Source organism: Pteronotus mesoamericanus, unplaced genomic scaffold (assembly GCF_021234165.1).
Source record: "Pteronotus mesoamericanus isolate MK-2021 breed Mesoamerican mustached bat unplaced genomic scaffold, CSHL_Meso_final scaffold_99, whole genome shotgun sequence".
Classification (NCBI taxonomy): domain Eukaryota; kingdom Metazoa; phylum Chordata; class Mammalia; order Chiroptera; family Mormoopidae; genus Pteronotus; species Pteronotus mesoamericanus.
The window spans coordinates 6,048,096-6,120,184 of NW_026555330.1; the positions used below are offsets into that span (position 1 = coordinate 6,048,096).

The 72,089-nt window shown below is 43.1% G+C and overlaps 1 protein-coding gene across 1 annotated transcript; it reads right to left on the minus strand.

Annotated features, from left to right (window-relative positions):
- Window positions 1-9,362: 9,362 nt before the first annotated feature.
- CTTNBP2NL (CTTNBP2 N-terminal like) lies at window positions 9,363-55,175 on the minus strand. Its single transcript, XM_054564935.1, has 6 exons — window positions 55,118-55,175; window positions 42,605-42,728; window positions 39,635-39,742; window positions 18,739-18,969; window positions 15,045-15,152; window positions 9,363-13,472 (listed from the first exon to the last, which is right to left on the minus strand). The coding sequence occupies exons 3-6, from the start codon at window positions 39,731-39,733 to the stop codon at window positions 11,991-11,993; spliced, it is 1,920 nt and encodes a 639-aa protein (XP_054420910.1). The 5' UTR covers window positions 39,734-39,742; window positions 42,605-42,728; window positions 55,118-55,175; the 3' UTR covers window positions 9,363-11,990.
- Between the last annotated feature and the right edge of the window lie 16,914 nt (window positions 55,176-72,089).

Consider the following 72,089-nt stretch of genomic DNA (forward strand, 5'->3'; position numbering starts at 1 on the left):
ACGGGAAGTGATGAGAATGACACTTTGCTCATGTGTGTTTCCTTCTCATAACCCCAGTCCAATTGTAGAAAGGAAAGGACTTCGAGTGCACTTGTTTGTAATTTTACCTATTGTGTTCTTTATTGACCACAAATCTTAATTTTGATGTAGTCAGAACTATCACTTTTTGCCACAAGGTTTTGTGCTGCTTGGGTTTTATTTGTGAAGTTCTTCTTCATCACAAAAATATTCCCTTACATTTCCAGTTAGCTTTATAGTTATATATTTTCTATTTCAGCGTTTATTCCATCTAGATTGGATTTTGTACATGGTTCACAGTCTGACTTTACCTTTTTTCATATAATGTCTGAGTGTGTTACATTTCTCTGCCCATTAACCAAGTACCCCGGCCTATAAATAAACTCTGTTTTTTTTCCAACTTTATCTCAAAACTTTTTTCAAAGCTAGTTACCCTCCCTTGTCCTTCCCTAACCTCTGAACTTCTTGAAAATAGGGTCTACACTCTCCATTAAGGAGAAATCCATTTTTCTCCCTTAATTTTCTGAACTCCTATTTATTTCTTAAGCTGCTATAATCTGGTTTCAGCACTCAAAAGTACATTTGGAATTGTTCTCACTATCGTGGCCTGTTTTCATCCTGTATTTGCTTGGGAAGTACTTTTTCTGTGTCCCACAAATATTGATAAGTTATGTTTTCACTTTCATTCACATCAAAATATTTTCCAATTTCCCTTTTGGTTTTTACATTGACCTGTGGGTTATTTAAAACTGTGCTATTTTTCGAATATTTGGAGGTTTTCCAGAGACGTTTTTGTTACTGACTTTTAATTTAATTCCATTGTAGTCAGAGATGATGCTTTGTATAATTCAAATCCTTTTAAATATAATATTTAGATGTTTCAACAGTGAGTCTCATGGTGAATGTTCTATATGCACTCAAAAATAGTATGTAGTTTGCTGCATTTGGTTGGAGTATTCTATAACAATTTACCTGACTTATGTCTTCATATTTAAAATGGATTTATTGTAGGTAGCATATATGTGAGTCTTACTTTTTTATATAATGTGACAATCTCTGCCTGTGATTGGGTTGTTTAGGTCTTTTACATTTTAAGCCATTATTGAAATGGTTGGTTTTCAGTCAACATTTTTGTTATATTTATATAATCTGTTCTTTGTTCCCCTTTTCCTCTTTTATTTGTTTTAGATTGAGTACTTTTCATGATACCACTTTTTTCTCTTTTGTTGCCTAATGAGGTTTTTGGTTTTGTTTTGTTTTTGGTTGTTTAGGGATTGCAGTATATCTACTTTTAACTCTTTGTGGTCTACCTTCATATGATATTCACGTATAGTCTAAGAATCTTATGCTGTTATACTTCCATTTCTCAGCCTGTTATTGTTGTCAAACATTTTACTTCTTCATATGTTACAAATCCCATAGTACATTCGGATCAATTTTTAAAGAGATTTAAAGGATAAAACAATAATCTTTTACACTTTCCACATAGTTACGATACCTAGTGCTCTACATTCCTTTACATAGACCCCGTTTTCTGGAATCATTACCCTTTTGCCTGATGTACGTCCTTTAATATTTCTCATACTGCAAGTCTGCTGGAGATGAGTTCTTTCAGCTTGTGTATCTCTGAGAAAAGTCTTTATTTTGCCTTTATTTTTGGAAGGTACTTTCACTAGGTATAGAATTTTATCTAGATTGATGGCTTTTTCCCCTCAGTACTCCAAAGCTATCGCTCAACTGTCTTCTAGATTGTACTGTCACCAATGAGAAGTCTCCTGTTATTATTCTTGTTCATCTGTATATAATATGTTGGGGGTTCCCCCCCCCCCCGCCCCCGTCTGGCTGTTTTGAAGGCTTTCTCTTTATTACTGACTTAAACACTTTATGATGTTCCTTGGTGGAGTTTTCTTCATGTTTTTTATGCTTAGGGCTCATTGACATTTTTGTTTCTGCGGGTTTCTCATTTTCTTCAAATTTGGAAAAATTTGACCATTACATAGTCAAATATTTTCTTTCAGAGGCTCCAGTTAAGCTTATATTAGGTCACTTGAATTTGTCCCAAACCTCACTGATGTTCTGTTCATTGTTAAAAATCTTTTTACATTTTATGTTTCATATAGATAGGTTTTATGGCTATTTTTTCAAGTTTAGCACTATTTCTCCCATAGTATGTAATGTTATTAATACCCTCCAACTTTTTTAAAAAATTTAGATATTGTGGTTTTCATCTCCAGACATTTGATTTGGATCTTTTCTATATTCTTTGTGTCTCTAGTTAACTCATTCTTTCCTCTATCTCTTTGAACATATGGAATACAATTATAATAGCTGTTTTAATAGAATTGTCTACTAATTCTAATATTGTGTTATTTTTGGTTAATCTTTAGATGACAGATTTTCCTCCTAATTATGGGATGGATATATATATATTTTATTTTCCTTTTTTTTTTTTGGCATGCCTGGTGATTTTTGATTGGCTGCTAGACTATGTGAATTTTAATTTGGGGTTTAGATATTTTTGCTTTCCTATACAAATTCTTGAGCTTTGTTCTGGGATGCAGTTATTCAAAAAAGTTTGATCCTTTTAAGTCTTGCTTTAAATTTTGTTTTTTTAAGGCAGGAGCAGGGAAGCAAGCATTTAGTGCAGAACCAGCTTTGACCCATTATACAGACAAAACCCTGCTGAGCACTCCCATGAGTGGTGAGATTTGTCATTCCACCAGTGAGAACAGAAACTACTCCCAGTGCCATGTGCTCTGCGTATTGTTCCCTCTACTCCTCTTGGGTGTCTCTCAATGGCCTTGGGTCAGCTTCTACACATGCATATGTTAGTGCTTGGTTGAAAACTCCAGAGGAAGCATCTGAAAACCTCCGGAGGTCTCATGCAGCTCTCTGGTCTCCAGTTGTCTTCCCTCCCCACTCCCAGCTCCCATCGCAACGCAACGTGGAGTTGCCAGGCTGTGCCTTGATTCCCCCTCGCTGCTAGGGCCATCAGAGGACGCACACTATTTCTTTCTCTGTCCTCTGTTGCCTGATATGCAATGTCGTGAAAACTGTTGTTTAATATATTTTGCTCCATGTTGAGTTGTTTTAGGTGGGAGAATAAATCCAGTGCCTGCTAGTTCATCTTGGTCAGAAGCAGAATTCTCTAAAATTAAACAACAACAACAACAACACATATCTTTTGACTCCATACTCTTTGATTATATATTCATTTTTATGGTACATTTATAATTGTGTGCACCGCATTATTGGGTATTTTCCTGACAAAAGAGAAATTTTCTTTTGACTAGGCATTGATGAGAAATTAATTGCCCACTCATAATCTTACACGTCCAATAACTGGAAGAATGTTCTGGAGACCAGCTTCTGGCTCCATACATTTAAGACCTTGTTTCTCCTCCTTTTAGAGCAATACAAGCCTGTTGTTGCATCTTTGTGTCACTGTGCAAAGTGAGGCAGCATGGTGACCGGTAAAAGCCTCCCTGGGAGCCGTCCTACGCTGAGACAGCCAGCAAAATCTCGGCTGAGCATGGAGTGCCTGCAGACTTCATAAACAGATTTCACTCAGAAATAGTTTCTTGTTCAACTTACCTTTAGCTGAATTCCCAAAATGCTGTGGTTGCCACTCCAAGCCCACCCAGAACGGTGTGACGTAGGAGAAGTCAGAGTGGCAAGAGCCAGCCGCTTTAACTGACTGCAGCCATCTTACTTTAGCAAATTTTAGACAAACGTATGATCGTATGAACACATCGCTTGGCCCTTCAGGGATTGGAAGAGGCTGTGCCAGGAATGGTCCTTGAAGCTTATACATCCTGGTAACTCTGCCTCTGCTCAGGATGCTTCCTCAACCCAGGCCCCCGTGGCCCACCCCCTGGAGTCCCTGTTCTCCCCTGGGCAGACCATGCCCTTTCCTGCACCCGTCTGCTCCTGCAGATCCCCGTCGGACGCAGACTGCTCACCAGGCCCTGCGCGGCTCTGTGCGCTGCCTGCGCTGTTCTCAGTCCCTGGGATGCCCTTCGTCCCATTCTTTGCCTGGGAGCATCTACCCCTTTTTCAGGACCAGGACAGATGTCATTTCCCCTTTGACACCATTCCTGACTCCACTGGGGATTAACTGTTACGCCACAGGTTGTTCCTATTTTTATTATAGTCCACATAACACCATATTTCCTCTTTGTCTCTCCCACCAGCACCCAAAGCTCCTAAGGGCTGGGAACTTACATATTTTTCTACCCCAGTGCCTAAGTCAGTGAGTGGCACCTACTGGGAGCTTCTGTATGGGTGCATGAATGAATGAAATCTCGTTTTCCTCCCATAGAGCGCTGGCTCTTGCTTACTTACTTGACTCACTAAGGTTTTTTATTTGCTTGTTTGTGTTTTTTAAACAGGAGAGACAGTATAGGCATTTTTGAAGCATCATTAAATGGGCAAAGGAATAAACGAATAAATGCTGATAGACTCCTCCTGACTCCAGTTAACGAATAGTTATCAAGCACCCTCTCTGTGTCAGTCCCTCTTCTGGGAGCCATATAATAGTATTGGCTGTCGTTGCCGGGTGCTTGCTTAGGCCCCAGCTACTCTGAAGTTTATTTGCTCACTTAAGGCTCACAGTGAGCGGTTGTTGCTGTCATCTCCCTGTCACTGCTTTGGGCTTCCATCTGTGTCTGAGTCAGGGACTGCGGCTGTGGTCGACCCTTCGCCGCCAGGGTGATGGCCAAGCATTGACACGGGGAGGGGACGCATCTCCTCTCACACGAGCGTCTCCGAAGTGGGTCCTGCCTCAGGAAGACGGAGGTGCGGCCAGGCCTTGGTGCAGAGAATCACAGCAGCAGAAACACCAGGGGGCGCAAGCCACTCAGCTTTGGTTAGAAGGGAGCACACGGCTTCCTCTTGGACCCGCAGCCCTCTCCCCCAATGCCTTTCCCCAAAGGCAGCAAATAATCTCCTGTCTTCATGATCCTGGCGCTGAAAGGGAGGCTAGCAGAGGCTGACTTGCCCGAGGTCAACTTTTTTTGCTTGTCCCGGTCCTGTTTTTTCATCCCCTTGTCCTCATCCACACAAATCAGTATCCTTTCTACTGTTCATTTAAATCGGGGTCTCTAGACCCACAGATTTCCTTGCTCTGCTGAACTTCTTAGGCACTTTGGGGGCCCTATCACCCATTTGGGCACCTGCTGCATGCTGCCCAGCACTGCCCTGAGATGTCACATCTGTCACACTTGTTCCCCCTTGAAGTGTAAATTCTAGCCCTTGGCAGTCTTGATACACGGTCAGTGCTTCACACACACACACTGAAGGAACGGGCAGGCACAGCAAGTGTGTGTATGGATGCGTGTCCCTCGCAGCATAGCATTGGGCCTGCAGAGCCGGCGGCAACACACTCTGGTGAAAATACAGGGATGAGGGTTTGACAGTGTAACATTTCTATTTTGTGCAAACTCCTTTATGTTCGTGTCCAGCTGGGACGGCAAACTCCCGGAAGGTATGGATGAGGAATGCGGGTGTGTGTGTGCGGGGGCGGGAGGGGGGGGCGGGAGCGGGGGCAGGCGAGCTCGGAGGCACAGGGCAGGGAGCAGAGCTTTCCCACGGAGAGAATGAGGCCTGCACAGAAAACGAGCGAGAGAGATGCCAAGATCCGCGTTAGTGCAGGAGGAAAGTGAGCCCTGAATAGGAGCCTTGTGTGTGGCCCAGTGGTGTTGACTCACCAAGATCCAGGGGAGGGAAAACTCACTAAGGATGAAGAAGGGGCCTGTGTGCCATGGTCACCACCCCAATCCACCCTACCAGGCTGAGGCCCAGTCCTGGGAGGCGCTGATTGGGGTTGGGTGGGCTGGGGAAGCAGCGGAGTGGGAGGTCGGGCTTGGCAGGGAAGGGAGAAGGGTGAGTTTTTTGACCGTGAAAAAGGCCCTTCTTGGGAGTGCTGTGTGTTTGTGACCAGGATGGGGAGGTGTCTCTCCCACACAGCAGGTGTGGCAGGTCAGAGTCACAATTTGGGAGGGGACAGACACTTGTGGCTTCAGTGACTTCATGTCCACACCTGAGGAGCAAAAGAACGCCTTATGAGTAAGTGCTTCGCAGCGCCAGTGCCTGACAGAGGGCAGCACCGCCCGGGAGGGAAGCTCCACTGTCCTCCCCTTCGGCCTCACCTCAGCTGTCAAACAGGTTCAGAGATAGGAGGACAGGATTTCTGTGTCTGCAAGAACCGCGGACAGCCCTAGGCCAGTGGACAAAGAGGGCAAGGTCTGGAATCTGGGGCAGCTCAGGTGAACAAGATCAATGCCCAGAGAATCAGGTGAGAGGAAGGAGCGCCCAAGGGAGCAACCAGGGCTGATCTAGCGATTCCTGATCCCAGGTCAGCTCAGTGGGTGCAGGTGGCTGAGCAGAAGCCACAAAGCTGGACTGACTCTTGAGCCCCAGCTCTGCTGGGAGCCAGACATGGCGGCTTGCAGAAGTCACCTGGCCTTTCTGGGCCTCCTTCTCACCTGTAATGATGGAGCTAGCATGGTCTCTCAGCATACTTCTTGCTCGAACATTTGATGGCCAGCTACCCTTCTTTTCTCCCCACTGAACCCTGTCCTTGGTGTCCTCAGTGTCCTCCTGAGCCTCAAGTCTTGAAAGCCACTAGCTAACCAGTGGATTCACACAGGAATCTGACAAAGAGCTAAGACTCTAAACTCCCCGCATGTATTTTCCCATAGTGTTGGCTCTAGTAGGGCCAGTGGAAGACGAGTGGACTGGAGGGCTCCTGGGATGGTCTGAATTCCAGTGGTGCCACCGAACCTCAGCCCTGCTCTGCTGGGGAACCGTGGGCCATGACCCGTGCCTCGGTGAGCCTGTTTCTGTAGGGGTCAAGTAGGAGTACCTGCCTCTCTTAGTAGTTGTGTTAAGTGAAGGAACAGAAATGTAAGGGCTGATGGAGAGTTTGGCACCAAATAACTTACCTCCTTTAGATTAACCATGACCAGAACGTATGGTCGAGTCTGAGGGCAGGTTTACCAGCAAGTACCCTTGGGATCCACAGGGAAGGAGGGAGGGAAAAAGGGAAGGGAAAGTTGAGGTGCAGCTACAGGGGGTTTTGAAGCTGAGGTGACCCTTCAGAGCTCCCTTAATTAGGGACAAGGGACCTGGTCTTCATCCCCTAGAGCAACCAGTCTGTCCATGGAAGCGGCCATGGCCTTGGTCAAACTGGTTGATTTCAGTTAAGTCAGTAGGGGCTACTTCTAGTAGGGGCAAGTAGAAGGGGCTGTTGGCTGAGGGAGGTTCACTGTCAGTATCCCCATGGCTAGGGAAGGAAACCCTTCATTCCTGGAGGGAGACTGGGTGTCTGCCACACCGAGCGAGTGGGTCTCTTGTCAAATTAAGTAGATGACTCTCCAGGGATAAGGCCAATCTTGTTGGGGCACTTCCAGTAATTCCTCAGAGCCAACCACTTCAGTGGTGTAGACAGAGCCACATGATACTCTGTCACCTCAGTCCCAGCACAGTGCTTTTGCCAGGACTGCCTTCAACAACCGCATGCGACATTTTAACCCCACTTGGCGCTATTCAGTTGTCTGTTAACTTTTTTGTTTTTCTCTTAGAGAGAGGGTGAAAAACATCAATGTGTGGTTGCCTCTCAAGCACCTCCTAGTGGGGACCTGGCTTGCAACCAAGGCATGTGCCCTGACTGGGAATTGAACTGGAGACCCTTTGGTTCACAGACTGGCACGCAATCCACTGAGCCACGCTAGCCAGGGCTTAATTTTTTGCATTAACGTTTTCCTTCTCCCAACTAGGTTGTGAGTAACCTGAAAGCAGGGAACACTTTAAAACTTCTCTTCTGTAACAGCTATCCTGGTTTCAGTCTCATCTTAAATAGTAAAACAACGTGTTGCTTGCGGGAAATCAGATGGTCCCCCTGGTTAGGTCTGATCGTCCACTCCTGGGTGTGGGGATATGGGTGGGCGGGAGGCGCAGCGAGGTGTGCTGCAGGGTTTAAACCCGCTCCATTCTAAGACCAGACCCTCATCTAGAGCCCCACCTTAACCTACTGAATCAGAATCTGAAGGGCCGGGTCGGCTGCAGGGCATTCTCATTTGTGAAACCCAGGGAGTGGAGGAGCAAAGTCCTGGGGCTTCAGTCCAGGCCTGGTCACTTACTAAGGGCCCTTGTACAAGTCTCCCATCCTCAACGACCTCATCCACGCAGGGGGGTTAATACCTCACAGCACCCTTGTGAAGCTTAGGAAGGCAGCATGTACGTGAAAGCATTAACACAGTGCTCAGAACCCAAGTAGACATTTTAGACTCTGAATACCATTGCCTTTTAAAGGCAAAGGACACGTTCTTGTGAATGAACTGGTGAGGGAGGGCTGTCAGCACTATTCCTCCCAAGGTGATCATCAGATTACCTGCATCACTGGCCCCTGGGCTCCTCCCCAGGAGTCCACATACTTAGCAGGCTTCACACCGGCAAGTCTGATAACCACTACCCCTTGTGTCCCTTTTCCTCTGCTTTTACCAATGAATTGGCCAATGATATGAGAGCAGATGGCTAGATTCAGGTCCTCGAATTTTCTCAACTAGTTGTACAGCAACTACATTAAAACAAGTCCTGTGGAACAATGCTCATTGCCTACCTGACTCCTGAGGATGAAGAAAACACATCAAAGTTTCAAAAAACATTTGAAATTTTTAAGTACTTAGCAGGCGAAGTGCTCTTTGTAAATCTCTCTCTCTCTCTCTCTCTCTCACACGCACATTGGCCAGGAAGCATTGCTGACAGGCTGTTACGGGAAACAGGATGCCCAGTGTTGTTGAAATGATCATTAATTGGCTTAAATGATGGAAACTTAAATACATCAGCACCCACAGTTTGAACATTTTTTTGTACATCAAAGGATTTTCAAGAGTTTTTGTCTGGCTACAATTTGCATTTACTAACAATGTAGCAGCAACAGCACTGGACTAGGAGACAAGGGATGCATGAGTCACTGGAAAAACGAGAGGCAGGACAAGCAAGATCAGGCATTCTGAAGTTAGGGTGCATGAATCCTGGGTGGCTTCAGGGTCTTTGGATTCTGTGAAGCCATCAACCAAATGGGCATATACGCATATCCATTTTTCCTGGGATAGAGTCTGTCCTTTCTTAGATTCTCAAAAGGTCCAAAACCCCCGACGGTTTAAAATTTTTAGATATTTATTGTGAAGGCTTCTGCCAGCTCTAAGATTCTAAAGAAAACCAGGGTCCCAGGTCCTTTGGGGTCTAACCTGGATGGGGCACTGACTTCACTTGGTTTTTTAAAGCCGTGAACGAACGCTCCCTCTACCCCACTTGCTTCTTCCCAAGCAAAACAGGCCTGCGGGGCTACATTCTTCGCTTTGTACAAACAAGACTATTTTTCCCCCAGACAGGATGATTTAACTTGTTTTAATGTCTGCTATAAAAATGGGTGAAGACTTCTGCATGGTGCATTTGCTTTACAAATGTTAATGACTAGTTAATGCTTGTGTTATATGTTGCACATCATTATATATAGTCTGTTGACCAGTAACATAGCTTTTGCAACATGGGTTAAACACCAAAATTGTGAATCATGGAACTTTTACTTAGCACACACAATCTACAGCAAACTTAAATACTAATCTATAATACCTAACTGGATTATTGGATCCATTGCAGTATTGTGCTTATTTATCTCAGAAGATAGGCAACTAGCAAAAATACACATTTCTTTTTCATTTCCCCACCCCCATATTACACTGTAAAAGAAATACATTATTCAGTGCACTTCCTAAGAAATAAACTTCCTCATAATCTCTCTCTCTATATATCATGTCAAAACAAAGGAAGAGCACAATGCAACTTCTAAGATTACCATTTTAAGCAAGAGAGGTAATAACACTCCAGGACTATAGAAAAGTTCAGCTTATCAACACCATCATCTGGCTATGCCTGGGAATAAAGTTCAGTGCATGGTAGCTTCAGGTGGTTTAAGATGCCCCCTTCATCATTTGGAGGACTCCCCGGGGCATTGGTAGTTTTTAAGTTTTGAGCGTTGGCCTTAATCAGACCTTAAGCTGTGGAGACACCAACGCGCCCCCTGTGCTATACATTAACTTCCACCACCTGCCCATCATCTTGTACTGGCTTCAGAAGAAACAGACTTAAATGACAGCAGGAGGTCAGGGGCTGCTGGGGAGACGGTGGCCAGGACAGCACATGAGGCCCCGAGGGCCCCTCTATCCCTGTGGACACAGCTGTGTAAGCACATGGCAGAGCTGGCCAGTGGGCAGTCTTGTCTGGAAGAGGGAGGCAGCTCTAAGATTCTAGGGACTTTGAATCCCATCGCTATAGTCTAAAGACTTTGTTTACTGTACTACAAGTTGGAACGTCTGGAGGCTTCTGTCCTCACAAACTTGCTATGATGGAAATGATGTAAATATCTAGAACAAAAGAGATTGCAACTTAGTAGCCTGGGGGCTACAATCAGCTGCAGAAGTGTTTAACTAGCAGTGTTTAAAATTTTTTTGAATCAGTTTTCAGTATTTAAAATTGAGAATGTTTCTCATGAAAATTTGGATTTTATGAAAATTTGAGGAGCCAGTGACATAGCTTTTGCATGGCAACAAGCAGCTGGAGCTGAACAGGTGGTGAACCTTTGAAACGGGCCCTATTCCACCACGGGACTGAATGCCTGCTCCACTCACTTACGTGACCAGTTGGGTTCTGTGACACGGGGGTTAGTGTGGCTTTGCCTTTTTATGACTGAAGACCTGACCGCATTTGGAATTTCCCCATCTCCTTGCGGAGATGGCTCCTTCGACTGACTGGGTTCCAGACCCATCAAGATGCTTTGGTAGGTAATCTTAACATGCATTTCTACTCATCCTTTATGCTATATTGCAAACTCCAAAGATATAATCACACTAATATTTGTGTTAAGTGTGTGTATGTTAAACACATAAAGGGGTATGTATCTATATATGAATACTTGCATTTAGATAAAAGTTACACACATAGAGACACCAGGTGCTGCCAGCCTGGAGAATAAGTGTAACAATTTGGTAAAACCTATATAATTCTGAGTTATAATATTACAAAGGGTGACTTTTAAGTTATTGCTTTTGATTACAGAATAAAGATGAGATCTCATTCTGTTGCAAAACCTTTATACAAGCAAGAGTAACCAGTTCCTATTCAAGTAATAGCAGTTGGAATCAGTTCCTTACACAACAGTAGATGCCTGAAGACATTTTTTGACTGTAGATGTGACTTCTTCTATTCAAGAATTTATGCAGGAACCTGGGAGTGACTTAATTTTTGAAAAGTACAAGAAAATCAGCACCCCAACTACTGAATGCTCAGGAGGGCTTCTCACAGGCTCTAAAAAGCTCCGATCTGTGGTGAGTTCACACCCACCTTCAGGATACTCTACCTATACAGCTGGTGGTAATAAAAATAGTAAAAGAGAATTAAAAGCAGTGTTTGTTTTTAACATTCAGAATTCACAGAGGATCTCATTTCCTGCAATTAAACGAGCCTTTTTGTGTTTTTGCTGTAGAATCACATTCATATGGCAGTCTTATTTCAGGCACTTTTAAAGCATGTTCATCTGGAATAAAAATCTGCATGAACCACTTCTGCATATTTCAAAATGAGTGTCAAGTGATTCTAGTCCCGAAATAGACAGCAGGTCACCACCTGGTCCTCAATTACCTTCTCCCACCACCATACGATGGTGACTGCTGAGCTTGAGACATCTTTGAGGTGCCCTTCGAAGTTTTATAGTACAAAGAGATGAATCATAAAAATCCAAACTACTCAGTTTCTACTTAAAAAAAATACAAAAAGGTGAAATATAGTAAATGTATTATACAGATGGTTTCAGCTACTATCAAAATAAATAACATGATCTGACTCAACGGTTTGACTCTGAGCTCTTGGGTGAAATCTGACGGAATGTCAAATGTGGAGCCCCCTCCGAGGGACTAGCTGCTGGTGGGCAGAAGTATCTCAACGTCCTTGCCATTGGCTACGACAGCATTTGAAGAGCAGCTGCTCGCCAGGTCTTCTGTGCCAGCCAAAGTGGTGGCCTGGGCATGAGTCTTGGTCAGGGGAGCGGTTGTGGATGGAGAAGGAGTGAGGCCAGGCTTTTTGGGTGGGATGGGTGGAGGGTTTCCTCGCTCAGCTCTGGGGATGGTAGGGGACTTGACTCCTGGAGACAGGGGACTCAGAGGACTGGACACTTTCCCTGGAGTCGGTGAGTGGCTGGTGTCACTTCTCGGGTTGGCAGCACTGGCCAGATTCCGATAGTCTGTGCCAAAGGGGGAGCTGTTGGGAGAAACGGGCTTGACGGGCCCTTGCTGGCTGGTGAACCTGGAGAGCACCTGAGTGACTGTGTTGCGGGCCAGCTGCTTGGCGGCAGAGTTGTCTAGGAGGGTGGGGGACAGATCCCTGGATGGAGGACTCTGCAGACCACTGGCTTGCTGGTCCTGATCTGCTTGGGACTGAAATTTGTGCCGAGCTGCATGGAACCGCTGGTTGATCCCTACTTGGTAGGATGACTGGTAGCCAGGGCTGCTGGCTGAGGACCCCAAGAGGCGCTTGGTTAGTACCGGTGACGAGCAAGGAGAGGATGTGAGAGAGGAGGACGCCGTGCTGCTGGGAGACAGTGAGCTCCCACTGGAGGGGAGCTGGCTCGGCATTGGGACTGGACTCTCGGTTCCCGCAGGACACCCACCATTCTCCACTGCTTTCTCCTGGGCCAATCCCACAGATTTCTCTCGTGGAGGCACTTGGTTTTCTACACTGCTGCCTATGATCGGCTCCTTGGTAGTTTGCATCTCTGGGTCAAAATGGCCATTGGTTTTTGCATAACAGTAAGGAGGAGTGGTGGGACCAGGCAGCCCAGTGACTGTCGCCTTGGCTGCATTGCTCCCATGGGTTCTTTCTGCCTGAAAACTCTCCGTTTGGCAGAATACAGACACTAGCCTGGGAGGCTCGGTCACTGTGCCTTTAGATGTGGTTACTGGTTTCTTTGATTGCTCATTAGAATTGCTACGCTGGTGAGAAGCTTCTAGATCCTTCACAATCTTCTTCAAGCTTTCCATTTCTTCTTTCAGAGTTTTGGTCCGGTTCTCTTCTCGGTTCAGTTTTGCTCTCAGTTGTTCTCTTTCGATGTCAAACTCAGACAACTGCTTCTCCACCTGGGCTTCAGTCTGCAAGCCTCGCTTCCTCTCAGCTGCCAGCTCCTCCTCCAGCACACTGATGCGGCCCCGTTCCTGCTGCAGCTGCAGGCTCAGCTCCCCGGCCCGGTGCCCCTCCTCGGCGGCTTTGCTGCTGGCTTTCTTGCACTCGAGCACCAGCATGGATGAGAGCTGCTTGTGGCGGGCACGCTCCTCTTCCAGCTGACTGCACAGCTTCTTCTGCTCCTTTTCAAACTTTTTCACCTGGGACTTTTCAAATTCCAACTAGGAAAAAAATGCCACCACATATCTCAGTTAGAGTTAGAAAACAAAGAGATACACTGAAAAACAATTATAAAGAGAGTGCTCTGGCTAGCTGTTCTTGGCACGCAAGGTGACATACGTGTCGTGTGCTTATACCAGGTATTTCTGAAGTGTCAGGACACCTACCACAAAAATATACACATTATAATTTTTTTAATCTTCACCTAAGGACATTTTTTTACTGCTTTTAGAGAAGAAGGGAGAGAGAGTAACACCAATGCAAGAGAGAGGCATCGACTGGTTGCCTCCCATACATGTCCTGACTAGGGACCGTGTACACCTGGACCATGGGTCACAAGCACCCATGCCCAGGTGGGGAATCAAATCTGCAACCTAGGTATGTGCCCTGACTGGGAATTGAACCTGCAACCTTTTGGTTACAAGACGATGCTCCAACCAACTGAGTCACACTGGCCAGGGTCATATACATTATAACTTAATCTTTCTTTGATGATTCAGGAGGCACCTCTAGTTCGTATAAAGTCTCAGGGTTATTAAGTGGGAATACGAACCATCACTGTGTTTTTGGTGTGGCAATTTCAGAGGATTAGAAGCAATCAAAACAGAAAACAGAAAGCCATATGAGCCAGATTTTGTGATGAATGCTGCTGAAAACAAAGCCTTTAAAGCTTGACTAACAATTCTTTCTGGTGTTAAAAACAAACATAAGTAGTTCCATTTAAATCATACTTTTTACACAAGTGCAGTCTGTTTTAATCATCATCCCAATCCCATTAAAAGGGAAGGGTTGAAGGAACCCTTTTAGTCAGTATTTTTCAAACTGTGAGATCCATTAATGGACGGGGAAACCAATTTAGTGAGTCATGACCAGAACAAGGATATGCTTACTGATTTTAGAGAGAGAGAGAGGAAGGGTGGGGGTAGAGACAGAAACATCAATGTGAGAAACTTCGATCGGTTGTTTCACGGGCCTCCAGTAGGCGCTCCGATTGGGGACTGAACCTGAAACCGAGGTATGTGCCCTGACTGGGAATCGAACTCCCAACCTTTAGGTATACGGGTTGACACTCCAACCAACGGAGCTACCTAGCCAGGGCATGACCGGAACTTTTAAAAGATAAAATAGGAGATAAAACATCAATGTGTATTGTAAGTAGTAAGGATTATGTATGATTTCATGATAGTTTTGTTTCAGGCCTCTGTGTATATAACTAGGTTGTTAAATGTATTTCTTACTGGGAATCCTAAGTCAAAAAAGGTCTGAGTGGATTCTATGGAACAATAGTCCCACAGTGGGTGATCCATGTTAAAAAAAGACTTTATGAAAACACAGATCTGCTAATCACAGAATACCTTACCTTTCTCTTGAAGACTCACGATGTGCTTCTGCACACTAAAGGGTCTAAGAAATGGAAGTCAGAAACCTGCTTAACTTCATTTAATTCAGTAACTTCCAGACTTATTTGACTGTAAAGCCCTTTTCTTGAGCAACACCAATGTATATCCTGTAGGGCAGTCTCTGAGAAATGCTATTCTTGGCAAATGCGGCTGCGAACCCTCCACCTTAATTACCTGTTGAGTCAGACGCTCTCTCTCCTTCTCCAGCATGTAGGTGACATCATCTCCTTCGGCCGTGTCCTGGGCATGCCTTTGCCTTTCTTCCTCAAGGTCTAGGATCACCTTTAGAGAATTAAAAAAAAATAAAATCATTTCCAAGTATCAAGGAATCACAGTTATAATAAAATTAAATACTAAAAACCTATCTAATTAAGCACCTAAGACAGTTCCAGAGTCAGAAAGATAAGGTATCCTCGTCAGGGCCAACAAGGAGCATGCTGTTTCGGGGGGTGAGAGACAGGCAAGCCGTGCACCTGATCACAGGAAGGCGGCGCTTTACTGAGGCACACACGTTTACTGAGTAAACGTGAACAGCAGAGGGCCGCTGACTAGCTGCACAGGCTGAGAAGGCTTCAGGGAATTAACAGAGGGTCCAGCAGAAAGGCAGCGTGGCGGTACTCGGGGACAGGGCAGGTATGGGCAATGAAGCAAGGCAGGGCCATGGAAAGCCCAACGCTGAGGTTCTCTCCTCAAACGCACAAATCACTGGAGGCACGGAGGAAGGGGCGTGAAACTCAATGTTTCAAATGGGTGACTTCCTAACTGTGCCTTGCTTTGTTAATAACATGCATGCATTTTTGTATATCATTAGAGAAGAGGTGAAAAGGCTCTCTTGACTTCACCCTACATGTAAAAAGCCTCAATTATTGAGATCTTAAGTAGAAATTTTTCACATGGTCTTTTAATTAACCTGCCTACCCACTCCACTTCTCCTGGTGCCAAGGATTAAGCCCAATTTTAAGAACACAAACTGAAAGGGACATTCGCCACGTCTTCCTGCCTACAACTAGCTGAGCAATATTCGAAGGGCCACGGGTGTCGCAGTAGCAGCTGCTCCTGCTGCCGCAGGGTCGGGTCGGGGCAGGCCACGGGGCGGAGCTGACACAAGGAAGGCTGTGTCTCACAGCTCCTCCTTGCTACGTCTTTGCAAATGGAGAATGTTTTTTGGGACGTGAAACTCCCCTTTAAACACAAAAAATGAAAACATTTCGGTGTACTTCCTTTCAGTTAAAAAAATCTAATTTTTCGATTAAACAGAAAGACAAGCTTTTGGCTAATGATGGTGGATCATCTCCCTTCCCTGAGCCCTCAGAAATTATAGAAATGCAATGAAAAGAATAAAAACCCACAAAGGCAAAGAGAGAGATTTCGGCAGACAAGGAATTTAAATAACATTTTGAAGAAAGACAGAGGCTGAAGGAGTGGGACTCCTTTGGTATGGGGGCAGAAGCTTCCCCCTTCATGGCCCTTCATGGCCCCAGAGAGATTCAGAGACTGGAGGTGGCGGGCACTGCAGGAGGGAGGTGCTCTGTGGGACAGAGGGCCAGCGGCTGGGCTCTGAGTCTGTCTTTTTCAGAGGAGTTATTTGTCTCCTCAACTTTACTCTTTTTTCTTTTCAATCCTCACCCAAGGACATGCTTATTGATTTTAGAGAGAGGGGAAGGGAGGGAGAGAGAAAGATTGATCTGTTGCCTCTTGTATGCGTCCTGACCGGGAATTGAACCTCTCCTTTGTTATGGGATGACACTCCACACCAACTGAGCCTCACTGGCCAGGGCCCCTAACTTCATTCTTATTCACAGAGTATTAGCAGCCAGGGATCTACTGCCCAGGCATAAGCCAGAGATGGACCCTCTGAAGACACAGAAAAGACAGGCTCAGGACTTGGGAAGAGCAGATACGAAGGAGCACGGGGGTGAAGAAAGGGGGTTATGTTTGTATTGGGGAGATGGTACGGGAGGAGAGAAAAGTAAGGTGGGGCACAAGATAACAAAATCCATGTCTATAGTGAAAGAACGTAGTCACGTGTCTAAAATTGATCAAGCAAGAGAGTTGTTTATTATTTAGAAATATGGAAGTTATCTATCCAAACAAATGGTTGAATATTGAGGGGCAGGAAGGGGAAGAGGTGGATTAGGGCACCCTATTTTTTGTAATTCTGAGAGAACATGGTTAATGACCATGCCAAGGCTCAGGCATAAGCTGGACTCCTTTGAGCAAACTGGAAGCATAAGCACCTAATTGTAAGCCTATTGACACTAGATTTCTAACAAAGTCAGTGTTCTACTTTGATATAACACTTCAGATTACATAGGCGGTCGGTTTAAAATAGTTAACATTCAAAGAATAACATTCAAAGAATCTTATGTTGAAGTACAGTTTTAAGGGATTTTGAATTATTTCTAACTTTGTCCTTTCCCCAATCACCCAGAGCCATAAATGACCCCAAAGCTACCCCTTCCGTGGGCACCGCAGCCAGCCAGCCCTCCAGCACAGCTCAGTTACTTTCTGTGTGAAGTGGGGAAAAGGCCTGCCTACCAAGGAAGGGAGTTGTGAAGATTTTCTTAAGAGGTTTATGTAAAAATCCTCCCCCCACATGGAAGCAACTAACGCAAACCCACTGACGCCCTTCAGACAAGGGCACAAATGTCTTCAGGTTACTTCAGTGGCCCAGAGGTTGAAGTTTCTGGGTCTTGGACAACTCTGAGACCCAGAATTCAATTAAAGACATAGGAGAAGTTTTCATTTTCTATACAAATGCATAAGCTTTTGGCATTCTGTGTATTTTAGGGGGATCATGGAACATCTGAAGCCCATCCCTAGTTAAGAACCTGAACTCTGGTCTTTCATTTGGACTCTGTGAAGGGACAGAGAAACCAAGGGCAGAACGGAAGCCTAAGCGATCTGCCAGATGGCTCTCGCGCAGGTAACCAGAAAGGTAAATGAAGGTCCTTTAAACTGCAGCTGCTAACCCAATTTTTCAGAATAAGTTGCTTCCTACTAATTGTGCCAATGTCCCTGCTTGTTAGTATAAATCTAAACCAATAGTTTTTAAAAAATGCATATTCTAGCCAAGCATGTTTTATAGGCCAAATTTGAGTAGTAAATGACAAGACTGGGAATAAAATCATAAGCCCTAGAATTCCAATGAGATGAGGAAAGCCCAGGTTTGCTTTCCTAAGGGCTGTAAGACCTGGGGAGGGAGGGAGGGAGGGAGGGAGGGAGAGAGAGAGAGGGAGAGGGAGAGGGAGAGGGGGAGAGAGAGAGAGAGAGAGAGGAGAGAGAGAGAGAGAGAGAGGAGAGAGAGAGAGAGACACTTTCCTAGTAGGGTAGACAGTTTTAAGGTAAACAACCTAGGGACTGTTTGTGTACGGTTTCATGAAGTAAAATGCAATGAAACTCAAAACTAGAAATAAATGAAAATAATCTGCTGGCTTGCATGTTTATAGTCTGGTAAATTTTCTCCCTCTCTCTCTCTCATTCCCCAAATACCTGTTAATCTTTCTATTTATCACTTAAGCAAGCAAACAGAGACGACTCCTTTCAGTTACAAGCTTGGTCAAATCCCAGTCTGTTGCCAAAGTTTGAAAGATTGAGAGCTGAAAAAACATCCCAAGTGTCTGAAGTGTCATATCAAGCAGGAATGCTGTCTTGAACGTGTCGGGCACACTCCCTAAATTTAACACTTGCCATGACCTGTGTTTTCTTTCCGACCTCCTGGCTCTTCGGTGAGCTAAGGGTCTTTTGGGTACCTGTGGGACCTCCGATTATTGAACTACTGTGAAAACTGGCAGCTGACAAGAAATATCAGGCATTATTTATAAAGCCTCTCTAAGAGCTTTCGCAGCCCACGCCCCCGGGCGCCCACCTTTCGGTGCCTGCTCTCGGCTGCGGCCAGCTGGGACAGCATGCGCTCCTGCATGTTCTTACACTGCTTCATCACCACCTTGAGAATCGAGAGTGGGTTTGTGCAGACTGGCTGCTTTTCGCCATCGTTCTTCTCCTTCAGGGTTTCAAAGTCTCTCTGCAGAGCCATTAAAGGATCGCTGATGTTATATTTTCCATAGCGTTCTTCAATGAAAGTATCTCTGTGTTGGGCCTGGGAAAGAGAGAAAAAATTGTATTTTGCTTTTTAAAACTACTCAGGAGGGGGATTTGCTAATAGTTATACATTAAAGGTGGTGGGTGAGTATGAATGTCACCTGTTGACTACAAATCCAGTGGGACCATCTGAATGTAGAAACGACATCAGGATGGGCACACAGCGTAATAGTACCAACCACAAATACATAGAGCTAACTACATATTAGACATTGTTCTAAGCACTTATATTAACATATTTAAATTTTACAACGCTATAAGGTAGTGCTATCACCCCCATTTTGCAGCAGAGAAAACTATTACAGAGAGGTCAGGTAACTAGTTCCAGGTTATCTAGCTGGCAAGTGGTCAGATTGGGATTTCAACCCAGGCAGCCTAGCTCTGAAGCCTGTGTCCCTTAACTACCATGCTCACTGTCTCTGCTTTTGATGCTCTATGACCAACAGGTATATCTGATCTTTTCTTTCTCAGGTATAGCATTTGAAGTTCTAAAATTCGCCAAGCATTAACAATTTTGTGAGTTTACATATTTGGAGACCTATACAAGGAGGCTGTAGATAAGTAAAGGATGCTAAAAATATTTTCACATTATGATCTAGGACTATCTGTGCTTTGTATGTACGGAACTTCATTCAGTTGGTGGGTCAAGAGGGCAGGAGCCCTTACAAATAGAGGTGCAGACAAATCCCTTCTAGCTGCTGCCAAGCCCCTCCCCCTTCTAGCCTCTGTGTGGGCGGTTATCTTCCATTCTCCTATCTGTCCCCTTCAGGGGGTGAGCGCTGAGGGTGAGAGACAGGGTCGGCAGGGAATGAGGGCTAGTGCTTAGAGTCTGGTCAAAGGATCAGGAAGGGGGTGGGAAGTATTCTTAGGATTCCTGCTTCTTTTATCTCTGCTAGGAAGGACCTGAAGTACTACTTCGTATGAGCACCATATACTATGTGCAGCAATTACTTTACTGCACAGACTTTAAAAGCTTCCTGAGATCTTTTACAAAATAAGGTATTAATACAACATTGAGAAAGCTTTCTGAAAAACCCCAGAGAAGTACCATACGATTTAAAATTTCAAATAAAATCTAGTTAAGAAAATGACTGCCATTTATCAATTAAAAATTATTTCATCAGGAGCTATATTTTCCTTATAACAACCATCCACAAATAGGAACCCGTTTGAAAAGGGAAATTCACAATTCAATGACTATGCTTAAAACAAACAAACAAACAACTCTAAATAAAGCATGGGGACTGTTTAACACAGAAGTATGCTTCAGTGCTGAAAATTTGACACCTTTTTCATTAAACTGTCCAAGTTCAAGACCCAGGAATCACAGCCTATGCTATTAATTTGTGTTGGTATCAGTTGGCTAATGTTGAATGCAGAGTTAGAAGCACTGGGTTTTACTTTTGTCTTGATAAAAAGATGGCATTATTGTAGTATCTGGAAATATTTGTATACTGGAAATGTAAAAAGGGAAATTTATTTGTTCCTTTAAGTTACTTATAACTTAATGTATAACCATTTTCCTTACCTTGGTTTGTGTGTGTGTGTGTGTGTGTGTGCGCGCGCGCGCGTGCAAGTGAATTAAAAGGCAGAAGGCATTGAAAATAGGATTCCAAGATAGAATTCCATTTTTTTCAGCTCCAAATTAAAAATGAAATTTTCGGTAAAATATCAAAATAAGCTCTAGTCCATTTAGAATGAAGATAAGGCCAATTCCTGAGTTGTCTATTTATATTCATATGTTATTATTACATTTAAAGATCACAGTGGGAGCAAAACAAAAAAGCTAGTTTTCAGTTACATTTCAAAAAGCAGTTGTGTTAAAACAACATGGAACTCATCAATGTTATCCTTTCACGAAGAACTTCTTTATGTTCAAGTATAAAAACATGAGATTGATAACTCAGGATTCAATGAAAGCATCTATTTATAGCTATTAATGTCCTAAGGCAAATCCATGGTTAGAAAAATGCTTGGACACTTTATTCATGGTTACCAGTCCTGTGTGCTTGGCAATGGTAAAGGAATGGTTTTGAGTCCTGAAACTGGTTTATTAAGGAAACCCCCAAAAGAAGAAAAAAAACCCTGCAAACCTGATTGTTTTCATGGCCTTTTCTTTTTCAGGACACCATGGAGAAGGGGGGGTGACAGAGCAGGCGCTGGGGTGCAATTTGCGACCTTGACAGCAGAGCTGCTGAGAAACCTTCTCTCAGGTTTGAGTGCATAGTTAACTAATCCTTAAAAATATGACTTTTTAAAACCCACACTGTTATTACCCCGTATAATTAATAAGCATCACTGAGTTAGGAGCAATGGACAAGGAGCCTGTTTGGTGAGGTCTCAGACTTCTGAGAGCCAGCGTTAAGCTGTCTGTTTTCTCTTGAAGTACTTCACAGTAATTCCATAATCACTTGCATAGTAATTACAAGTTGTACAAAATTGGTGGCTTTGCACATAAATGAAAAGAATCTGTGGAATAAACTAAAAAGGGCTTCTTGTCACAAAACAGTTCATTTAAATTCATTCTAATAGGCAAAGTGAATTCAAGGTCTGTATTTATTATACCAAAGGCTGAACTGGAAAATGAGACAGAATATGATATTTTTCAACTAACTTAATGCCTCAGTCAAGTGAGTTGTACGGATGACAGGTTAATGGCGCAAATAGCAACAACAACAATAACCAAAAATAGCTGTTAAGATTTGAAGAATGAAAGAACAGCTTTACTGGAGGTACATGTTGGTTATCCACTCCTGCGTAACAAATTACCCCCAAATTTAGCAGATTCAACAGTAAACTTTTTTTATCTCATAGTTTCTGAAGGTCAGGAATCTGGGAGGGGCCGGCAGGGTGGTTCTGGCTCAGTGTCTCCTGAGGTTGCAGTTCAGCTGTCGGCGTCGGAAGGTAAACTAGGGCTGGTGGGCACGTTTCCAGGCTGACTCAGGCTGCTGTAGGCCTCTGTTTCCCGCATGTGCTGGTTTTCCACACAGCAAGTGATGCAAGAGACAGCGACACTCCAAAATGGGCACCCCAGCGTCATGTACGGTCATGTCGACGTGACATCCCATCACTTCTGATGTGCTCTTCTGGGCACACAGACCGACCCCAGTCACTGAGAGGGGACTACATAGAGGTGTGGCTGTCAGGAGGTGGGATCACTGGGGCCACCTTGGAGGCTGGCCACCACAAGGAGAATGGCTCAGTGGGCTGCCACTACTTATGTATCAGGTGTAAATTTAGTAAAAACCGTCAAGGTTCAGCTTTTAGTATTTTAATGGTACGTTAACTATTTTATAAAAAAACTATAAATTATCTAGATTTTACTTTTATTGGGGAGGAATTCATTAATATAGCTGAAACCAAGCAATCTTTTATAATTTATTACTTTCACTTCATTGACAATATGTACTTTAATTGCACAGAAATTTCTACATTGTCAGAAAACATAATGCTCTTTAGTTTCAGACAATAAGAAAATAATTGGCTGGTTAGACAGATTCAACTGTATAGGGTATTACGACAGCAGACAAAACATACCAGTCTTCACATACTCATTTATTCTCACTGTCACTGGCTGAATGAAACACACCACCACTGAAAGCTTAAAATAAAACCGCGCATCCTTGGCTCTGCCATGCCTGCTCTCCAGAAACTTCAGTTTTGCTCTGACAAACTTCAAAAGGAAACATGAGCAGTCACCTCCTCCCCCCTTTCCAATATTATTTATACTATTATAGGAAATTAATCTCTTTATTCTATGGATAATCACCTACATAAAAGTGGTTCCACATCTAAAGGTGAAAAATTAAGATATATTTCATTGGGATTTATATTCAAGTACAAGGCTTTATTTTCAAGATTCAGACTGGTACCATAACTGTATTAGAATGTATTATTTTCTGGGCCCTGGCCAGGCAGCTGAGTAGGTTAGAGTGTCATCCTAATACACCAAGGTTGTGGGTTTGATCCTTGGTGAGGGCACATAGAATAATCAACCAGGGAAAGCATAAATAAGTGGGACAACAAATTACTGTTTCTCTCTCTCTCTCTTGCCCTCCCCCCCAAAATCAATACAATTTTAAAAATTAAAAGAGTAAATTAAAGAAAAAAGAATGCATCTTTGCCATTTACTGAAAATTCTGAAGTGATACTTTAAATAATCAGCAATATAAACTTTATGTCTTTCAAAGTATCTGAATACCTCTATGCCAGAGATCAGAAAAACAAAATAACGTAATTTCAAGATGGTTTTACAAATCCTACCAAATGCATGTTAAAAGGAAATCTTTCCACACACAAGTTGAATCTATTAATGTTCAAATAATTTACACTCTGGAGCCTTTGATAAACTAAAAATAGAGTCCTGAGCAACTAGAAATAAAGCAACCATTCTGGATAGAGATGATAACATCATTCCAACAGTACCCTTTGTTCTGGAAATTCCTTACATTTGCTGAAAGAAAACTAGATTTTAATGTTTGACAATATTGATAAAATGGGATTTATCCTTATTTAAATCGAACTCTAATATTTGAAAAAAGGTACAAAATTTAACATGGGAGTAAAGAGCAAATATTTTCATGATTTAAAAAATATTTCTAATATATTATTGAAGATCAGTGCTCCTTCCATTTAACCATAAATGCTGTATTCTCAAATCTAGCCTTTTCCATATGTTTAGTTTCTTGCTTCAATTTTGGCTCTAGAGCCTACCAGAACTGGGATTGTATCTTGGCTCTACTGTTTTCTATCTGTGTTACCTTCAGCAATTCCATTACTTTCTCTGTACCTCAGATTGCTCATTATTATAAAAATGAAACAAGTAATGTAAAATGCTTCCTACAGTACCCAACATATAATAAGCACTATAAGTATGAATTAATTATTCAATAACCAAGTTTTCAAGTTTAGAATATAGGTTTTCTGTTATTTTAGATCCAAGGACTAAACCTACCCCTGCAGATTTAAGATTCTGTAAAACTGGATTGGGGCAGGAAATCTTCATTTAAAAAGCAAAACAAAATCCACCAATCCCCAGATAACTCCAAAGTAATACACCATTAAAAATATTTCAGGAACCTATTCATTTAGCAATTAGTCCTGAACTGCTCTGTGACATTCTATATAATGTGGAATTAGTATTTATCTCTTCCATGATGATTAAACATTTTCCATTTATCTTTTTTTCTTCCTAAATTGTAAGCAACTCAAAGAAGCACTTCTTGTATCTTTCTTCTTCCTATATCCTATATTTTCTCTGAAGCCCAAGACACTTAACAGATGCTTTACTTTTCAGCTTCTCTCCTGATGTCTCAGCCTTTCCTTGCTCTCATCATTTTTATGAGGTCAATGTTTTACTTTGCTGTTAGTAAAATATTTACTTAGTATAATCACTTAAGGCAGCAATTTTCATTCTTTTTCATCTCATGACACACATAAAGTAATTACTAAAATCCTGTGGCACACCAAAAACCTATTTTTATTGACCTGACCTCCCCTAGAAAAATGGTACGAAGGGGGACCCAAAACCCCCATGGAATTATCCTCTGGAGGGGGCGGGTCCCTTGTAACACAGGCTTGCCTTGCTAGGTGAGTGTTTTGGGAACCTATCTGTATCAGTGTACCAACTGGCGTTGTTGTGAAAGGCTGCGTTTGGCTTCAGTGAGTTTTTTTGGGAAGACTTTCAGTGTTTTTGCCCATTTCATGATGGGCGATTTATAAGCACATCTATCCACACTGCACTGACTGTTCAGCTATTTTTGACGAAAAACAGCATGACCCTGCTGTGGCTGGTGTGGCTCAGTGGATTGAGCGCTGACCTGCGAACCAAAGGGTCACTGGTTTGATTCCCAGTGCAGGGCACAGGCCTGGGTTGCAGGCCAGGTCCCCGGTAGGGGGTGCGTGAGATGCAACCACACATTGATGTTTCTCTTCCTCTCTTTCTCCTGTCCCCTCTCTAAAAATGAATTAAAAAATAAAATAAAATAAAATAAAGTGCAACCCCCCTCCCAAAACCTAGCATGACCCTGTGCCCCACCCTCCTTAATCACTCAACCTCACCTGAAGTGACTTTTTTTGTTTCCTTGGATAAAAAAAGTCCTCAAAGGGAAATGTTTTGCAAATGTGGAAGAGGTGAAACAAAAAATGGCTGAAGCATTGAAAGGTATCAAAATTGACCAGTTCAAAAACTGTTCTGAGCAGTGGAAACAAACATCTTGATAGGTGTATTGCATCAAACGGAGAGTCCTTTGAAGGTGACTGAAACTTAAGCATTTAAGAATACACAATTTTTTGTAAGTAAATTCTGGGGTTTTTTGGGGGGACCCCTTGTATAATCTTGATTTATTTGCATTGGATGGCTACTGTTCTGTTGGCTGTTGTCATTTTTTTATTTGACAGTCTAAGGGAAAAAGAGGTCAGTGCCCTTGACTAAATAGTTAGGCACTACAGGTTTTTAAAATTCTTGTGGCACATTGGTTGAAAATCAATGACTTAAGGTATTATCAATTTATACATTTAGTAAACTAACTCTGAAGTAGAATAAATTTCAAAGATTCCCTTTGGAATCAGTCTGCCTCCACAGATTTTTATAAAAGCAATTATTTACGTAAGGACAGATGATCATTTATTATTTGAGTAAAGTGTACTGAATTTGCTTGAAGACTAAAAATGGTAAGTTTAGTACAAATAGCTACAAGTGTGGTACTTTTAGCTAGCGAGCTGCTTGTTAATAGAAAAATATGGGTAAACAGCATAATATAGCTGCTTCAATATTCAAATTCCAAGGAGTCTTATGCAAACTTCTGGTAAAAAAGAAATAAATCTGTTGAGTCTTTTGGTCTATTTTTTCTATATATGTGGTTGAAACAAGTTACATATAAGTTCTGGACTGGGTCTATAGCTTTCTGAAAAGGGGAAAAAAACATGTAAAAGGACTCAACAAATTAATGCTCTGAATATAAATTAAGGATTTTAAGTATAATTTTTAATGATGCATTAGATACTAAACTCTTTTGTTCAGGAGACCGTATCTCTTAAAATAGAGTTGACACCTGGCTTGTAACATACACAAAAAACAGGGACGGGCCACAGTCCTAAAGATAAAATACAAATGGCCAAAAAGCACATGAAAAAGTGCTCACCTTGTTGGCGAGCAGGGAGGTATAAATCAAAACAATAATGAGACACCATTATCCAACCACACGAAATGCTGAAATTGAAGGCTGGCAACATCAAATGCTGGAAAGGATATGGAGCAACAGGAACACGCCACACACTGCTGGTAGGAGTGTAAATGATGTAACTATTTACTTTGGAAATTAATCTGCAAGTTTCTCATAAAGTTAAAATATATATCCACACAAAGACCTTTAACAACTGTCCACAGCAGCTTTACTCATAACAGCCCAAAATGGAAACAATAAAATATCAATCAACAGGAGAATAGGTAAATAAAAGGTGATGCATTCAGACAATGGAATTCTATGCAGCAATGAAAAGGAATGAGTTACTGAAGAACCTGAAAATTACATGATGAACCTGAAAAAGGATAATGATGAACCTTAAAATTATTATATTGAACAACAACAAAAAAAGCCAGACATTAAAGAATACATTCTCTGTGTGTTATAACAGGCAAAATATCTGAATTCTGTCTCTAGTTTAAAAATATATAATGAGCATTAAAGGGAAAATTCAGTTATATGTAATATATGATTTATATATAGTGTTCCAGAAATATGGGAAATTCAAACAAACGCAATTTTAGTAATAACAACAGTAGAAGAAGCAACAACAGAGGGGTTGGCACTGGATTACTCCCTGCCCAGCAGCGCACGCAGTGTTTTACACACCCAGTCGAACATAACAGCATTCCTCTGGAGGTCGACGTCCCGTCTCTGCATTCCATAGAAGAAACTGAACGTTAACATGTAGCTTTCCTAAGGTCACAAGCCAGTGAGGCAGTGGAGGAGAACAGTAAACAGCGTGCAGTAAGGACTGAGTAAGTTAACTGAATGAGTAATACATAAACAGATATCCGCAGGACTTTGTTGGAATGATTTTCAGGATAGTACGCCTCGATCAGTAGCTCAAAAATCAAATAGAACAGAGTAGAAAACATCGCGGAGCACTGATTTTAAACAATTTGAGCTATCATAAATATGTAATAACTAAAAGTAATATATAATCATATAACTTATGATTAATATTAATCATATAACTTAAACTAATGAATGTGGTAAAAAGTCTACAAACCAGAAGTTCAGCCTAAGATTGAATATACAAGACATAAAAAACAAATACACGAACAACAACGTCTCTCTGTGTTATCAGGGTCAGACAGCCGAAACTAGCCCTGCTGAAGTCTTGGAAAATTATCTGGACTGCAGATGATTTGCAGGGCACATGCTTTGAATGCTTTGATTGAACATTTAATTTGCTGGGTACTAAATATGCTAAATGATGTAGCCGCCGATCTGGGGATATAGATTTGAGTAAAGTAAGATGCAGTCCTTTGTTCTTAAAGAGCTTAAAATTTGCCAGACAAGTTTAAGGCCTAACAGCAGAAATAAACAAGTTGCCTTTGCTTGTTAAATGTTTTGTAAACAATATCACTAATGTTCAGAGGAACACCAAGTACAGTCTGTTTGATGAGAACTTTCTAAGACTCAGACCTTGCACTCATAAGGAAGGAAAAGGCCAGCCCTGGAAGTGGGCGGGTTCTGGCAGATAAATGGGACTATCAGCAATTTAATGAATCACAGGAAACACCACGAGGTTGAAGGGGCACACAACACAAAAACTGTCTCTGAAGTGTACATACAGGGACCCGGCCTGCAGACTGTAACTGGCTGTGATGCTTGAAGCAACTGTGAGTCTGAAAAACCCCCGTCACTGGTGCCATGCTCAGGCTCTTCACCCACTACGTAGTAACAGTGCAGAAGCGCATGTCGAGAGTAAAATATTAAAAAAGAACTCACTGACGAAGATGGGAGAGGGTACCTTCTTCCTCTATTAGGGGATTCTTTGGAGGAAAATGTATAATTGTGGGATGGGTCTTAACTCTAAAAATTTGTTTCAAGCCAGATTCTTCCATTACAAACACAGACTGCTACTATGATAAAACATGGCAAAACACAAGCCACCCAAATATAAGATCCTCGGAAGCAGGTCCTCAGCTTGGTTGAGAAGTAGGAAGTGCTCACATTTAGAAGGTTACTAAGTAACCAGGAGTAAGAAGTTTGGGGGGTAGAGGAGGGTGCAAGGGTCCGTAGAGACAGTGTGGAATGAGAAAAGGAAAGGGGACCTGTGTGGTTTGGATTGCCCCACCACAGTGAGAGCGAGATGCCAGGGCAGCACGTGGGGAGGACCACAGTGTTAACTATATGCCCTCATGACAAAAGGCAGAACAGAGTATCTATGATGGCATTATTAACAGGACAAGTCAGAAGCTAGAAAGATGGCAATTTCCACTGTCACCACAGCCTTCTATAGAGGTAGCTAGCTAGCTATTCAGTTTTAACCAGCAGTCATACAGGGAGATTGAAACTCAAATAAGAGGATTGTTTTTCTTTAGAGAACAGCATGGGAAGAAGGATAAAGAAGCTAAGCCTGAAAGGTAAAAGGTGGGCGCGAGTGCACTGTAGGGTGTCTAACGGTAATTTTAAATGTGCATCGGCAACGCTCATCACTACAGGAAGGTGCTGAACATACGGTGAGGTCGAGCATGCTCAAAGCTGGCCACTGCTACTGTTAATTCCAACCCAAGACTGCCTTCACCTTCAGAGTGACAGTGTGTGGAAGGGGATTAGACTGTGCGTGGGTCAGAAGAGCGGAGTTGGTTACCTTTGTCAGGAGACATAAGAGCTCACTTTCCTTCTAAAGGGTGGCAACCTCATTAGGAAACTGTCAATGTCACCAAGGACACAAATGGGATAATCAAGACCCTTTTCCCCTTTCACCTCACAAGGGACAGGAAATCTGGCTTTATTCTAAGCCTCCAAGACTCCGTTTCAGCATTCTTTTCCTTTAATGATTTCTGGGTCTGATGTCATTTGTCCCATTGATGGAGGACACTACCAGGAGAGGAAGGACAAGAGACTGAAAGGAAGCCTTTAAAGGGAAAAGAACTCAAGAGTTATCAATCTGGAAAGCTACCGGGGACGAGGGGGAATAAAAATTTTGTGAAAGCCTAAAGCAAAGCAAGCATTGGAGAAATGGGGGATGAGTAAATACATTCTGAATGACAGAGAACATGTGTCATTTAGACGGGGGACCACGAGGTGACAAGTGTGGGGAACAATTTTTTTCTTTTGGTATATATCGAGGTAGATGAAGAAAGACAAGCAGTATTTTACTCTTAATAACATACTATTTTGTCCAACGCTTACAAAGCTCCTATTAGTATCGAGTCAGGAAATGCAGATGACCACATCCCGATTTGAAAGGAAAGGACACCAGGGAAAATGTCAGTTGAAAACTAAAATACAATCTTAGATTTTTTTTTTTAGACCAATAGAAATACATAGTGAACAAAGGTACATATCCCAATTATTAACTTTCCTTTACTGCAAATGTGGAAACAAACACAAAGCAATGATTTCCTGTCTGAAGAACAAATTGTTCCTTCTTAGTACAGGGTGACATGTAGATGCCGTCACTGAGTGAGAATTATCAACAACAGTAAAAGTTATGAGATTGTATTTCCATCATTAAACCCTTCTTCTCAAAAACATGAATCGAAAAACAGCAATCTACTCTGAGCCTTAAATATTAATGCATTCAAGTTAGACTTAAAAGTCCTGAACTTACTCTTTCATATGACAAAACATTTCTGAAGAACTTCCTAGATTCTAGATATTTGGGATGCAGTGCTGAACAAGATTACATACCTGTCCCTCATGGAGCTTACATTTAGTGACAAAAAAAAAAAAAAAAAGATAAGAAAAACATTAGACAAAAAGAAAGAAAATAGAGATGAAATCCCTATAATCTGTGATGTTTCTCAACATGAATAGACAAAGTCTCATATTATCACTAATCTAGTGCAGACAAAGAAAAAGAGAAACCACATTAAGTATGATTCAATTCTACAAAAATTTATTGGGTATAATAATGTGAGAGGTTCTGTGTATGAAGTTTCCAATCAGTAAGAACAATCACATATTCATTTCTACCAATGAATTCAGTCTTTTGTTGAACAGACAGCATGGTAGGTATTGAATTAGATTTTAAAAATCTTTAAAGTCATGCATTTGTAGAACTCATGGGGTACAGTTGGCTCTCTGAGACAGAAGATTCTCTTTGTTGTTAATTGATGGAATATGATGAACTAAACATATAAAAATGAAAACAGGAAAAATGCTTTTGAAGGGCTGCAGGTCTCCTGTTATAATTTCTTGAAATTTTAATCACGTAGCTGCTTACATACTGTCAGCCTTATTTGAGCCCCTGTCCTGTGAAAGGATCTGCTAGGTATCCTGTACAGAAGCAGAATTTGAAAATTAGTAGGAAACTGACTTTTTGCTCTTCTGGGAAAAAATCAGGGATATGGAAGTAATATGTCCTCTCTAGGCATGCTATACTTGTCTCTACTCCTTTAACTGTATTTTACAATTAATACAGATTATGTGGGAAGTAAAAACTACTCAGCAGTAATGATTGTTGAAAATTAAGTTCTTAGTTTCCTGCTATCCCACTGCTCATACTGTATTTCTTACAAATGGTATGACTGTGCAATAGAATATTATGCAACCTATTAAAGAGAATGAGAGAGATATCTTTATGGGTAATGTTCTCCAAGATATAATGAGTGAAAAATAGGAGAAAGAATAGTATGTATAGTACAAAAATAAAAATTAAAAAAATAAGGTTGCAACCAGTGAGGCCTGAACTACATCTCACAAAGCCAAGCCCGTCGCCCCCTCCCTTGGGTGTGGCTCCGTGGGGGAGGAGCAAGTCTGTCCCGGTCCTAAGTCCCCGGGTGTGGCTCCCCGCCCACGCCCCCTGCCCTGGAAAAGGATGGAATCAGCGACAGGGAAGAGCCAGGTCCAGTGGCAGGGTCCTGGGCAGAAAAGGGCCAAAGGAAGAAAGAAAGGCTGATTGTGTGGATAGGTTGTTTATAATTGGGTATTTATAAGGAAAGAGGATTGCATTCTTACATAATTAAGCCTCTTGGTTTCATTCAGAAAAACACTGGGCCCCCATATATAACAGCTAATGCTTAAAAATAATCATCTGATACCAGCTACTTGCTATACAACTTTTTATCACATCACTGTTCATTCACATTACGAATTGTGGCATTTAGGGGTTCAAGGTACCAGAAGAATAGACAAATTTAACTGACATCTTCCTGGGGTCTGTTTTTCTAATGCTTTTGGGTAAAGAATTCTGCTTGTAAAATGCTACTTATTTCAAGAACACACAATTCTCTTACAGTTGTGGAGAGGTTTCAGAAAAGATTATAGCAGTGGGGAATTTCACTGCATTCATTCAGCCTGAAACTAAAACAAATAAAAAAGGGAAACAGCTTATTCCTGTTATTTTGACTTCCGCTTATTGTGTCTTCCTTGCATGTGTTTGCCTTGTGATTTGGGATTAATCAGAGGTTATTTCTAGTTGCCCCTAAAAAGGAAGACAAAACCCAACCAGCAAGTTGATTCTAAAATTTATAAATTCTAAAATTTTTAAGGACCACAAACAACCAAAACAACTTTAAAAAAGAACACAAGTTGGAGGATTAACACTACCTGATATTAAGACTTACTATAAGGCCACAGTAATTGAGACGATGCGGTACTGGCATCAAGGTAGACAAATAGATCAATGGGAACAGAACATATTCCAGGAATAAACCCACAAATATATGAGACACTGATTGTCACAAAGGTGCAAGGCCATTCTATAGAGGAAGACAGTCCTCTAAACAAATGGCGCTAGAACAACAGAATATCTGTTCAGGGGGGATTTTGATCCATGTGTTGTACAATATAACAAAATTATGTTGCACCATATAACAAAATTAATGAAAGTTGTATCATAGACCTAAATGCAAAAGTTAAAGCTATAAAATTATAGAAAATAACAGATGAAAACCTTTCTGACCTTGGTTTAGGCAAAACATGTGACACTGAAAGCAAAATCCATGAAGAAACATTGATGAATTGAACTTCAAAATGAAAACCTTATGTTTCAAAAGATACAGTTAAGAATGAAACAACAAACCACAGACTGGGAGAAAGGCATATATCTAAAAAAGGACTTGCATCCAGATATAAAAGGAGTGCTCAAAACTCAATAATGAGAAAGCAAGTAATGCAGTTTAAAAAATGGGCAAAAGATTTGAACAAATAATTTAGCAAAAAGGAAAACAAATGGCAAATAAGCACATGAAAAGATGCTCAACATCATCAGTCACTAGGGAACTGCAAATTAAAACTGTAATGAGATGTTATACACCTTTTAAAGAGGCTAAAATGAAAAGACTGGCCATACTAAGGGTAGCTGAGGATGTGGAGCAACTGGAACTCTTATACATGCTGGTGGGAATGAGAAACGGTACAACCACTTTGGAAAACAGTTTGGCAGTTTCTTAAAAAGTTAAACATGCACCTACCATAGAGTATAGCCATTCCATTTCTAGGTATTTATCCAAAAGAAATGAAAGCACATGTCCGTGTAAAGCCTTGTATATGAATTTCATAGCAGCTGTATTTTTAATAGTCTCAAACTGGAAACAATAAATACGTTCATCAGCAGATGAACAGATAAAACAAGCTGTGGTGCATCCATGCAATTTTGGACCCCTAGTCAATAATAAAAGGAATGAACTGTCAATACAACAGCATGGAGGGAAGTCAAGATAATCCTGCTGAGTGATAAATTGGTTCCTCATCTTGATTGTAGTAACAGTTTCATGGAGCATACATATATTAAAACATCAATTTGTATACATTTATACATGAAGCTTGCTGTATATCAATTATACCTCAATAAAGCTGTTTAAAAAAACAAAATATAACAATATGCTAAATCAAATATAAATAAAGAGATCAACAGAAAAAACAAATCAGTTCTAAAAAGGCTAAAGGCTTCCACACTGTCCCTGTATTTCCTGTTTTCATTATAAAGAAAGGGGAATATAACATAACATCTGTTTCATGCCCCAGAGTACACCCTTAACCCTTGCCAGCTGTCTCAAAATACATGCCTTTTTTTTTTTTTTAAATCCTCACCAAAGGATATTTCCATTGATTTTAGAGAAAGTGGAAGGTGGAGAGAGAGAGAAACATCGATATAAAAGAGAAATATTGATCAGTTGCCTTCCGTATGCACCCTGACTGCCCTGAATGGGACCAAACCTGTGATCTTTTGGTGTATGGTCCAACTGACTGAGCCACCTGGCCAGGGCTCAGGACTCGAATACAAGCTTTTGGTGCTGTGGGTAGGGATGGATCAACTAAAAACCATCAATTCCCCTGAGAAAAACAAGCTAACGTGCAAGCCCTGTTGATTAACAATGATTTAAAGATTCATCTTTCTTGTGATAAAGTATTACGGAATATAGTATGCTTTATGAAATACATCTTGTTCCTAAATAGATAAACTTGAAACCTATATTCTAGTAATAATAATTAACAGAAAATGAGCTGTGAGCACCTTGATTAGCATTTGCTTTTTCATTTAATCCACACAATGATTATACAAATTTATAGATAAAGCTTTCAGGGTAAATAACTGGTCTAAGATAACACACAGCAATTATTTAATTGCAGAGCACAAACCTAGCTGATTTGAAAGCTCATGCTCTTAACAGCTGCACTTGAATGTTCTAGCTGATAGTTTTGTAGAGTGCCTAGTAATTTATGTCTCTTTTTTGAAAAGCTAGGAATTCATGTATGGACTTCACTGAGAAAGAACAGGAATAAAAAAATATTATGCATTCCAACTATTAAAAAAAACATGAAAATATGGCTCAAAATAACCATGATTAATTCTCTTCTAAACCATATTTCATTGTAAAGGTTACAAATATAATCTAAAATCTTATAATTCAATTTCCAAATAAAGTTCTGTTTGCTTCCTAATTTCCCAATTTTTTTAATCCAGGCAGAAATTGAACTTCTCTCAGTTTTAGCTTTTATGTTCATGTGATCTTTATCAACGATCTAAGTTAACTACTCCAATCTAAAAGCTCTTCTGAGAAATCATCCATCAAAATCATATCATTTTCGGCCAAAGAATAATGTTAGGTCCAGGCTTATTAGTGCTGAAGAATGTTATCAACTTTGTGTTCATCTAAGTACATTCATAGATCTGTTATTAAGCAAACTAATATTTGATTTTTTTCTTTAATACACTCTTGACAGGCTTACTAATAAAGGACGATGTATGCTGGTTGCTAAATTCAATTGATCCTCCCTCATCTCAGCCCAGCCTTTGTGATAAATAACGTGCTTCCATAACAGGCACAAGGCCACGACCAAGAGCAGATGTCAGACTCTGCTTCCAGTGACCTTGTGTCTGTGATGTTGAACTACAGCACCTTACATATTAACTTTTGTTTTGTTCTCTAGATATCGGCACTGTATAGTTATTATTATTTTAAGAATATCTTCAGCACAAGTACAAGCATACTTTGGAGATATTGCGGGTTTGGTTCCAGACAACCACAATAAAGTGAGTCAATTGAATGTTCTGGTTTCCCAGTGCCTATAAAACACTTCTAAGTGGGCAATGGCATTATGTCTAAAAAAACCAATGTACATACCTTAATTAAAAAATACTTTATTGCTAAGAAATGCTAACCATCATCTCAGCCTTCAATGAGTCACAATCTTTTGTGGAAGGGTTGCCCCAATCCTTCAGTTTGTAAAAACTGCATTACCTGTGAAGCACAATACTAAAGCAAAGCGCAGTAACACGAGGCATGCCTGCAAATGATCTGCTGTTTCAACACAGACTTACATGCAACATTTAGATTTTTTATTTATAACCCTGGGCTGTTTAAAAAACTCAAAACAGTTAAACCAGAGTGACATATTACAGCCTCATACTCTAAATATATTTCTAACTTTGTCCTATCTATAATGTTTTTGTCTGTAAGTCTTCTCGCTTGGGGAATGCTGCAATGGCCTCAGGCCAGAAACAACAAAGTTCTCCCCTAAGCTTTAAAAGAGTTATACCTGCTTAATGATTGAGACATCAGTGGAAAGGAATTCAAGACTCCTTAAGCTAATTCTACATAAAAGTTGTAATACTTTCACATTTATTACTGTATAAGCAATTTAAAGAATGCTTTAAAATAAAACGATACCAGTAAATACTGGACAGACTGTACTTAGTCATAGCTAAGTGTAGCTTTGCATCAGATCTAAGACTGCAGATACACCCAATGTGGGAAGTTCAAAACTGAACTATTTCATCTAACTTTTATTAGCAATCATATCTATTTTCTAAATTTTGAAATGGCTACTGATTAAGGTGCCCCCATCTTCTTCTGGAGCAGTCAGGCCAGGCGGGGAAGCCATTTCCTGGGTTTGCCTGGAATCAATGAGCTGAGACTCTCCTGCTAAACTGCGTGATTCCACCCCAGCCTCCCTGGGCAGAGAGCTCTTCAGCCATGTAATTTGCTCTCACTGTGTAGGGGATTTCTATAGTGTTCTCATTCATGAAAATACAGTGGTCAGAGGGAAAGACTTTCATAAAGAATGTTTTTCTGTGAGGTAATCACTTCTAAAACAGAAAATCACTTTATATAAAGTTCATTTAGGACCAAATGCAGTATAAATGCCCTCTTATAACAATCAGACTTCAAATATAGAAGGGGCTGAATATTACACTGTTTTCTACTGGCTTCCCTGGTTCTATGCCAAACAAGTCTTGGCTGCGACAGAAGAATGAGGAGGCTTTTATATTTTGGGGGAAAAAGGGAACATAACTGTGGGGCTCTAGAAGGGTATAGTTGCCACCTGGCACTCTGCAGAAGTTTTGGAAAATGAATGAAGCTCTTTTATAATTACCACTTTATCGGTAGGGTCTACGCACACACTAAGGGAACTTTATAATATATTCTTGTATGAACCCAGGCCTTGCCAATGTGACCTACTATTTATTTAGCAGCAACACTGAACCATAATGTTTTGTTCTGAGGTGCAAGGTTGAACACCAGATTTTAAGTCCAGGAAAAAAAATCTACTTCGAAGGGAAGAAGACAAAATAAGATAAGCTTATTATTTTTTAAAAACTTAAACAAAAAGAACAAACCAATCATAGCTATTTAGAACAAAGACCAAAGCCTTTTCAACCCACTAAGCATGAATTAAGAATACTAAAAGGGAGAAAATTAGTAAGCTGCTATATTAGGCCAAGAAGTCCAACAGGTGTTTGTTGTTCAGCAATAGCTATAGAAATAAAGCAGTAAATCCTGACATATTACGGAATCAAAACAAAGCAAAACACAACACAAAACTACTCCACAAATAAAACGAGGTTTCATTTTAATTTTTAAGAATCTGTTATAGCAGTTGCTTTTTTCGAAGAACCAAAACAATTTGGACCCCAGCTGCTATTTATTTTACCTAACAATAGACTGTTTAAAGATACATCACTTCTGGTGAGGCTATTCATGCACCAAAACTGCACACAGCTTAAGCCTCAGAAGATAACTTTATTACCTCTGAGCCGTATGCATAGGCTAAATACAACACTTGTGCCCGATTCTGAATGGTATCTCATATCAAAATGCTCCCTTAATTATAGCTCTTCTTCTCAAACTGCTCTTCTAACTTGTCAAAAGCTGCCTAAAGTAACTAAAATTGGATTCCTGCAGAAATAATATATATTATAGGAAAGCATGTGCAACAAGCACCTAAGCATCTGTTAACCTTAAAACCAGAAGGCAGGACGTTACAGCATACGTAAGAACAGACTGTAAAATTTAGTAATTCACAACATTTACTTTGAAATATTATGGCAATCTTTTAAAGCAACATACCACACTGGCACAATCATTTCCTCTGTTCAACAAATATTTGTTGAGCATCTACATACTAGGTGCTATGCTGAATGCTAAGCACATGAAGATTAGTAAAACAGACATAAAAAACTCTGTAGATTTGTATGGTTTCTAAGGCTGAGAAGAGAAAATAAGGTCTCCCTTCGATTATTCCATTAAAGGCAGCTGCCCCAGCCCCTGCCCCAGCTACGGGGCGGGGCTGAGGCCCACGAGCGTTTTGGGCGGGTCCACTGTGCTAATAATGACAGGCACCGGCTTCCGAGCCCGATGCAGATGGCAGCGACCCTCCCGCGAGTCTGTCTAACCCACGCTGCTACACTATTGCAGTTTCATAAACTCTGATTGCTATTTATATTATTGCTCCTCCTGGAAAATGCTAAGTTTTGCAAGGGGTCGCCACGAACAAAGTTCTTCCCGGTTCAGCCTACGCAGCCAGTGAAACTCGGCCAGCTCTGAGCTGAAGACTCCAGGGCGAGGAGAGGCCTCAGAGAACCAGGGGAAGGAAGTGGGAAAAATAGCAGGCGCTGGGAGTGAGGATCAGCAGCCAGCTCAAACTCTCCCCAGTCCTCGTCCTCCCCGCCCTGGCCAGATACACACGGGATCAGAAGAAATGGGAGGGTGTCCTGCATTTAAGAAGCTCAAGGCTGCTGGTAATCGTGGGATGGGGTGAAGAGAAATAACAGAGTGCTCAGGGAAAGGAAGAGAATCGCCACTAGTGTCAAAGGGGAAGCGTAGGTGGATTTGACAGAAATGAGTCACCAACCAGAGTGACCTATGATATAAGTAATAGATGTTGGCAGGGGAGTCGTTAAAAAATGAGGCACATTTGAGGGCATCCAGAAACATGAGATCAAATGATGAGCAAACTTAAGACCGTTCCCTGGATTTGGGGAGCAGGATACGCACTGACAGAATACAAAGCAGGGGACGACGGGAACCCCACACCACTGGCGCGTCTGTGATGCCACGAAGGCTGCGGCGACACTGGTCCTTAATCACTTATTCCTACTGCAGACAAGGAGCTTTGCTCCACACAGAGGGAACGGCCTGACTAAGGCCACACGTTTGTGCTCAGTGGCATGACAGGCAGACTCAGGCAAAGAACTTCATTTTAACACTATGTGACCAGGCATGTGTTAAAGGCATAAATGTAGGATTTTTGTTTAAAAATCACAGGGAAGTCAGGCAAAGCAAGACTGAAGCAAGCAGGGAAAGGACAGTAGGACAGACTCCGTCCTCCCTATCGCAAGGGAACTGCCTCATGCACTCTGGAGAAATGAAACCATTGGGGATTACGTATCACACATTGCAAAGCTACAAGGGAATACAAATAAGCAATAGTTTTCAGTGAAAAATTACCCTGAAGCGTATTTAATTAGATAGAAATGTCAGTCTTTTTCAGTCAGCCTTAAGTAACATACATTAATGTCACTTGAAATATAAGAGCCTGTAGAAATAACAGGTTTAGATTTTATTTTTATCACAATTATAATTTTAGAGTGATCCAAGACAAGACTACCCAGATAGGAGTAAAGAAACATGTTTACTCTATCTCAGCGCAGGGAGGAAGAGACAAGCCAAGGAAGAGCAGAGACGCAGCCTTCTGCGGGCCCTCGCGAGAAGCAGTTACTTAGGAAGGCCCCGCTCTCCGAGCTGCTGGGGAGGCCAAGAAAGTTATCTTTGTTGTTACACAAAAACCTTCGACAGAGGTGCTTCTTATGAACACACGTGACATATTAACATGCTATGTAGTATAAAGAGCTAGGATCATTTTGAAAAAATATAGTACAGCACTTCATAAACCTAATGAACTTTAGGATGTACATCAAGTTAACCTCTAATTATAATTTTAAAGTATAAAAATCCTTAGATACTCAGACTCGGTCACACTTGGCAGGGCCTGTGCTTTCTTCAGCACACTCAAGCCTCATCTTCTTTGGCCATTTCCCCCTCCTTGTGGGGGGATCATCTTTCTACTACTCACAGGCACTCTTAAGGCCCCCAAATCTCATCTCAACACAGACTGGAGAACACCCCTGCCTGGGTGTAAAAGTTTATGACACTTGGAAGGCGCTATCGCCCTGTCTGCCCACCACCTTGTGTTTTTTTAAAAATGAGACTTGATCTTTTAGAGTGATTTTAGGCTTACAGCAACTCTGGGTGGAAAGTACAGTCAATACCCCACTCCACCCCCTTATATTTTAATGGGCATCAAATACTGAAACAAAAGTAAGAATTCTTATTCTGGGGTCTAGCAAATCCATGGGAGGTCTTCATGGGGTCCTTGATCTCGCAGACACTGTATCCTGAACTGTGGTATATGGGTGGGTGCACTTGTTCGGAAGCAGGCCACATCCAGTTATCATGAGGATGGCACTGCAACACAACGTAGACCACTAAGCCAAAGGAGGAAGTTCAAGGTCCAGACTTCAGGTACAGAGACTAAAAGAATTATTCTGGGGACAGAAAGGCTTCAGTGTCCCTAAGATCACAGATCACAGGTGGCTGCCACTCCAAGTATCAGGCTCTAACTTCAACAGGGCTATAGAAATACTATGGTTAAATGAACTACAGCCAATGAAACAGCTTTCAAAACATGATGGCATCTCTCTCTCTTTCTCTCTGTTTTTTTTTTTTAACATACCTTTAAAGCTTCTATAACAAGGTCCCTTGCTTCAAGCTCTCCTTCAAGTATACTGAACAGTGTTAGGAGCTCAGGCTTGCTGAGTTTTTCCAGATTCATCCTGAAAGCCTAAAACAGAGATAATGATCAGACAATCTCTGAAGACAGAGTTAATTTGATATTATTTAAGAAAAATAAGAGATAAGAAAAGAGCAACAATTATAGTATAAAATGCTTTGAGAAAATAAAATTCACTTTATTGATTTCATCACTACTCACAAAAATCAATTTTTATCACTTTTTCCTTCAGGCATATTTACAAACATCCCAGAAGGTCTCAGAATGAATTAGTCACTAGTTCTGTTCACTAGAAATTTTATTACAATGAATAGTATTTCACCAAAAATTGTTACACCATAGAGATTTCCCACCTTTATATAACTAGCTTTGAAAACTGGTGCCCCTCTGAAATTGGTTGAAATGAAATTTGAGCAAAGACAGTGTTCGGTAGGAGTATGGGAGAAATTTTTCTTTTAAACTGTCTACTTTCACAGAGAATATGTATCAATATTTATATTTCATGTAGTAAAATAAGACTTAAATGCAACCATATGAAAAAATAATTTGAAATAACTTCTTAAAAATATATTGCTGTAAACATCTTAATTAGCCAGGCTACTAAATGAATTTCACTTAAGTTCACATTTCTATAAAGCAATGCTGAAATACGTTAAATGGCACAAACTCTAACTTTTCCTTGATATAAATTCTCACAAACCACACAGAGATACAAATTAGAAGGCTATTTCGGGGTCTTCTGACCAGGATTTATGGTAAAACACATTTTATAACTTCCAAAGGAGAGCAAATACTAATCTCTCCCACGTTTTACTTGCAAATCGCCACCCTGACACAGCTCTCCGGAGAGTGAGTCACAACACAGCCCACCTGGCCACACACCCTCCAACTCTCATGAGCACATTCAACTTTAGGAGGCACACAAAAGACTCATTGATCCCCTCCAGAGCTACTGCCTTCAGGTGAAGGAAAACATGGAGAAAACTCTTTGCTGTGTTGTTAGACAGTGTTCCAGGACGTGCTGTACAAATTTTGTGCCGCATGGTAAAATATGTTCAATGTAACTTTAGCTTTAGAGTGCTAACTGCCTAACTAGTGACTTTTAGAGACAAGTGATTCTCACATCAGTGTTAGATAACCCAGAGCAATTATTTTTAAAATAAGAACAAAAACAAAAACAACCAACAACAGACCTATGAAAGCTTAACTTAATAGACGGTGGAATGTTGGACAGAGTGTGTGGCTTCGCAGAGAGACGCTAGGGCTGCACCTTCCTGGTTGTATAACTTGGGGCCAGTTTTCCGATTATCATGTTCTTATCTGTGAAAGGGGGATGGTGATCTCTAACTCATAGGGTTGCTGTGGAGATGGAGTTAATAAATGTAAAACGTACTGCCAAGTTCCCGCTGCAAGTGGGACAACGGTTTATTAATGACTACTATCTTCTCTCATTTTCCAAAGGAATTCAAAGAAAGGTATTACCAAAATTGGGGGTGGCCAACATCAACGACCTCAGAAATAATTTCAGCTGCCCTCTGCTTAAAAAAAAAAAAAAAAAAAAAAGGGTGGGGTGGGGTGATAGCATCCTGAGCGAAGAATGGTGAGGAATTCAACCGCAGGTGACTCCCTCCCGCATCTTCCATGGATGGTTCCATGATGGTGCCTTATCATCCTCAGAGAGATGATAAGGCATAGGGAAAATCTGAGCATTTTATTCCCTCTCTCTCCCCTCCTAAAATGTCAAACAGGCTAGTGGACACTGCTAAAGGGGCCCCATAAATACCAACTGCACTGAAGTCACTGAATGTCTAAGCACCAAGGTAGGAACGTAGGAAGAGTTACAACCAACAGTGTTTTCGCATATTACTTTCTTCTTCAATATCCTCACAGTCTGTGACTATTCTCATTGAGCGATCCAAAACCGTGGCGTCTGGAAGCCGTGGGCTGTGAACAGGACACAGACGTGGGGTGAGGAGTGCAGAGTTTCGGTCCCAGGTCGGCCACTGACCGGCTGTGTGGCCTTGAGGGGAGGAAATGACCCAGCTGTTCTGGCACTGGCTCCTCACTGGTAACACTACACAGACTTGCTTGATTAAAACAATGGAAATAAAAACATTTATGGATTGGGAAAAAAAAAAATTAGGCTGGCTAATCTCTAGTCCTTCTTGATTCCACTCTAAGCTTCTCTGGGTGAAAATCAAGAATGGTTTGTTAGAGAATTCAATTAAATAAGAGATAAACATAATTGTAATACAAGTAAATGCTACAGTAACTAATAAATAATAATACAATAAACTCTGTGTTTCGTGTTCTCACAACTGTAAACTTACTTTTGCCCACCCTTATATGTAAAGAACTAAAACAGATTGTACCTAAATCCAAGTGTTTCATCTGTTGTGATAACTACATATCCTTGCAAAAGAGTACAAGTGAAACAATCTTTAGAGTCACTTTAGTTATAAAGCAGTCTAGCCTGGGCAAGAAAAGAGCCTATTCTTTGTCAATGGCATAAAGAACAATATTCTTGTTATCTCTACATTTGTAAATCACGCCTACACATGAATTTTAATATCTGGAAACATTCTGCTAATATGTACCAAACCATTTAGCTTAGTGTCTGCATGAAGTGAATGTAATACAAATATGACACAGGAGGGGATATAAAAAGGCCACAGCTGTATAATAATCCAAACACCAATGGGTCTGTTTTTGCATATTCCAATAACCTTTCTTTATTAATATTAAAATCTAGCAGTTCTTTGGTTTTTTTTATACCGTTGAATCTAATCTCAACACACAAGACATTGCAATACATTTCTTGTATGGAAGAGAGTCAAACCACACGACGCTTTAGCAGGGCAGGGGTGCTGCTGCGGGGCGGGGGCGGGGGCGTGAGAACGGGGCAATACTGACCTGACAGGCGGCGGTCACACTTCAGTCCGCAAGTATAAACCCTCAGAGTTCTCTTCAGTTAAAACGTGAGAAAATTGACAAATATACTTAAGATGCTGTCAACATGGTGAAGAAGTGTCCAATGCTGCAAGATAATAAGAAATTTATTGCCTATGTGACCACACTATAAACCACTTCTGAATCCCATGAATGTCACCCGTCGTCGTGCTGAGGAGGCCTGACAGCTGCAGGCGGATTCGAACAACGAAGAGGAAAGCAGCCACTGCTCAGGCTGAAGCTGAGTAATACAGGGAAAAACCCAGCAACCCGACCTCCCTCCTGCAATTAGAATTAGGGAAGGTGAGGGCCCTCAACGTGGTTTTCACCTGCGGGCGCCCGCTGCCATTTCGGGGACGCACTGTGGACATCTCTAGTGGAGACTGACGTTCCCGCCCTGAACCGACCAAAGCCTATGCGCTTGAATCCCTGTGACTTATGCACAATGGGCTCAGAAAAACAACTCGAGAAACCAACATTTTCAAACTGCCAAATGGGTATGAGGGAGATTCTCCTTCCCTCACCTCCTGCCAATCAGTAAACACATAAATCCATCTGTCACCGTCCTGACTTTGTCTATAAGGCTGATTACTCATCCCAAGCTTCTCCTTTTTCCAATTTATTTTCAAATATTAAATGCTGAATTATAGACAAAGTATTTTTAGTGTTGTTCTGACAGTGTATGGCCCAGTAAACTTTTTTTTTTTTAAAGATGTTTTAAATTTTATTTGATAAAACATCATTTTTGTCTTGTATTTTTAGGCAGCAGGCCTGGAAGCCTATTTGAATCGCTGAAACCTGACTGTCAAACAGGGACGGTGTCAGAGGGGGACTCACGCAGCAGGGAGTGCTTGTGTCTTTCAACCGAGGATCAGTCCTTAACCTAATGATGCATCTCTCCCTTTGGGACGGAAGTGCGAGCTTGTTGTGCAGTCGGTGACAACAGCACAGAGCCAGCACACAGGCAAACAGGCCCCGCCAAAAGCTGCTGCCCAATGCATAAGCTCCGTGGCCCAGGATTTTCAGAAAAAGGCCGTTTCTGACTCCACAGTCATTATCAGAACACGACCGCCAGACTCCTGGCGTGCGGCACTGCCGTCCACAGGCTCATTCTCTGCTCGTTTTCTAAATGAGCTGTTACTTGTCACTGTCATCATCCATTAAGTAACTCTGCAAGACAAGATCATTTCAACCAGATGCTCAGCTCATTCCTTATGAGAATCGGAGACCAAACTTTCCCGTTCCTTAGAATTGAGACACAGATATTTCTGTCTGAGGAATGCCCCGGTCTATAAATCTGAACTAAAGACCACTCGTGGACAAGCTGTCTGGGTACATGATTATACACCTGGATGGGATACAGCTAGCTGTAGCTAAATTAAGCATCATAGTTTTCTCAATGAAAAAATTCATATAAATATGTAATAAAAAAGACAAAGTTATATAAATTTTAATACCCTGGAAAATTAGCCTCTTTATGGGCTAAGTATGACACTTATTTTTAAGTTCTCAATAGATTTCAAACATGACCTTGCCCTGTATACCATCTGGTCTATTCACATGCTGCTCCCCACCAAGTCAGAGCCAACAGCGGGGAGAGCACGAGTCTTTTCTATACCTACGTTCACGTGCCAACAGTCACCAGAGTTATGGGTACCAAGGAAGCCTCCCCCAGCGCCCCAGGGACCTCCTACATGGCAGCGCCAACATCGCCATGGAGGTATGTTGTTGTGCCCGGGCTCTGTTCATTTTATTCTGACCCGGTCCCTTCTCTGGAGAACACCTAGGCTCCACTCATTCTGGTTCTGGGGGTGCCTTTTCCTTCCCGAGGAAGTCTCAGCGTTTGCTCTGGGACTCTAAATCAGTTCTATGGGATAGCAGGCTTTGTCGCCCTTTTACCACAAAGAGTTTCGGTGTCAGAGAGACACCCCAAACAGCTTCTATAGCCATGTAAACAGCGGGCGGGGCAGGGTGGAGTACAAGTAAGGTGTCTGCCCATCCAGTGTCCGGGTGTGTGTGTATGTCTTCATGTGGAACTTTCTAAGTGGAGCGTGACATGGGACATGAAAGGGGAAAGCAACATTTTTCAATATGTCTTAGATACTTCCTGACATAAAACACCTCAAACAATCTGTGTGTGTGTGTGTATAATAATCAACTTGGTTAGTATAAAAACAAACCAGTTGTTTTATACAGATCACGCTTGCAGAACTAGATAAAAATCACCTCTTAATATACTCAGACGTCAAATGTAAGGAATTTATACTTGAGCTACAAGTGATTGAAATTCAAGCCATTCAGAAAGTTTTTAGTATCAGTGATAAGATATGAGCAAAGATACAAAGTAAATTTGCTCCAATTATGTAAAGACTTTTTCACAAACACATAAGCAAAACCAAAGTGTAGGAGGCCGGTTAGTTCTTAAAAATTCAAAGAGCAAACACTAACATACTAAAGGAATGTTTCTGACAGCTTCCCACTAGATAATGTACTTCCTTAGAAACCCAGCACACAGGGTCCGGCACAAATGACGTTCCTTTTTTATTACAAAATCATAATCATGTAATTCTATAAGGTAACAGTATCACACTCCAGAACACCAAGTGACATTTTAGGTGAAATGTTCAAATTAAAACTATAAATTATTACACCCATATTATTACCCTGCCAACCACACTCAAGCAGGCCTTACTTCTGCCAGACCCTATATATGAAACTTTAAAAAAATAAAATGTGTCACATTTATAAATACTAAATCTTAATATGGACAAAAAGCACTGCTATTTTAAAAAATGGATGCACAGCAACATCCAATCTGGGGGTGGGATGCGTCGACACATTCCCTAGAAGATCTCAAAAGATTTAAGTTTCCCCACCTTCTGGCGCTTCTGGTTTTTCAGAAGGGTTATTCATCTGTTGGGGGGAGGTGGGTAAAAGAGTGATAACAGTCTAAATTGTATCTCTCATTCCACTTTTGGCATTTTAGGATTAGGTGAGGGAAAAAAAACGTGGAAGTACTTTCAGAAAACAATTTTCTGATCAAGAAAGCCATTTTTTAATAATTTAGTAAAGGGACCTGTTTTTGTTGTTATTATTTACAAAGGTTCTAAAACCACCGTATAAAAGCAAACCTCATTTTACATAACTCTAGAGTACTGAGCAATGTAAGCTTTTACTACAAATGTCAAATCACTCTTCTCTCAATTGAAGATAGAAGATATTACTGGACTATTTGGATCTTTATGTGTCTATGCGTTATAATATGTTATGGGCTGAACTTTGTCGCCCCACCCCCAAATTGCTCTGTTGAAGTCCTAATGCCCAGGGTCTCAGAATGTGGCCGCACCGGGAGCCCGGGTCTTAAAGGGGTAGTTAAGTTAAAGAGGTATTAGGGTGGGCCCTAACCTAACAGGAGTGGTGTCTTTATAAGAAGGGAAAATTTGAACACAAACACAGGACAGGGAAAGACCACATGAAGACAAAGGGAGAACGCAACTACCTATATGCCAAAGAGAGAGGCCTCAGCAGAAACCAGTCCTGCGGGCAGATTCTAACTTCTAGCCTCCAAGCACTGTGAGATGACTAAGTTCTGCTGTCCAAGCCCCGGTCTGTGGTGGTGTGCTCGGTTTGGCAGCCCTAGCAAACTAATAAAACGTGCAAACCGTTTTCGGCTTTTAAAGACCACTAGTGTAATTATGTCCCAGGCTTCCCCCTCCCACAAGGGTGCCACACCGCATTTTTCAGAATGCCTTCCTTTGACTTACCAGTCTGCTTTCTACAGTGTGAGAGACTGTCAATGTCAGGGCCCTGAGATATAATATCAACAGAGCACTTACACAGAAATTACAACAGAGTTAAGGGGCAAGAGTTAAGGGGCTTGTTTATCCAATACTGTCAATCCTCTCTAAGGTCAGCATTTCAAATACGGGCTCCTGCACAAATAACGCCTCTTTTTAATTACAAAATATTTTATTACAAAATCATAAGCATGTAGTTCTAGAACATAACCATATCACACTCAAGCACACCCTATGACCTTTTAGGTGAAATGTTCAAATTAAAACTGTAGATTACTACACCCGTATTATCGCCCCACCAACCACGTGGAAGCAGGCCTGCCTGCCTTCTGCCGCAGCCTGTACTTTCGGGAGTGTGTCCAAAGACACGGCACTGTGCTCTGTTCAAAGCAGATTCCAGGATGCTGGGTTTTCTGGATTTATGCTTAGTATAGAAATTAATATGATTAACAGTCAAGCTTATCAGCATTAATCACCACCAGCTCAGTTTTGTAGCACAGTACTCTAAAAATTCAAGCAATAACAGTAATAATGAAAAGGGTAACATTTGAGCTTAATAAACATTAATGTATTCCAGGCAGTGTTCTAAGTACTTGACGTGTATTAATTCAGTCCTGACAATCACCTTAGGTGATAGATGCTATAGCCCACCAAGGAATTCTTCTTTATCATCATCAACGCCACCCTCACTTTACAGATGGGAAAATAAGGCACAGAAGCTAAATAACTTGCTTGGAGTTTCCCATCTGGCATGTGGTGGAAGTGGGCTCTGAACCTAGGGAATTTGATTGCAGAGGCTTCCTTACTAACCCTGCTACTTGGTAATCACTGCTTACATCTGATCTGCTCATTTTATCACCCTTCGGGAATTGCGTGGCGGAAAAACCTCTGCTCACACGTGACTCACAAAGCTGGAAGGGACCTCAAAAAATGTAATTCGGCACTCTCATTTAACAGGTGAAAGCTGAGGCCGGAGTTAGGTTAATTTTCTGAAGATTGCAGTTAAATAGTAAAACTAGGTCTACCACTCATGTCTTTTTAAGATCTAGTCTAACCCACTTTCTGGGACACCAAGATGGATATCAGGTTTCTGTTTTGTTAGGCTGTTTTAAGACTCATGTGTCTCTGGTGCGTCTCTGTGTGTGTGTGAATGCCTGTCTCTCTCACTATGTGTGTACATCTGTTTCTCTCATTGTCTTTATGTTGCCAACAGGATTTATGTGAACATTGGAGAAAGGGAGGTGGCCTCATGCCCATAAACATTCAAACATATCTCCCCCAAAACGAGGACATTTAGCACAACACTATTAAAAACAGGTCTGTCTACCTGGATATCTGTTTACACCCTTTCAAGTATTCTCATCTGAGACAAGACCAAACCAGAAGAACTACATTAGGTAAGCTACTGGAATGTATGTTAATGAAAATGAATAATAGTTTTTGTCATTACATTTTTTCATTACAATAAAAAGATGTGTCTTTTAACACCAGAAAACGACCACAAAAACGAGCCACTTCAAGTATATTTGTCAGTTGACTTTATTTAGTTTAAATGAAATTATAAAGTGATTTTAGAGAAATGTCAGTCTTTCTATGTCATCTATCGGTCGGTCCATCAGTCCCCTACATTTTTGCTTTTCTGATATAATGCCACGATGATTTGTAAAATCCCACAAGGAGGGAACAATAACATGTAGACTGATTTTATTTCCAGTAAAATGATTCATGCGCCACAATTCAAGAGGCAGCCTAGAATATAAAATCCCTTCAAATGTTATTGTAGGATGAAGTTGTGGACTCCCTAAGAATTTCAGTCTAGGAAGAAACAGCGCTTGGGATGGAGGACGAAGCACGAACAGTCGGGGTGTCTGTGTTTTGGCCGTGCCCCTAACCTGACTCTCCCGGAACTGCGAACGGTTTCACGAGACCCCTAACAGAAATAATCATAACTGATGATGCTGTTTTGCTTTTTAAATGTTGTCTTCTAAACCAGGTCAGATTTTTTTATAGTTTAACAATTTGGTATCAGTTGAAAATTACCCACAACAGACCTAGCAGTTGTTTCTGCCCCAGGCTCTTTGGGGACAATAAGTCTCCTGGGAGGCATAGTCTTGGATGGGAAAGTGCATGCGCCCTAGAGTCTGACAGACCTGGGTTTGCGTCCTGGCTCAGCCACTTTGTGGTCCCTCCGGCCATTAAACCTTTGAGCTTTAAGTTCATCATCGATAAAATGGGGACAACAATACATACTCTAACAGGATACTAAGGTTTAAATGAGCAGCGACTGGTCAGTTTTCTGAATTCACATCCCTGTAGAGGACATATCTGGAGTTTCATCTGCAAAGATGAAGAAGTTTTCCTTTTTCCAATGAGTTGTCATTTTCTGTCATTCACATGTTGAATTTAGAAATCAACAGTTTACTCCTTCTGCCTTGACAGCCTCAAGAAAGAGACAGGCGGGCCAGTCCTGGAAAGCAGGCTCAGGACAGGCACAGCGCTCGGGCTGGTGGGAGCTGTGCGCTGCGGGGGAAAAGGAGAGGCATTCTTCTGCCTAGACCAGTTTTTTGTGACTTTAGCATATAGGCACAAAGCATGCCTTTGCGTCCACTGAATTTCTACAGCTTTTAATCAGCCACAATTTTAACTCGTAATGACTGATAAATGGGTTTTCTAAAAATAGCATAGCTATTTTTTGTTAAATGCATAGGTAAGTATCTATATTCATAACCCAGGAGCAGTTATCACCTTCTACTATATCGATCCTTCTGTTTACATACCGGCCTTCTATCTCATAGGACTCTCCTCTTCTAGACAAATACTCTGTCTTATTCAACTTGTTAAACTTAGCACCTTGCAGTCTCTGGTTCACAGGGGCACTCAAAAAATGCTGGCTGGAACCAAAGCTATAATACACAGGACCCTGAATGACAGCCATCAAAGCTGGACCTTATCTTTTAGGAAATGACACAGCACTCAACATGTTTAACCAGGTGAGTATCCTAACAAAAGCACAGTTTTAGGAAGGTTAAGGCTTGGGTGTGCAGCTGGTTGAAGGCAGAAGGGGCGGTTGGCAGAAAACTTTTCCAGGATAGATCTGAGGCAAACATGAGTGGAGGAGGATGTGGGCAGTAAGAACGGCTGATGCAAGAGACTTCATGAAGAACGTACAGTAGCTTGGTTCTGGCTCCATTTAAGGAGGCGAAAGCAGGGATTATCCCAGAGCAGCTGAGGTTTTAAGACTGGGTGACTACAGTGATGATGACATTAACAGAAACAGGGATGTTAGAAAGGGAACTGGTTTTAGGGGGAAATGATGACTGTGACGTGAGACATGCAGAATGAGAAGTAATTAGACCCCAAGAGGAATGTGTTCAGAGTCCATCAGTGTAGTGAATGCTGAGGTTTAGAAATGGAGAAGTCTTTAGGGCTAGAAGCTTTTCAGAAAACTTCAGTGCCTTCAATTTAAAAAAAGGAGGCAACTGGAAAAAGCTAATACACAGATGAAGACCAAACCAGATTAATTTTTGTGCCCTAAAATATTAAACCAGTTAAGAAGCAGACTGGTTGTATTCTTATTCCTCTGTGACCTCTGCAACAAACAGGACTACTTAGCAGAAAGCAAGAAGGCCCCTCCCACCAAAAAGAAAAAAATAAAATGAAATAGTTGCGCTTCCTTTTCCTACAACTTAAACTGTCAGTTATTCCCTTTTTTCTCTCCTTTATAACTTACAGTCCTTACCTCTTGTTAAAATAAGCCATCCCTGCTTCGTCTCCCTTCCACTCTCCTCCTCCCCTCTGGCTCTCATCTTCTAAGGAGAGCAGGCCCGGATCACCCCTGGCCAAGCCTGGCCGAGCAGCTTTTGCACAGAGGATCGAAACAGGTGCTTCCAGGTTTAGGGTCAGGAGTCTTTTTTGTCTGTAAACCCCCTCATCCCTTGCTCTGTCTTCCTTTCTGGTTCCTATTGAACTCTGTAACAATTAAGGACTATAGTCTTTAAACTCAGGTACAACAGTATTGGGTTGGCCAAAAAGTATGTTTTTTTCCTGTAAGGTGACGCTAGTAGCGCTTAGTTGTCTTTCACTTCATTCGAAACGATTCTGTTATTGTGACAGCTGTCATAGCAGCATGTATTTAAAAAAATAAATCAAAACTGGTGAATTTTTGTGTAGCCATTTTAATATTGAAGATGGAAGAAAACGCACAACCTTTTCTGGCATATTGTGCTTTATTATTTCAAGAAAGTAAAAACTCAACTGAAACACAAAAAAAGATTTGTGCAGTGTATGGAGAAGGTGCTATGACTGTGTCATATGTGTCAAAAATGGTTTGTGAAGTTTTCATGCTGGAGATTTCTCGCTGGACGATGCTCCCCGGTCGGGTAGACCAGTTGAAGCTGATAGCGATCAAATCAAGACATTAATGGAAAACAATCAAGGCTATACCACACGGAAGTCAGCTGACATACTCCGAATATTCAAGTGAATAAAGTTACTGGCGAGAATGAAAAAAAATGTGTCTTTTATTTTATGGGAAAAACTAAACTGACTTTTTGGCCAACCCAATAACAATTAAGGATTGCATTCTTTGTGGCTCCTGAAGCCAGAAAGGAATCCTTCCTTCAGTAGCCAAGGACACACTGAGAGCGGAAGCTCTGGCCCTGTACCTGAAATTCAGTTGGGAGACACCTGGCAGGCAGGGAGGAACCATCTACCCACTCCGCTCCTGCGTTCCTGACATCCATGCCTGCTCCTGCTAGTAGTCCGGTTTCCCTCCCTGTCCCCGCCCCCATTCTTAACTCCTCCACTCTGTTTTCTTCTCACTTGTTTTGGTTGTTCCTATGACTGCTCCTTACTTTGCATGCAGTGGGGAGTTGTCTTCAAAAGGCAAAAATCACTTTTAGTCAAAATTACCATGGAAAAGCCCTTAAACCTCACAGAAGGTACCATATCACAGTAGCCACAAAACCATCTGTGTGACACTCAGGACAGAGGTACTTAAGACAGTAGAGTCTGTAGTAAAACAAGGACAATTCAGAGAGGACATCAGGTAGTTGAAGCTCTTGGCTTTCTTTTGGGGAGGCGGTGCAAAAAATTTAAAGGGGCTAATTTGCATGATAAAATTAGGAAACACACTATCCTACAAACACATAATCTCCTAAAAATCCTTGCATCATGTCTGAGGTCAGGACATTGTCTACAAGCTTTGCTTCCCTCTACTTAGGAATCTTAGCTGTATATTGAGGAATTTAAACAAAATTATCCAGTGTCTAAAGTCAGACACCAGTTCTTTACCATTGCTAGAATGTTTATTTAATATTAAATTTTTTACCATGCATGTAAAGTGTTAATAATGCCAATACCTACCAATTACTGAGTGCTTCCTACGTGCTCAATAACTTGCTTTGTGATCTGTATCTATGTATCTTTATGTCACAGCTTAGGGACCTGGGATATGGTGAAGACAGAAAACAGATGTCACCAGGGCTCAGGCAGTGAAAAGGTGCAGAGCTGCAATCTGAACCCAGGTTCGCCTTAGAAATCTGTGCTGTGAATTACCACACTCTATAGCCTCACAGTAAATGTCATTTTCTCACTGAAATGCTTTGAACTGAAATTTGGAAGACTTAGTTTTTAGTTATTGGCAGCCAACATTCAGAAAATAAGGAAAAAAATGAAACAGGCTGACAAGCCATCTCTAGGATCAATCACGAACAGACCAGACAAATTTCCTCTAGAAAGACATCTCTGCTTATCTCATGCCACCAAACACCATTTCAGTGGCAACCCTTAGAAATACCATTCCACTCCAGTCAGAAAAGGCAAGCATTCCAATCCTGTTCTGCAAGTTCACTGGTAGCGCCGCAAACCAGAATCTGCCAGGACACAGACCCACTGTAGCCTGAGCCCATTATGCCGACCAGGACCGGTCTGATAACTCCATTCAGGTACCTAGACTGTTTGCCCCTGTTCATTTGTCTAGTGCTAGTTCAGAAAAGCACAATATCAACTAAAAATCTATTTAGAAAAAATCCCAAAGTAGATCAGTAACTTGTGGAAACCACACACTCAGGAACCACTCTTAAAATAAAAATCAGCAATCAGTTACTCATTTGCTCTCCTAAATTCACTTCATTCCTCTGGGGTCAGAGTCTCAGGAAGATAAAATCCTAAAAGGACCAGCACAGATTACATTAATATTTGTACTTCAGATTTCATTACAGCAAAATTACATATTTAATCAGCAGATTTTTTTTACAGGAAATTTAGTATTTGAGAATCCCTTAAGATACTGGCGTTTTCTAAGACATCAGATACGGAAAATAAAGTTAAATCAAGACAAAAAATAGACTGTTTATACTAACAAGATGTGCCATATCTTATCAGCACATTACCTTTCTAGATTACCCTACTGTGACAGCTTCAAGCTAAGTTCAATACTCATTTAAGTCAAACTAGATACTAGGCACTGGAAAAATAGAAAGATGAAAAAAACAAACCAAAACATACTACCCGCTCTCAAAGAATTTGTAATTTAGTAAGATAGATTAGACATATACATACAAATCTTCACAGAGTGCTTTTCTTCATCTACTATGACCAAGCAGGTGCTGAAAAAGTTAAAGGAAAAATTCCCAAGACCAAATGTGTATCAAACTGGTCTTGCTCACCGTGCCAAATAATCAAAAGAGCATGATTTGCTTTTTCCTCTCTGCTCATTAAGGCCCTGGCAATCGCTAGTACTTTGGTTTCCTGAGTCTCTTACCTTAGTTTATTTTCTGTTCTCTGCTCATGTAATAAGATCTATCTTTTTGGGATTTCCTGTTCTGCTTTGAGTTTTCTCTGCAGCTGGTGCTGGGGGCCCGCGTCTTACCCCCTATGGCAGCACACTTTGCATCGGCTGGAGAGACCCTCCACGCAGTTTCTTCTTTGTGCTTTTTTTTACTGGAGATCTGGAAACAATCACTGAACAGATCTGTAAGCACTGAGAGTGGCTCTGAAAACTTGGAACCTAACTATTCAAGAATAATTTCCTGCAGGAAGTCTACCTTTAGAAAGTTTAATCAAGAAGGTAAAAGACGGCCGTTCTAATCGCCTTCTGTGATTCCAAGTCCTTGCATCTCACTGCTGTTAGCTTTAGCTGTATAGGTAACAATAGTAAGATGGGCTTTAGATTGCAAGCAAAAGAAGTAAGCTAAAAATATGGTGAATTTTAATATATGGAAGGGCTACCAATAGATGATTACTAGGGATTCGATGGCATTAAAATTAGGCCAAAATCGTCGCTATTTTGCACCTGCTGAAATGAAGGTCAGCTTGACAAAGCCCTTTATGAGCACACTCCAGACACGTTGGTAGTCACACACGAGTGAGAATAGTTGGACTTTACTATGTTTTTATTTGTCCTTATCTCTGAGATTTAGAAAGTGCTCTTACTTTTCATCCTCTAAATTTTGGTAGGTGATACGGGTCTTGTAAAACCAATCAATAACATAATCTATGTATCAGTTTCGCTGGGAGGAAAAAATCCCACCATAAGAAGAGGGGCTATGGGAGTAACCAAAGGCCTAAGGACCAGATTAATCATAAACCTAGACGACAGAACCTGAATTTTCTTCAAACACTTCCTGCCTTTTGTTTCAACATAACTACACCTTCAAGGTTAACTGCAGTCTCCCTGAGCACCACACCAGTCCCAGGTAGACAGGGGAGATACTCATTCCTAATCTAATGCTCTTTATTTACTCATCAATACCGTTTCGTTGAAAAGCCTGCTGTTAGTCACTGACAGTCGAACAATACACCCTGCACTCCTACCCACACAAGGCCAACTCTGCAGATACCCAGCATGCTCGCCTCACTGTGAAATAAAAAGGATGGCTTTTCATCAAGCTTTCAGGGAAGAAATAGGCTGGAAAGCAAAAATGAAACGCAACTCTCCCCTAAAAAACCCTTAGAAGTTGGGTTTTCCCTCAAGGAAGAGTAGAGGGAAGGTACAAAGGGGGACGAGAGGGTGGGGAGTTACTATTTCTCCTTCCTCCAGAGTCTAAGAGTCCCGCCGCAGGTGAGCTCTCGACCCCCACAGGAGAGCAGAGGATCCGGGGGGCTTGGGAGGAAGGCCGAGGGTCGGCATGGGGGATGGGAAGAGCTTAAGTGGGGGAAGGCCGCTTCGTCCGTGGAGCTGGCTGCTAGATCGGGTCTTTGATTTTTGCTTCTCCCCATCCCTGTTTTTCGGAAAACGCTAATTTCTATCTTACAGATGAAACCAGCTCTGGTGCCACCTTAGCGATCGGGGGCTGGTGTAGGGAGGGATGTCTGGCTTCCCGGGGGGACAAAATGGGGGTGGGGGCGGCAGCCTAGAGAATGGGAACCTGTGCGCCCTCCCCCAAGGTGGAGGCGCTGGGCGAAGGAGGCCTTTAAATGAGGGGTGTCAGGAAGGGAGCCCTCTCTGCGGAGCTAGAATTGACGGGGACAATGAGTGGCTGCGAGGACCCTCGAAGGATGAGGAGCCGCCTCCTCGGGGAATACCGGGAGGTGGGAGAGACAGCCCCGCCCCCTCCGGAGATCGGCGCGAGCAGCAGTCGGGACGGCGGCGGGAGGATCCTAGGGGTCCTGCCCTTGCTTTTCTCTCGGGAGCAAGGCCTCCCAACCTCAGCTAAGCCCCAGCCCTAGCGGCTCTTACCTTTTCCCGGCGCTCCAGGCTCCGCTCCCCGCCGCCTCCGCCACCCGCTCCCATCCACAGCCCTTCGAGACCCCGCCCCCCAACCGCCAGGCGGGGCACTGGCATTCACCAGGGCCAATCGCCACCTCTCCTCCCCAGACCCGGCACCAATCCGCGCCCTCTGGAGGCGGGGCTTATCCAAAGTCATTGCGGCTCCTCCCAGGGCCCCTAGATCCCTTTTGTTTGGGGAGAGCCAAACTGGGATTGAGGTCGCGTCACTTCCGGGAGGAAGAGTTCCCCCACTCCGGCCTGAGCTTGGGGGTGGGCTCGCGCCTCTCCCGGCCGGCTTCTGCAACTTTCCACGTTCTGTGAGGTTTCCGGGCAGGAGCCAGGCGAGTGCTTCGTGCTTTACCCTCCTGGTCCTGGAAGCTTAGGAATGGCGGGTGCTCTGGTGGATTGGCCTCATTTACGTTTGAAGTGTGCTTTGATGTCTGCTTTAGAACTAGTTGTTGAAAACCTGGTAACGTGTCTTTCCTGCTCTTTTTTCCGTGGACGAGCTTGTGGATGCGCTAGAAGCAAGGGCGCAAAGATTAAAAAAACCCTGGAGGCCTTCCCCCGCTTTCTTTTCACATTACATTTGGGAGAGGATTCTAGCTCTGGAGCCCCTGGCGTGGGGGCACCGGGTAGTACCCGGGTGAGCGTAAACCCAGCCGGACTTGCATTACAGGTAGAAGTCGAATGGGTAATTACAAATTGTGTGTCAAGGTTTTCCACGCTGTGGTTGTTAAATGCAGGGACTTTATTCGTGTGTCCTTGGCCACCTTACACTGTGGGCAACAGCGTTTGCGTTGAAGCTGGAACAAAGGACAGTGTAGAGGATGCAAGGAGTGTCTGCCCCTTCTTGTGAACATAGAAATGGTAGATCTTGCTGGTGGCAGCAAGACCCACGCGGACCAAAAAGCCCAGAGCGGGGAGAGGATACATCCCTGCTTGAGGTCAAGTTTTCTGGATTCCTTTTCCAGTTCACAGATTGATTCAGCTAGTTAAATGATTAATAACCACATTATTTTAAATACAGTAAATGCTTATAATACCATTGCATGTAATGCATAAATAGTGTACTAATTTTAATACATTATTTCTACTCTTAATTATTAAGCAAGACACTATTAGGGGCTTAGTATTCACCTAGGCAGACATAGCCCTCAAGGCAGACAAAGCCCTGCCCTTCCGCAATTTAGAGTCTGGAGGAGGGCTGTGGTCAGTCTGTTTAATCACAAGGAAGTTGGAAGGAAGTAACCAGTTTTTATACTACCACTGTGCCGGGTACTTTTATATCAACTTATTTTACTTAATCTTCACTACTATATGAAAAATCTTTCCTAACCTGTAAGACAGACTTCATTGTCCCCATTTTACAGATGAGAACATAGGGATTCAGAGAAATCACAGTCATAGAGCTAGTGAATCAGAAAGCAACAACTTCCAACAAGGGTGTGTAACTCCAAACCTGTGCTACATTCTGCTGTTGTTGACTCTCACAAGGAGACAGGTCCAGAGAATGGGCCTGCGTGACTGTAAAATCAGCATTAGAGCCAGAACAAAAGCTCCCTGCCTCCCCTTATTGATTGTAGGCTTGAGAGGGTCAACAGCGGCCCAAGTGCCTTCTAGGTAATGAAGTAGGAAGTACAGAACTTCAAAAAGACATTATTCCCTGTGTTTAGAAGACTAACAGTCTGAAAGGCAAGACCAAGGGCCAGGCATATAGTAGGTGCTCAATAAGTAGTGACTTGAAACAAAATGTCTGAAGTGGTTACAAACACAGAGCTTAGGTACTGGAATAGGTCCTTGAATGAGAAAAATCCCACTTCCTCCTCTTCCCATTCACCCTGACTATGGGTAAGCAATGAGGAAGTGCCTCATTGCCTGATAATGAGGCCGATGTGGGAGAACAGGCTATTTTCTGCAGCCTCTGAGTCACTCTCAGAGTTGTCCTAGTGAATCAGCCCTCCCTTCTCCCCCTCCTCCATTTGTAGCTGCTAACCCACCACCACCCATTTTACTCCCACGCTGTACCCCTCGGTGGCCTACTCCCTTTGTATAGCAATCAGCAGCTCCCCTGGCTCCCAGGGATCCCTCCTGCCCATTGCTGAGCGTGGGAGGGCGCAGCAAGAGTGAGATCATCTTTGCCTTGTAGTATTCAGAATCTTGAGGGTTTTCAGATTGCTTTTGTCAACAAAAGGTTTCTGTCACCAATCCAATGCCAACAGGAGCCCCCAATTTCAGGTGTGAGTGGGGTGGGATGGGAGACTTCATTTAGTTCTGCATTTTGCAAAGATCGGGGAGCGGGGAGAAGGGCAGCCTCTAAGGGAAAAAGCCGCTGGAGAGAAGAGAGGAACATGAAAGACACACCAGAGACAAAGTGGAAGCCCTCTTTTTTAAAAGTGCCTCCCTGATCCTGATTGGTCCATTTTTTTGCAAATGAAGATTTGAAAACTTCCAGTTTGATTGGTTCAAAAGCACAGTCCTGATTAAATAGAATTACACCTTCTGATTGGTTGTTGTGGAGCTGCTCTGATTGGTAGATAGAGATGCAAATGAATAGCTGCATGCCTCCTATTGGGTGGAGCGGGTCTCAGCCCATTGGTTGAAATCAACGTTAGGAACTCCTTTATAAGGCAGCTCAGGCGTAGGCGCGCAGCAGCAAAGGCGTGGCTAGCTCAGTCTGCGGCAGGGCCTGTGAGACCCCTGTGCCAGCAATGGCCGCTGGACTCTCAGTTATGAACTTGGACCCAGTTAACTTCAAGGAGTCCTTTTTGACAGGTATATTCCTTCTTGGAGTCAACACTTTCCCCTAACGGTAGATAATGAGCAGGACTGTAAACTTCAGGAGGCCTTCAGGCTGCAGCTCTGAGGGATACAGTCAAACTTCGGTTCTCGAACGTCTCCCACTTCAAACAATACGGTTTTCGACCAAGTTGTTCAAGGAAAAAAATGTCTCTGGCTGTCGAACAAACTGGTTCTCGACCTGACAACCCTTTCCTGCCACTCGCGCCTCTCTCAGGCAACAAAAGAGATTCAGTGTTTGAACAAGTTGCTTCTTGAACAGCCTTCCAGAACGAATTAAGTGCAAGAACCAAGCTTCCCCTTTGGAATGAATGCAGTTCGAGAACCGAGGTTCTGAGTTTTGTAATTCTTCCATACATAAAATGTATTAAATTTAGAGTACAAAGATGTACACAGAAGTAGAAAGTGGGTTTATATATCTTAAATTTGTATGCCAATATGCCTTTTTTATATGTTATTTTGTCAACTTGCCAGAAAATATTTATTAAATGCCTACTGTATGTCAGGCAAGAACTCAATAGGAAATGCTAAAGATTGTATAAATTGTGTCAACTTTTCTCCAAATAGGTAAACTTCCTAGGTAGGTGCTCCATAAATGCTTATTGCTGGCTTGGGGAGGCAAAGATGGAGTAAAGAGAGCTAGATTGGAATTAAAAGTCCTGGAGTTCTATTAGTTTCCTAGGGCTGCCCTAACAAATTACCACAAATGGGTGGCTTGAAACAACAGATGTTTATTATCTCTCAGTGTAGAGGTTAGAAGTCTAAATCAAGGTGTTGACAAGGTTGGTTCCTTCTGGGGCTCTCAGGGAAGATCCATTCTGTACCTCTCGCCTAGATTCTGGGAGTTCCCGGCAACCCTGTGGCATTTCTTGGCTTGCGGTTGCATCATCCCTGTTTCTGCCTCTGTCTTCACATGGCCTCCTTCCCAGTGTGTCTTGATGTGGGCTCCTTATCTTATAAGACAACAGTTATATTGGATTTAGAGCTCACTAATTTTGTATGACATCATCCTAACTCATGACATCTCCAGAGACCCTGTTTCCAAACACGTTCACATTCTGAGGTGCCAGGTGGACTTGAATTTTGGGAGTGGGAAGCATTCAAACCTACTTTTCAAAGTAGCATCCCCACTTAACTCCATTTGACTTTATTAGTAAATAGCATACAAGTAATGAACTAATTCAGGAAGATCATTTCAGTTCTATGATGGTCGTTAGATATACTAGAAGCCATTAATCAAGGCTTTACTATATGCCAGTCATTATAAAATTGCTTTACACTACATTTCATTTAACCCTTAAAAAATCCCAGAGGTAGGTGTGCATATTAATGTACAGTTAAGGAAACTGAGACACAAAGAAACCCATTGTCATGGACTTAGATGGTGAACATATTTACTCAGATCTGATTCCAAAATGCACTTAGTAGGAGCCCTGATGGGCCAGGGCACATGCCTGGGTTGCAGCCAGGTCCCTGCTGGCAGTGCACCCTGGGAGAGACAACTGATCCATGTTTCTCTCCTCTTTCCCCCCTCCCTCCCCCTCTCTTAAAAATAAAGAAATCTTAAAAAACAAAAAAAACTTAGAGGAGAGGAGAGCTATGGATACTTACCTGAACCTCAGTCTCCTCGTTTGTGAAATGGGATAATAATCTCTGCCTACAACCCCAGGTGGCTGTGAGTACACAGGTGGGTCGGTGGACATAAAGTATTTGGTGAGCTCTATGAGGAATTATTAAAAACTACCTGGGAGATCTTGCTCAGACTCCTCCTGCTTGGATCCCAGCCTGAAATTCAGCTAAGCTTCTGGGGGTTGAACACCTAGCTGTGACTCACTGGGGCTGACTAAGATGCTGGGTGGCTAGATGTACAAGTTGGAGTGACTCGGAAAGTGACCCCGCCCGCCCGTCTTCCATACCCACCCTGTTCCTCGCTGGAGCTCCCCCTGGGCTCCTCCAGCAGGGGAGCTGGAGATCGCAGGCTAGGAGCTTAAGAGGGCTCTCCTAGGCAGGGCCCAGGCGGAGGGTGGGCTCTCCACAGCTCCCGGCATTTTCTCCCTTCATTTGTTTCTACAAAGGCCTTTCCGAGTATTCCTTAGCGTCCTCTTCCTGCTGGATCTGCTGAATCTGAGCGACGGGGACAGGGGAAGTTGAGAGATTTCGGGGCGTGGCCCTCACTGTGTTCCCGAGCTTCTTGCGCCCCCTAGTGCTGAGCGGTGAGTCCTGCAGCTGACCGCTTCCCTCGGGGCCATCTCTGTGCGCTTGGGCAAAGGCCTCTTGCTGGACAGCTTTTCCTTTCACGGATGTGGGCTGAGAGCCCAACAGGTAGGGGGCTCCAGGGATCAGCAGTATGAAAAAACACTTCTAGGGACAGATAATTCTGTTTTTTTAGCTAATGTGGGGGCTAGCTTGGCCATGAGGGAGCCAGGAAATTCTTATCATGAACTGTGTTAGGGGAAAATATGGGAAAGAAAGGGCAGGAAATTTAACATTGAGTGCTTGCTATGTATCAGGTACTGGTCCCAGGCGCTTTACGGACCTTACATGTATAGTTCTTGTCCTCTTTACGTATATAATCCTTGTGACCATCCTAACTGGTAATTATTATCACTTCTAGTTTTTCAGATAAGAAAGCAAGTTCAGAGAGGTTCAATGTCTTGCCAAAAGCTCACACAGTAACAGTAACAATGATAACATCAGCTGATTACTTAGTGCCTATTTCACACTAGGCACATTATTCCTTGTTTCCTCACAGTAAACCTTTAAAATAGTCAGTACGATCTTTGTTTTACTGAAGCGCTCACTGAGATTTGGATAATTTAGGAAAGGGAGAACTGAGACACTTGACAGAGATCACAGGGCTAGGCCCTCCTGACTCCAATCCCACGCTGTTTCCATTCCACCTCTGTCTCGTGGTGCTGGGGTGGGGGTTGGCGGGAAGGTGGGACTGAGCCAAGGCCTGTGGGACTCACCGTGCTTTCCGTTACTGGGCTCCTGGCAGCCCTTCCCAAGGCCCAGAAAACTGGGGCCCTGAGGTTTTTTGGATCTCTAGATCCAAAGATAAGGTCCCGGAGGTAGTATGGTGAAGACAAAACAAAGGGTAAAGTCCCTGGAATCCTGGGGACAGTTTGCTTGGGGAAATGCATAACCAGGCAGTGCTTGGGGACTGCACAGCAGTGTTGTTGGAGGCCTCGGGGAGATCACCCAGAGGACCCTGGGTCCTGTTTCCCTCATCCAATGTGGAGCTCTCTTGCTCCCCTGAAGTTAGTGGGCCAGGATAGGGAACACAAAGCTCACAGAGGGGCTAAAAGGAAAGGTAGATGGGGTGCAGCCCAGCCCAGGTAGAGAATTTCTGGACCTCCCTGGCTGGGTAGCTCAGTTGGTTAGAGTGTCATTCCCATACGCCAAGGTTGCAGGTTCAGTTCCCGGTCAGGGCACGTATAAGACTCAACCAATGAGTGCATAAATAGGTGGGACAACAAATCAATGCTTCACTTTCTTGCTCTCTCTCAAATCAATAAATTTAAAAAAAAAAAAAAAAGAAAAAGAAAAGAAAGAGCGTATTCCTGGAAGTAGGCGAGATAAATCATGGTTTCCAAATCACCCAGTTCTCAGAGATTTGAGTCATTTTTAACTCTTCCCCTCACCCTACAAATACAGATTAGTCATAGATCCCTGGAAGAATGCTCTGTGTTCCTTTGGATGAGTCTCAAGTTCCTTTTCATTCTAATCTTTGAAATTATTAAATTATACCTGAAAAGCCTATACCAGATGATGAGTTAATAAACTGGTTGATGTTGTGTTGGTTATTTCCAAGTGTTAGCTCTAGGCAGACAGGTGGGAAAAAGATATTAATCAGCTACTGTCTTTTATATGCATGTTGACTTATTTCAGGAAAGGCGAACTCCTTCCTTCTCTTCTAATCCTTCCCCTTTCTGTCTGTCTTCCTGTTTCTGCAGGTGCCTCCTTCCCCCAAAGCCTGGAGCCAGACCCACTTTCAGTCCCTGCTGGCTTTTCAGACAAAGCACTGAGCCTCCTAGCGTTGCCAGAGGGGACACACTGACTGGAAGGCTGGCCCTCTTTCTCTCTCCCCTCTAGTCCCCCTCATCCCCACACAAGGCCGGACATTCAGCAGAAAATAACTTCTGTGCTATGACCAGAGGCTGAGCTTCGACTGGCTGTGCTGCCCAGTTTCAATTTGACGAGAGCCAGTGACACGCTTCCCCTGGTCTGTTATTTCAGCTGAGGCACCACACAGTTGGCTGAATGGGTCCTTGTTGCTCAAAAAAGGGAGAAATATTTGCAGGGAAAGTAATGACCCGGTTGTGGCCGCACCTCCATTCCTAGGCAGTTTTCTGGTAAGTGGCCCTTTGGCGTAGGCTGGTGCTGGAAGCTTCTGTGCCCTCATTGCCTGCTTCACGGCTCCTGCTGGGCTCCCGCAGGGTCAAGTCTTGTCTTGAACCCAGTGACCGGGGGACCCAGGTCTCCTGCTTCCTTGGGAAGAATCTGTATATTTCTCATTCCCTTTTCTTTCTGCTGCCATGCCTCTTGTTCTCTTTTTATTCCTAAAATAGTCCCTGAGTGCCTGTTGTCACCACCACAAGAAACAACACACAGTTCAACCTCAGGGAGCGCAGAGCCTTGAGGGGAGGTAGACTTATGTCACTTCTTGCCCCTCCCCCCCCAAGTTCCCCTGCTTTCTGTAGCCACTCTCACAGAAGAAAATAACTCAACCCCTGTCTTACGTCATAATTGAGGCTCCTCCAGATGGAAGGGACTGAAAACTCCACCCAAACCAGCCAAAGCAAAAAGGGTTTTTATTGGCTCATGCCACGAAGAAGTCCAGGAGTAGGCTGACTTCAGAGGAGGCTGGACCCGGCTTCTCAAAAATGTTCCTGGGATCAGGTTTCTCTCTTTGTATCTGTCTGTGTTGGTTCTGCTGTTGGACACACACTCTTCCTCAGGGGGCTGCAAGCTTAGGAGCTTCATATCCAGTCATAGGCAGTGGCCCAGAGCACCTCCCCCTGTGCCCGAGGTCTGAGAAAGATCTCAGGCTGTCTTCTCGGCTCTGCTTGGACCGCGTGGGCAATGCCAAACCCGTCACCGTGGCCAGGGGCATGTGTTGCTTTGACTAGGTCTATGTCACGTGCTCTATCCAGAGCTCTGGGTTAAGTGTGGGAAAAAGCTATAACCTCAAGTGGAAATCAACCCATTAGTTACCAGAAAAAATGGGGATGGATGTTTGGGAAGCAAATAGTGTTTATTACACACTTGAGGGTTTGTCTTTCTTGCTTCTCTAAACTTTCTTGCTGCTGGTCATTGTCAGAAACTCTGGGATGGCTAGTCTTTGTCCTTGGTTGCCCCAAGCACTACTGGCAAAACACTTCTGTGTAGCAGTTTTTTACTGAGGATTTGGGCGCCTGGGGATGGTGTGGGCAGTGCTAAAAAGGGTTTAAGGGTTAGAGGCTCTCAGACTTGAGGGTGTATTGGAATCGCCTGAAGGCCTTGTTAAATCACAGATCACTGGCTGGGCCCCATCTCCAGAGTTTCCACAAAAATGTATTGAGTTCCCGTGCTAGACACTGTGGTTACAGTGGGTGGCCTTGGTCCCTGCTCCAAAATCCCTCTAACTTTGTCATGCAGAGTGATTTAATTCCTTATCACTCAAAACTTTCTCTTCTCAGCTCTACCAGGGCTTTCGCTGTTCCTAGCTGGATAAGCCCATGAAGTCACTCTCTTCCACAAAGGAACTGATTTGTACTATCTGCAGAGGTCAACTGACTCAAACTGCAGCCACCTTCTGGGATAATACTTTTATTTATTTTCCTGTTACATAGGCAGACAAGGAATGTTGTGGGTCAAGTACAACGTGAGAGGTATTGAGTAGGCATAGCTTTCAGAGGCAGAAAAGGAGGAAGCAGAACCTTCTTCAAGGAAGAGCTGCTTGACTCTTCTGTAAGCTTGTGGAGGGAGTCACGGTAGAGCCAGACCTACTAGCTGCATGACCTGGGTATGCCACTGAACTGCTTTGAGGTTTAAATCCCTTACCCCTAAAGTTGAGAAGAAGAATAGTTTGATCCTCAGGGTTGCAGTAGAGATCAAACGAGACGCCAGGAGACTCGCCAATACCTTGTTCTGTCTGCCACTAGTCTGTCAGTGAGTCCTGTCAATTTTACCTCCTCGTACAAATATATAATTACAAATCTTTGATCTCAAATCTTTCTGCTTCTGTATCTACCATCTTTACTACCTTGGTCTGTCCATTACCTTGTCCCTCTCCAGGACGACAGCAGTAGCTTTCAAAGTGGTCTTCTACCATTCACTCTAGCACCTCCCACTTCTCTCTCCACACAGCAAGCTGAGAAAACACAATCTAATCATGTCATACCCCCTCCCTCCCGATTAAAACTTTTCAGTGCTTTTAGGGTAACCCGATTCACAAAGCCCTCGCTATTTGGTTCCTGCTCAGCTCTCCAGAATCACCTAGTGCCACTCTGCCCAGACAACTGGTGATGAAGTCTCTGTCCTTGACCAGGCTGCAGTCTGCCTCCCCGAGCCCTCTTCTTCTGGGCCAGGTCTCAGTGTTGTTTGCTCCCCACTTCCTGGCCTTGGTGGGCCTGCACGGAGCCCAGGCTCAGCCAGAATCCTGCTGAGTCAGTTTAGAGCATTTCCCCACCCATGATGTCTGATCAAGTTCTTCATCCCCCGCCTTTGATGTCTCAGTCCTTGGCCTGCCTTCAGCAAGGACCCCCCCCTACCCTCAGTGTCTCCTCTTAGTACTTGCTCCTCTCCATTTGTCCCTTTGGATTTGGAGTTGAACCCGATATCCCTCCCTGCTGCCACAGTCTTGACACCCTATTGCAACAGCCCTGAGTAAAGTCTTCTTTCCTGTTCTGACAGGTGTCAGAACACCTTTCTTTCTGTAATGCTGGCTGCTTTTCTCTTCCTGAGTCTTTGCTAATATTATTATTATTTTTTTTTCCTGAACTGCTCTTTCCCTTCATACCTAAAGCCTGCATAGCTCAATGTCACTTTCTCAGAAGACTTTTCTTACCCCAACAGAGTGAGTAGGTTCCAGTATTATCTTTGTTGCCTGTGTCATGATTTGTAATTATATATTTGTACGATTGTCTTGATTAATGTGGCTCACATAACTCTTGAAAGCTCCATGTGTGCAGGGAGGTCATGTCTATTTTACTCATTGTTCTTACCTCTAGTACCTTAGCACGGTAACTGGCACAGAGCAGGTGTTCTGTTGTTGGTGTAACTGTTGATTGGATGGATGAATGAATGAAAGACAGTGCTCTGTCAATCATTTCTCCTGGTCTCCAGCTGTGGTGATAATCCCAAACGCTTTTGTGGGAGACAGAACCTTCTATGGCCTATTTCAACCTGCTGCAAACCCTTCTGGGGAAAGCGTAGAGTCATAGCCTTGGAGATGCCTGGGAAGCTCAGGGAGTTTAGGTGGCCCTCCTGAAAAATGGCCTTATAACTGTCCCCCAGGACCATGATTTACTCACCTTTTAATCCTGAGTGCCTACAACAGTCCTGGGCCTGGTGGCTATTCAAATAAATGATCTTGGAATTGAGGAAATGTCCAAAAGGGACCCTGTGGCCCTGGGGTGGCTCCCGGGAATACAGACAGTCCCCTTGACACAGATGGCCCCCTGCATGGATGCTGACGGAGATAAGTGCTCGCTCTGCTCTGATGGCTGCTGCCCAGCAAAAGATGCCCTGTTGCTGGGGACAAAGTCCATGAGGGGCTTGTCGAGGTGCCTAGTACCATAAAACAGGGAAATGGCGACATGAACTTACTGAGATTCCTGTTCCTACTGTGCCCGCTTGTTTTCCTGTCATATTTATTGGTAGACCAGGCAGGGAGGTGCAGGGAAGGAGGGGACACAGTGAGAAACACGGCCGCTGGGTGTCTGGCCCAGGCCCCGACACCACGTCCACCGCCCCAACTCTCTCTTCCCTCAGTGCCTGGCCCCGCGAGGCCGCTCGCCACCCTGCCCCCATCCTCGCGGATCCCTTCGTAGTCTCCCTGCTGCCTGCCCTGAGCAGCTGCTCCCCTGAGATCCCCGACAACCCTCTTGTCCATAAACCGTGCGGGAATGCCTGGCCCTGCCTTGTGCTCCCCATAACCTTAGGCACGCTTCTCCTTCCCCGCTCCTCCTCCCGGTGGTGCGATGACGCTGCGCTCCCTCTGTGGGTCTCCTGCTTCCTTCCCACTCTTCTCTGTGGCCATTTCTTTCTCTCCCCACTTAACACACACTCCGGGTGAGCCACCTCATCCCATGGCGCGGTTACCAGCTCTGCTTGATGACTTCCAAGTAAATCCACGTCTCTTGCCTGGGCCTCTATCCTGAGCTCTGGACTCTGAAAGGACAAAGCCACGCATCATGACCCTACTCTCCCCCCCCCCTGGCACCTAGTCCTGCCAGTTCTGCCTCCTTGGTCCACCAGTCTCTCCCCATGTCCCGTCACTATCTCCTTTCCAGCCACCTTCCTCTTTCCCACGGGTTGGGTCGTGGCAACAGCCTTCCCTCTGGGCTTCCTGTATTTGCTCCACCTCTTCCTTCGATCCATTTCTGCTTGGCAGCCACAGTGATTTCTCTACAATGAAATGCTGATCCGGTCACTTCTCTGCTTACATTTCTACGAAGTCATGGGCTTCCTAGAAAGTCGGGGGCTGCCTGTTAACTTTAGGACAAAGTGCAAACGTGAGCATCTCAGTGACATCCCTTCTTGACCTGGTTTCTGCTTCTGTTTCCAGCTCCAACTTTTGCTACTTCCCCGGCCCCAGGCAGCACCGCAGCACTACTGACCTGCTGAGTTCTGACTCCGTTATGCTGTCTGTGCCGTCAGGACCTTTGGGTGTGCTGTTCTGCCTTTCCTTGGCTCCGCCAGTCCAGCTCACTACTCTTTCTTTAGGAGTCTCCTCCATGTCACTTCCTCCAGGAAGTTTTCTGTGATCTCTCCAGGCCAGATTACATGCCCCTCCTCTATCCCATTTGTTCTCAACGCCCCCTGCACTTGTATCTGTCTCCCCTGCACCTGAAGTTCCTTGACACAGGGACTCTGCCTGGTTCATAAATATATTCAGATTGTACCAGTGCCTGGCACATAGTAGGTATGCATATTTATTAAGTGAAAGAAGTGATTTCCTATAGCTTTTTCATACCTAGCTGACCATAGTCATTAAGAACCCTGGCTGCTTAACCTCCCTGTGTCTTGGTCTCATATTTTTTAAATGTTTCTTACTTCTTAAGGTTGCTTTGAGGATTAAATAGATTAATGTCTGTATGCTTGCCATAAAGTAAGTGCCATGTAAATGAGATAACTTAGTCTATGACCAACCATGGGTACTTTTGAGAGTGAAAGGGGTGCTGTGAATAATTAGGTCCATTGAGCTCAGGCACGTTCCGGGTGGTATGGCCGTAGTGGACGAGTCGGTAAAACAGCTGTGGAACAGTTACACAATGGAACACTACTCGGCTGCGAAAAAGAAGAAAGTTTTACCCTTTGCAACAGCATGGATGGACCTGGAGAACATTATCGTAAGTGAAATAGCCAGTCAGAGAAAGACAAATATAATATGACTTCAGTCATGCGTGGAATGTAATGAACAAAGTGAACTAACAAGCAAAACAGAGACAGACTCACAGATTGAGAGCAGGCTGACAGCGAAGGCGGGGGCGGGGGTTAGGGAGTGCAGGATCGAGCGAAGAGGAAAAAGGACTCATGGACTTGGCAACAGGGTGGTGAAAGCAGCGGGGAGGGAGGTATGAGGGGGATAAGTGGTAATGGAAAAAACACAATAAAAAGTTTTAAAAAAATAAATACAAGTTAAAAAATGATTATGTCAGGACAGCAGGTTATAAACCAGGAGTGTCCTGGGCAGACAGGAACATTTGGTCACCTGCATGTAAGGGCTCATTAGGTAAATAATGTCTTCATTTTTGTTACTCCTGTCCATTCCCCTGGTGATTAGCAGTAAACTCTTTCAACCACAGACGCCCCTGTGCTGCTTAATTTTAGGGACCACAGAGAGAGGCAGGCCTGGGGAGACAGCGTCCTGAGTGACGGGATTGGGAAAGTGGCGTGAAAGAAGCAGAAATGGAGCTGAATGCTTGGGCTGTGAGTCTAGGGATAAAGGGGAGCCTTCCTGCATCGCCCCGAAGTGCGAGGGCGTGTGGGCGAGAGGCCCGCGTGGTCGCGGGAGGCGCGGCATGTTTCATGGGGTCCAGCCTTGCCTCCGTGCTGCCGCCTTGTCCGTGGGGCGGGTCTGCAGGCGGCCGGGCCCATCCCGCTTGACGCGCGTTTGCTGTCTGCTGGACGTAGCTGCTTTCTCTCACATTGTTTCAGAAAGGCGCGGCTCCATTGCTTCCCCTACAGGGAGTGTGTTTTCATTACCTCGAAATAGTTGTTTTTATGAACAGGGATAAACACCTGGTGGGCAGGAGTTTTATCTCCCGGTCATTCCAATTTGAATTCCCTTATTTCTTCTGCTTACCTGGGGAGGGAAAATATGCTCTCTCCACAGTCTTCCTTCTCCTGGTTCCCCAGACAGATGCCCCATCAGATAACAGCATCTAGGCCCTGGCTGCACCTGCCCGGAATACCAATTGCAGGTGGTTCTCGCAGTGACCGTGGTGCTCGGGGGAGGGGGAGAAAGAACATCTTCCCTTATCTTGAAATACTGAAGCCTGCAGTTGAGAACTTGCCGCCCTGAGATGCAGGTGTACCAATTCATTCCCACTCCCTTTCCTTCCAGGGTGTGAGTACAGGTGGGAGGGGTGGGGGAAAGATGGGAGAATGAACCAACATATGGTGACGCTTCCTCTATGCCACGCATTGTCATGTTTCTTTTTTTTTTCTTTTTAAGGATTTTATTTACTTTTTTAAAGAGAGAGGAAGGGAAGGAGAAAGAGAAACAACGTGTGAGAAATACATGGTTGCCTCTCACATGCCCCCAACTGGGGACCTGGCCCGCAACCCAGCTGCCTGGAAATCGAACCAGCAATCTTTTGGTTCACAGGCCAGCACTCAATCCACTGAGCCCCACCAGCGAGGGCTCATATTTCATTAATATTCAGAACAACCTTAGAATATAGATATTAGTCTTTCTACTTCACAGGTAGGGAAAGTGGAGTTCAGAGTAAAAATCGCATGCTGAAGATCTGTCTACAGTTGGCAGGAATTGGAATCTGCTTCTAACTGATTCCAAATCCCATGCCTTTTATATTATTTCTCTGAGGCCCTGAGAGGGTGAGAATTTGTTCAGTGCCACACAGCCAGCCGAGAAGGAGGTTATATCTGTTAGCCTCCCTTTGGAGGGGTTGGCCGGGCGAGACAAAACATGTTGGTCATGTGCTTAATTAATACATATGCGTATGCATTACACATATAATACATATATGTGTATTATATATGTAGTATATATATACACACTATATATGTGTAATGTTAACTATGTGTCAGTCATGGTGTATCAATTTATATGAAGAATACAGAAGAAAAGATGGGTTTGAGGTTACAGGCAGTCACTGATCTCAGTTTTAGACAGGCTGAGCTTGAGATACAGGTTTTCCATTAGGCGTTTGGATCTACATACCTGTCTGGAGCTCTGGGGAAAGCCTGTGCAGGAAATGACAGGTCGGAGGCTGCTGCTCAGGTCGGTGGCAGTCACACCATTGGCCGTGAGTGAGTGACTAAGGTTGCATGAGGAAGAGGAGCGCTGAGGGCGGAAGGCCAGGTGGCCCTGTGGTTCCCAGGACGCACGAAGTGGACAGTTCACAGAGAAGATGCAGGTTGGCCGAGAGCTGTAGGCGGAGAATCAGGAGACAGGGATCAGTGGAGCTATGTATTTTTTCCTGTTTCCTTTTAAATCATCAACCTGTTGATGTGTGATTGATACACAACCAATGCCCTCATTTTGAGTGTGCAGATCCAGGAAGATGCCACCATCTGGTGCCACCGTCTCGCAGCTGGCAGGCAGTCCGGTGCAGTTTTGACAGATGTATGCAGTCATGTGACATCCACTCCAGCCAAGATGTAGGGCATTTCCATCACATTAAAAGTTCCTCTGTGGCCCCGCCGCCAGGTTACGTTCCCCTGCACTGCCTGCTCCAGGAAACCAGAGATCTGCTTTCTACGGCCATAGATTTGTTTTGCTTATTCTAGAATTTCCTGTCAGTGGAACCACACAGTGTGTACCCTTGTACCTTGCTTCATCAATGTCATTGTGTGGGTCAGTAATGTGTTCTTTTTTATTTTGGGGTAAAATTTCACTTGTATGAATATGCCACAGTTGTTTATCTATTTACTTGTTGATGGACGTTTGGGTTATTTCTAGTTTGGGACTATTATGGATGGAGCCGCTAGAAAAATTTGCGTGCAAGTCATTTTGTGTATCTACATTTTTTCATGTTTTTTGTTAAATATCCAGCAGTGGAATTGCTTGGTCAAACGTTAAGTGCATGTTTAAGTGAAATTGCCTGATTTCTTTCCAAAGTGGTTATGCCATTTTATACTCTCATAGGTAATACATGAAATTTCTGATGCTCTATTCTCACCTTACTTGGTATTTTATTATTTTTGATTTTTAGTCATTGTAGTAGGTATGTAGTAGGACCTAACTGTGGATTTAATTTGCATTTATCTGATGACTGATGGTTGAATATCTTGTCATGTCTTATTGGCCATTATTTGAGTCTATTTCATTTGTATACATGCCTATCCTACGGCATATATTATCAAGACATTGTATTGATTATTGTACTTCTAATAAATCTCCAAGTCAAGCTATAGAAGTCCTCTAATTTTGTGATTCTTTTTTCAGAACTGTTTGGCTAGTGTAGATCCTTTGAACTTCCATGTAAATTTTAAAATCAACTTGTCAATTTCTGCAAAAATAAAGCCTGCTGGGATTTTTATTGGAATTATGTTGAATCTATCAATCATTTTGGGAATAGTTGACATCTTAACAATATTGTGTCTTCCCACCTATTTATATAGGTATTCTTTAATTTCTGTCAGCAATGTTTTCTCATTTTCCATGTATGAGTCCTGCACAAATTCTGTCAAATTTATTCCAAAGCACTTTGTTTTGATGCAATTTTATAAAGTGCCGTGATCTTTTCATATTTCATGTGTTAGGGTTCATTCTGTGGACTTAGGATTTTCCTAAAATTTGGAAAAATTTTGGTCATTATTTCTTCAAAGATTTGTTTTAACTCCCCTTCTCTCTCTTTTACTTTATGGCCAAGCTGTCTCACAGCTTACGAATGCGCTGGTCATCTTCTTTCTGTGTTTCATTTTGCATGGTTTCTATTGTTCTGCTTGGGCACCGGGCCTTTTCCAGACCTCTTTCCCCTGTGGGTGCTCTGTCTCAGTCTCCTTACATGGAGCATTTGTGTATTTCACCGCATTCTTTCTTCCCCTTTAGAAAGTAAGCCCTGTTATAGTTAATAATTCTTCATATTGCAATTTCCCTGTTTAAATTGGGGTGTGGTTTCTGTGTCCTGAGTTGATGCTGACTGATTTGCGGATCAAAGAAGGGACCAGAAATTTCAGAGATGTGGAGGACGCTGAAGACGAGAGTTTTGGCCTGGAGGGAAGGCGGGTTCCTACCATGGAGGGGAACTTCCTTGGAGCCTGGAGACTGCCAGGAAGGCTGTGGGTGGGTAATCCGAATAGAGCTGGGAGGGACGGAGGATGGGAAGCGGAGGGGCTCTGGGCTTCGATTCTCTCCTGGAGTGGGAGGACAGGCTACCTGCCGAGGGTGGGGGCAGAGTGGGGTGGGTGTGTGGTGGCCCTTGGTGAGCCTCGCAAAAGCCCAGTTTTTGCCAGCGTGGGTGGTTTTCTATATTAGGACTCAGGAGTGCAGGCTCAAGAGCAGGGCAGGCCATTGTAGAGCTGACCCTGGGGCTGGGTTTCCCAGGATTTGTCACAGAAAGGACAAGGGTGTGGCGGAGGCTGAGGAGGAATCACCTGAGCTATTGACCAGAGATCTTGCTGGGGTTGCAATGGACCGAGGCCCCGGGGTGAGGGGGCGTGGAGGATGGACTATGAGGCAATGAAAGTGTTAAATGCTGGAACTCAGCCAGGTCAAGGAGTGGCGACGTGGGAGGAATAGAATAGAGCT

Excerpts from the sequence above, each read along its gene's own strand:
- CTTNBP2NL (XM_054564935.1), bottom strand. The coding sequence starts at position 39,733 with ATGAATCTGGAAAAACTCAGCAAGCCTGAGCTCCTAACACTGTTCAGT. Across the intron at positions 18,970-39,634 it reads TTGTTATAGAAGCTTTAAAG|GCCCAACACAGAGATACTTT; the intron begins GTATGTTAAAAA and ends TCTCTTTCCCAG. Across the intron at positions 13,473-15,044 it reads GAGAGCGTCTGACTCAACAG|TTGGAATTTGAAAAGTCCCA; the intron begins GTAATTAAGGTG and ends TTTTTTTCCTAG.